Here is a 71,496-nt window from a genome sequence, read left to right on the forward strand (position 1 = left end):
AGTGGCCGGATCTCAGCTCACTGCAAGCTCCGCCTCCTGGATTCACGCCATTCTCCAGCAAAAAAGACAAAAAATAGCTGCATTTTCATGGAGGTGGGAGGAAATGTTTAGCACATTTGAGGTCTATTTGTTCGTGACTTATACCACATCTACTTCCTGCATGTATTTAAGGCAGTTTACAATAGTAATACGTATATAAAGTAACCAGAAAGAGAAAGAAACAAACCAAAGAGGTTTCCCAAGCCATTTAGAGAACTGGGAGAAAGAACTCTTTGGGAGCCTGGAATAAGATCTGATTAACCTCTGAGCTTCCTGGCAGGCAAAGCAAAATGAAGCAAACAAAAGATAAGTAATCCATGGCACGCAGATCCTTTTCAAGGAAAATCTGATCCTGGTCTGGGGGTGAAGCCTTGATGCCTGGGAGACAGGGGTGGCCCACTGTCATTGGGGTGCTCTACTCCTTCACCCAAGTAATGCTAGCACTCCACCGCTGACCGCAAATAAACCCCCAGAAAATACAATGGTGCCTGCTGTATTTCCACACCAGCTTCATAAATAAACATGGACGCCTAGGAGGAATTCCCCAAAGAGAGTTAGGAAATCAGAGTTGTGTTTATATTAAGGAGCAGGGCATGCAAATACAGCAGCTGTTTCCATCCGTAAATAGGAGAGGAGAGGGATTTGGTGGATGTTTGTGATGATCAAGTGTGGTCTAGACCAAAATAGTCAAGTGTATTTGGGTTGGGAATTAGGTAGAGACCAACATGGGGTGACTCGCTTCATGCAATGTCTTTAGCTGAACACATTGTGGACAAACTGGTCCTCCTAAAGGGCATATTATTTTACATGCACTCAGGCAGGCATCAATTAAAAGACTCCATTGGCTAATCTTTGGTCAAGGTTTGAAAACATCTGTTTCCTTGATTCATCTGGTATAGGTGACTTTTCTAATAGATGTTTTGATTGAAGAGGGAATCTAATGGACTCCTTAAGTGGAAATTAATCAGCTTCCTCATGCTGGATGGTAGTAAAATGCCTTTGCACCCTTCCCCTCTTCTGGCCCACATTCTCTCTTGCGTCATCACTTAAACAAATCAACTTTTAGTTTATGTCAACTGCATCAGGAAAGGGACACAGTGTGATCTGGATGCTTGTGATTATTCTAAAGGTGAAGGCGCAACTGCCAGCTGTGTGTGTAGCCCCCACAGAGACAATGCGGTCTCAGAGTTCCTGCAAAAGCTCAACCCCCAGGGTATCTGGTGAGGCTTCAACACACGGGTGGATAAGACAAGAAACCTGCTGTCAGCTGAAGAGGTCAGATTAGAGAACAGTAACTTCCAGAACAGTTTACAGAAGCCTGAGCTGAGCACACAATGACTTTCATTAGATCCCTGAGGATGTCTGCAACCTCCTCTGCGTCCACCCCCACAGCCTCGAAGGAATGTCTCACTCATACTGGACAAACCTTGTGATTCCCCAAAAGTGTCAAATCGTCTCCTGTGTCTTATGGGATTTCCCCCATCTGGAATGCCCCTCCTTAATTTATCTAGGGGTTCTCAATGACAGGTGATTATGTTCTTCAAGGGACATTTGGTAATGTCTGGAGATGTTTATGGTTGTCACGACTGGTGGGGGGCGGAAGGATGGTGGTGCTGCTGGCGTCCAGAGGGCAGAGGCCAGAGATGCTGCTAAACATAATACAATGTGCAGGGCAGCCCTCACAGCAAAGGATTATTCAGCCCCAAATGTCTCTAGTGCCCAGGATGAAAATCTCCGGCTAACATGCTACTTGTCCTCCAAGACTCAGCAAGAAGCAGCACTTGCTCAAGAAAGCCTTTCTGCATTCCCCCTGGGCTCCCTGGCCTAGTAGGGAGTTGGGCCCCAGGGTAAATGTTTGAGAATGGCCATAGGAATGAACATAGACTTCCATGAGGTCTTGACTTTCTTTCCTGGACTTCCTTTCACCTGCCCAAGTCAGTCTCCGGCTAGTCCGTTCCCGGGCATGTAGAGCTCTTTGCAAAGAAGCCTCTGGCCAGTGCCTTCCAGCCTCAGTTTCCCCTCCTGTAAAAAAGGAGCACAGACCCTTACAGGGCTGACCTGATTCTGCCCCATGCTCCCTCCCCTCCAAGGTGACAGCTGCTCACTTCATAATCGCCTCAGCATCAACAGCTGAAGTGCAGAGAGAAACCGAGATTAATTCCACTCCAGCAAAACCGTGGGAGACGGAGAACCGTGTTAGAGAGATGACATGAAACCTCTGTTTAATTAATCCCCAGAGCAGAGCCTTCTCTGGGCTGCTGATTTGTACCCTCCAGCTGCCTCTTATTTCTGGTCACCTCACATCCTCCTGTACCCCGCAACTGGCCTAATTGACCCAGACAGCTCCACTTCAGGAAGCAGGAGCCAGGGAGGGGTTGACTCGGGCACCAGGCTGCCATGTGACCTTGGACAAGTCTCTTTACCTTCATGGGCCTCAGTTTATCTATCTGTCCAATGGGGATAATAATGCTCAGGCTGAGTGTTATCATCTATCATGAGAAAGAGGATGCAGCTAATATTTCTGGGAGCCTATTAAATGTCAGTCCTTTTATCTACATTCTCACATTATTCCTCATGCTGATTCTCCATCTTACAGAGGAGGAGACTGGGCCTTGGAGGTGTTGATGAATGCATGTGTTCCCATGGTGGTGGAACTGGGATGTGAGCAGTTTGCCCAACTCCAAGGACCATGCTCTCTCACATGACGCTGGCCTTGTGATCTATACTGTCTGTGGAAGACCTCTGGGAACTGGAGCTGCTATCCACACACAAGCCTTTCTCAGAATCATCATCACACTGCACACTGTCATCCTTCATTAATGGCTAAAGCAGATGGGGGTGATGATATCTTGGAGGAGAGGAAGGTGAAAGAGCTGTGAGCTGGAGGTGTGATTTGAGCTGGGCCTTGGAGGGTGGGCCAGAGAGGAGCAAGGAGAGCGTTCCGGGTTGGGGGAAGGACAAGCCCAAAGGCACAGCAGCTGGAGTGGGTGTGGAGGATGCAGGTGCTCGTGAGATGGGCACTCCAACCAAGGTAGGGACCAAATGGGAAATGATGGCCAAGGGGCTGCACAAATGGGCTTGTTGGGGGAATAGGCTGTTCTCTCCATCCTCTGTCCATGAAATGCAGCTCTCAGATCCCTCATTCACACTCTGGGTCAATGATAAACTAGCAAAAAAAGAAAAAAAAAATTAAAAAGTAGAACCCTTGGAGATAATTAGCATTTTAATTGGGATCAGTGCTTCAGGCTAAAGGGAAGATGCTTTAATGGTAGAATTTCAGGCAGCAGCTGACAGGTCCGGTAGGATCTGGGACGCTATTACACCATGCAGGGATCCACCAGCCCACCCTTTTCCTTTTCCCCCACCTTTCCATTCAATTAACCTCACTGGGTACCTTCTCTACACCAGGCCTTGTGGTAGGGGTTTTACCTATAGGATCTCATTTAATTCTCAGAACTAACTCCAAGTGTTTTCCATCCCCTTCTCCTCTCAGGCTGGCCAGGGTTTGTTGAAGTAACTTGCCCCGTGTCCCACAGCTCTTACTGACAGGGCTGACATTAGTCTTCAGATCCACTCAATCTCCTGTCTGGTGCTCTTCCAATGACAACTCTTGACCTGATGGAAAGAACAAAGGGAGACTCTATCCCCACTCTCCTGGCCCCAGTTGTGTGTCTCTGTTGGTAAGAGTAGATGTGAGGCCGGGTGTGGTGGCTCAAGCCTGTAATCCCAGCATTTTGGGAGGCAGAGGTGGGCAGATCACTTAAGGTCAGGAGTTTAAGACCAGCCTGGCCAACATGGTGAAACCCCATCTTTACTAAAAATACAAAAATTAGCCCAGCGTGGTCGCGCTTGCCTATAATCCCAGCTACTTAGGAAGCTGAGGCAGCAGAATCACTTGAACCTGAGCGGTACAGGTTGCAGTGAGCCCAGATCATGCCACTGTACTCCAGCCTGGGCAAGAAGAGTGAAAATCCATCTAAAAAAAAAAAAAAAAGTGAATGCCTGCTGGCCTGGAGATCCAAGAGGGACTCCAAAAAGTTTATTTCCAGCAAATTTAAGGTTCTCAATTTAAGAACTATATATTATTAAAAGTATTAACCATTTCATATGAAAATCATTCTAAAACGTTGCGCTTTCCTGTTCTAACAAGCAACAATTAGGGAGTCCTGGGTGCCATTTATTTTTTCTTTAAAATATTTTGTCTTAAAAACAGAAATGAGGTCTCACTCTGTCACCCAGGCTTGAGTGCAGTGGCGCAATCACGGCTCACTGCAGCCTCAAACTCCAGGGCTCAAGCGATCTTCCTCCCTGAGCCTCTGAGAGCTGAGACCACGGGTGTGAGCACCTACACACCAGCTAACTGGGTGCTATTCTACAGTAAGGGAATCCTCTGGGTACCTAGAGTTGAAGACTACTTGGCCTTTATAGTTTTTCTATTTTGGCCTACTTGGGTGCATAAAATCCCATCGCCCACCTGCCTGATTTGTTCCACTTTTCCAGGGGAAAGAGAAGGTGAAAAAGACTTGGAGAGGGGTAAAGTAGTGAAAAACTGGGTGTGTGGGGTTACATGGAAGCAGGCTTTCAACCGTCCCCAAAACAACAGTGGGGGAAATCACACATTTGCTCATAAAACCATAAAGGAGGAGGTACTTATGCTTTTTTCCATTTGGAGCCCATCTCAAGACACCAACTGCCCAGCAAGAGGCTAAGCCCTCAGCAAGAGGCCCTGCCTGAGTCCTGCCCATACTGATCTCCTCGCTGCCCAGAGAACGCCTTTCTTGCCCAGTGCCCCCAGGCTCTCCATCTGGTGCAGGCTCAGAGGGGCTCTTGAGAGAGGTGTTGCTTACCCCAGCTAGGGGCAGGCCTAGGCCCCAGGCTGAGCCCAGCTCCCACCCCTCCCAGGGCTTTGCCACTGGAGCCCAGTGAGAAGTAGGAGTGTAGGGGCAGGTCCAAGAACATCCCTCTCCACAGCTCCCCTGGCCTGGAGCTCCAGGACCAGCCTAGCTTGGCTCTCATTCTGTTTCTCAGACTGGTTCCGCAGCCATGGGCCCTCCCAGGAGTTTCCTGCCATCTCTCCAGCAAGGACCCTGCCTCATCCAGTCCCAAGCTGTTCTGTGGTGTGGTTTGCAACTCAAGGACTGCTCCTGGGCAGTATGCTGTGTGTCCTTCATTGCTGCTCTGGCTGCCTTCGTTCCCTGACACCTGCATGGTGGCCTTCAGAGACTCTCCTCTCCTCATCTGCACTTCTAATGGACTTGGGGTGGCCAACCCCTTGGGATAAGCCCCTGGGGGGCAGGGGCCTCGTAAGTCTGCCTAAGCATCTCCACAGGCAGCAGAGGCTTCCCTCTGTCAGTATCGACCACCCTGGCTCGGGGAGCTCCTCCCTAAGAGAACTGAGGTTTGAAATAGCAGTCCCAGCGGGGCCCTTTGATCCAGAGCCTAAGTGCAATTTACGGAAATGTTAAATGGCCTTTTATCTTTACAACAGGAAGCTGGGTTGTGGCTGAGGGTCCCACATGTGAGGATGCCAGGCTGGTTTGGAACATAAGCCCTGCCTAGAAGACGAGACACATGGTGGGCCGAGGATCAGCAATGCTGGGAGCCAGCCTCAGCCTCAGCCTCACGTTTGCATTTGTTTATTTCTCTGTTTAGTAGGCATTTTTTTGAACTCCCCTTATGTGCAGGTCAAATGCTAAGCATATTTAGATGTGTCTAGATATAGAGACACATTTAGAATGAACGTATCTTCACAACTGCAGGCTCTGGAAGGTGAGGGCTGGGGTCTCAGCCACGATCTGAGTGAAACTGCAGAGTGGCTGCCCCTGCCTGGTGTGTCACTCGGCTTCCCCCACAAGATGCTCTGAAATTCCGTGGCCCGTTGGCTCTGTTACACTCCCCAACACTGGCCACCCAAGCCACTCCTAAAACGCTCAACTCATAGTTAGGGTGGATGCTAAGCAAAAAAAAAACAAAAAACAAAAAAAAACCAAACAACACGTTTTCTCCTTTGTCCTTAAACCTCCCATCTGCCCCGGTTCCATCCTCAATGCCAGAAATGGGCCTGGTGTATTGTCCCACTCCCTGCATGGCAGAAGAGGGATGGGGAGGACAGCAGGAGAGAGCTGCATTTGAAAAGAGAAATTTTGTAAGGCCAATGCTCAATCCAAAGGGATGACCAGCCAATATGAAGCTGCTGGGCTCCACAGTTCATTTTCAGATTGAATGATGTGGAAGGAATGGTGTCCTTCCCTGCGCTCAAGTCTGCACCACCCTGAGACCTGGGCAACAGGAGCCAGGGCCACCTCTGGCCATACCGCACCTTGGCGGTAAGGAGTCCACAGGATCCACGGGTAAAGGGGGAGCCAGGGGCACCTCTGGCCACTCTGCACCCTGGGGGGAAGGAGTCCACAGGATATACAGATAAAGGGGAAGCCAGGATCATCATTGCACTGCATAGAAGTGCACTGGGGAAGGGGATCACGAATTCATGGGTAAAGGGGCCCTGCTCACTCCGAGCTGATGGCTTTTCCTTCTAGATCACAAGCTGGAGTCTAGGACCCCCAAATCATGCTTCCTGGGCCTGAGTGAGTCTTCTTCTGTATCTCTCTCCCTGAGGTCTGACCACACCACCAATGACTGCAGGCCCTGGGCCCAAGGGGTAACTCGAGGGGTGGTTGTTTGTGGGGGGAGGTGGATTATAGATGGGAATATCCACAGGCATGAAAGTGGGGTGCAGCCAGCATGGGCTGGGATGTCCGTTTACCTTCTTGCTCCTGGCCCTGTAAATGTTAGAGGGCTCCAGTCCTGATGCAAAGTACAGGGGCATAACGAAAAGTGCCATCGTGTCTGTGCTGTCATCAATGCATATTGTGGTTATCAATTCACTGAAACAGACTCTCTCCAGCCTAAAATTAAATGTTTTGAATAAGAGTAGCTTTTTGAGATGGGGGACTTACTCAAATCTGTACTGAGGCTGGTCCTGTGTGGTGCCAGCCTCATGGAGCTTGCTGCTGCTCAGGAAAGATGGGTGTGAGTGAGGAACACCATTTAAAGGGAGGTGCAGGATTCTTATCAGGGGACCTTCACTAGTGTGGGTGATCAGGAAGGCTTTCCTGAGGAGGGGATGTAAGGTTAAAGATGGGGAAACTGAGGCTCAAAGGTGCTAAGTACATTAAGCTGAGTGGCTGTGGTGATTAGATGTCAACCTTACCAACTCTGGGAATGATGCCTTTTCAAGTATGAGCGGGGACACCACACACAGGCTTGTCTGTACGTAACTGTCAACAATGTATACCCATCATTAGATTTTGGCATGTCCTCTGCACATATGCACACACACACACACACACACACACACTTGCTTCCAGTCTGAGTTTGGTGACAAGTCTGAACGGCAAAGAGACACTGGGCCCTGCCCTCAAGCCATTTGGAAGAAAACTGGAACCACCAGCCAGTTACAATGCGTACTCTGCACGGAGCTTTGAAATCTGAGGCTGGTCTCAGCCAGCCTTTTCCTGCCTTCTGGTTTTTCTCCCCTGGGTCTCCCTGGGGAACCAGGCCCTGCTGTGAGGCTGGATTTGATCAAAGTACCCACAAACCTGAGCTGAAGCCACAACTCCCCGCATTATTAAAGTGTTTAATAACTTTCCAGGACTCCTCCCTCCCAAAGACCCTGAAAGGCCTCTTGTTCCTATTCACTCTCTGCCTTTTAATGGGAGGAGAAGAGGGGCGGTGGATGGATTTGATTTCCCTCACCGAGTTCACAATCATAATCGCCATGTTGGTAATTTCCATGTTCTGGAAACCTCCTTACAGTATAACAAATGCCCTCATTACCGTGTTTGCCACCCTTAATGCAGTTTTAAACACGCTGCTCCATTTCAGTCAACCTGCTACGTGGCAAATCAGTTGCTGTTGGAGCTTCCTGTGTGCAAAACAGGTCTCCAGCCTGCTGGGATCCAGAGATTTCAATCTTATCTGGCAAGCAGAGTAATTTGAAATTTAATCATTTTTCCCCAAGTGAGAATGACTTATTATTACTTTTTAGAGAAAAGAAGAGATCTGAAAATCACTCTCCAAAATTTGGGGGTGGAGGTGGAGAGAGACTGTACCTTAGGCTATGGACTCATGGCCACATCATCAGGGATTGCTGAGTCTTCTCATCCAGGCATGGGGCAAGTTCTTGGGAGAATCCCTGTGACCCTTTCGACAGCAGGGCTGGAGCAGGCAGAGCTGCTCAGGGCAGAGTCAGTGGGGATAGGCAGGCCAGGGGGCAAAGCCTGTCCCTCTGCAGACTCTCCCCTCAGCCAGTCTTCGTTGTGCTCAGAATTCCACAGGGAAGAATTTTTTTCTCCCTTGTTGAAGGCAATCATCTTGAAAAGATACTGCAGCATGCCAGGGTTAGTCACCAGGGGCTCGGGGATGTCATCCACTTCCCCGACTCATCAAGGAAGTCTACTTTCGCTGCAGCCTGCAACTGAGTGAGAGAAGCAAGAAGAATGCAGGAAGTTTTCGATAAAACCAAATTTTGTTTGTGGATCAGAAAGATCAGGACGAGTTTTCCTTAGATGGGCTCCCTGCTCATTACATTCAAATCTGGTAGGCGAGAAACAAGGTTTGAATGTAATGAGCAGGAAGCTTGTCTAAGGAAAATTCTTCCTGTCATCAGCTGTGTATACTTCTAAGTGGGGGATCTGGTTCTCATCGCTGTCTGACCAAAACAGAAGTTCTTTCCTATCTGGAATGCACTCCATAATCCTTTGCATACAATTTTGGATGCACTGACAGCTCATATAGGAAGAAAATTTGATAGAGCGTTTCCCAAATTTGGCACCAGTCTTAAAATTTACATTGCCTAAGAGCAATGAGTTATGAAGCTGAAAGAAAAGTTCTCCAAATGATCAATAATGTAAAACAAAATGCCATGGCCAATACCAGAAGGAAGACAGAACTGGCCTTCTGTTCTCTCTTTAAAGAAACACAAAATTATTGACATAAGAAGAATCAAAAACTATGCAGTCAAAAATACAAGAAAAAAGTGTCTTGTAAGCATATCAGTGAACACAATGAAATATTGTGAGGGTTTTTTTTTCCTGGATTTTGTCATGTTTGTGTTTTCACCAGCTTTTTAAAATGTGATTTGTGATGTGTTGTGATTTCTTACTCTACTACTCAGTCTCATATCTAATTTTCTCTTTGGCATTTGACATTCTTTTTCTTAAAGAGCATCCCAACCAAACCTGGACGCAGTCTGGGCAGAGCAGCTGGGACCTGCTGAGAGGCTGGATGTGGGTGGGAGAGAAGGGTCGTCAAGGACAACTCCAAGGTTATGTCTTTCCAATATTCAGATAGTAAAAAAAGAATCCCCTTATTTATAGAACAATGGGAATAATGAGGTTTTGAAAATGAGCTTACTTGGCAAAGGAAATGGTTGGCCCCTTACGCTGGTGTCCCACTATATTGCATTTTGAATGTCACTGATCTGTGAAATCCCAGGTCAGAGCCAGGCAATGCAGTGACTGAGCAGGATTCCTGGGCAATGAGTCCTAGGAAGTGTCATTGGGCGGGAGGGCTGGGGAACAGAGTTAGGCTCTAAGAAGGGACACAGACTTGGCTGAGTCAGCTGAGCCTTGGAGGGGCCCAGGACGCAGAGCTGGGAGAGAGTAAGGACTGTTTCCCAAGGGCTGGCCCTGCCTGCATCTGGTCTCTTTTAGAATCGCCAGACTGGCTTTGTCCTAGCAGCCTGACTCACATATAGACGCTACCTGCTCACACCTTAGTCCCCCTGCCACACCTGCTCCCCTCCAGGCTCCAAACTGGTTGTGGTTCACTCGAAGGGTTTTAACTCTCAGATTGTGTCTCCATTTTGCCTGAATGCCACCTCTCTGGACTTCTCGGCATCTTTGCACACAGGCAGGGTGGTCCCTCGCTCGCCTCCAGTGCTCTTCATCATCCTAAGTCTCACCCTGGCTGGTGCTGATTCAGGTCACCACCTGGCTCAGGTCACTTGCCCCCTCTGAGCTCTAACAGATGACAGCATATGGGAAAGGCATATGAAACCCTCTGCTCCCTCCCCGTAGCCTACGTGAGGTCAAGCCACGACCACCTCGGAGGACAAATTCATCCTGTTTTCAGAGGAAAAATTCATCCTATTTAAAATCATCCCCGGTTCCACTGAATTCTTTCTGCTCCCCAGGTAGGTGGACAGCTGCCCAAAGATGCTTATTGACCTTCCACCAGTGCCATGCAGTAGATTAATCTGGAACAGTGGCATTGCCAATGTGGTGGTGGGGACACCACAGGTCCCTCAGCACATACCCTTGTTCAACCTCAGCAAAACAAGCCCTCCAGTCCTTGGACTCTTCCTGTACAAGGAGGAAGTAAGCTGAAATTAAACAATTAGAGATTGATAGCAAATACTTCCACGGTGCTATTTATGTACCAGGCTGTTCCAAGCACTGAAAATAAATAAACAGCTTCCTTACCCCTCATATCAACCCTGTGATATCCCATTCTGCAGAGGAACCCCAAGAATTACTCTCATATACTGAAAATTTACTTCGTTCTGGGCTTGCTAATAAATACTTTCCACCCGGGCTAACAGGAATCTGAGTCCCTAAATGCCGACGTATAAGAAACACACTTCTTTATTTGCATCATCTTAAATCTGAGTCTGTGGTTCATCATTCCAGTGTGGTGAGGAATTTTATCAGTTATTCTTGCTATCCCATCCCTTATCCCCACCCAACTGGGGAACTTTAGGTTCCTGCAGCTCATGTGTGTCCAGAACTGAAGGAGGGGCCTTCGAGGCCAGGCCATCAGGGACTGTTCTGGGTGAACTCCTAAGATCCCCAGGCTCCCAGCCATTCCCCACCTCTAGGCTGCATGAAGGGTATAGGGTCTTTGCTAGGCAGGCAGCTGCCAAGCAAGCGCCAGCCTCCTCGAGTCTTCCCAGGGCTACACCTTCTGGAGTCATGCCATGGTGGGGCTGGGTGAGAACAGTCACTACCTGGGGACCCACCCACTGAAATCCCATCCCTGCACAGGCCAACTCCACTCTTTTTCCTCTTAAGGATCTCAAAAGCATGCCATTCTCATTGTTCCTCACAGGGCACCTAGAGCACCTACTGTAAGGTTGGAAACACAAGTCAAAAGAAACCAGAATTAACACGTGATGATAATGTTGCACAGAGGCTTTCTCATTCTAACCCTCGCAGCAGCCCTGCAAGGTGGACACGCTTCTTATCCCCACTTCACAGATGAGAAAACCGAGGCTTAGTGCTGCTAAATCACAGACCCCAAAGTCTTACAACTCATTACGTGTACAGCAGGAAGTGAATCCAGGTCCGTCTTAATCACACCTCAATGACTCTTCCAGTTTCTATCTTTTGAAAACTACTGAGTCTAACACTGAAAAAAACCCCAGGAGCAGGCGTCCCCTCCCTTGCTCTGACTGGGTCATCCAACAGTGCTCCCCTCTGGGGTCTGCACTAGGCCTGCTTGGGCCATTTTCTGTCCCATTCAGCATCACAGCTTCCCCTCCCTTCCTCCTCCCAGAAAGAATTGCATCAAAGACTCAAATCCTCCGATTCCATCCAAGAAGAGGATTAGCTGGGCCCTGTCCCAAAACTCTTACGAGAAGACCCCCTCCCACGTGGGGGATGACCACTCCACTAGGGAACCAAGACGTGGGGTGGGACCATGCGGGTGCTCAGGGGAAGGCAACCAGTGAGTGAGGATGGGGGTCCTTGAACAGGGAGCTAAGCCAGGGAGGTGGCAGGCAGCCCCCAGGAGCTCCCAGGCTGTGAGTGGCCCTCCCTTTTAATATTCCTTTTGCGATTGCAAAGCAGAGTTTCCATGAGTCTGGCAGCTGGAGGGGCTGGGTTTGGCAACGGAGATCCCACCACCTAATTAAATGGAAGGTGCAGGGAACAGGATAAAGAGATGGGTCCCCCCGCCATGGAGGTGGCTGCCTCCCTTCCCGTGTTACAGCTGGACTCTGCCAGGATGTTTTCAGGAGCTCAGACACCTGTTTTAATTCAGGGGCAAGCCAAGGGGATGCAGCGATGGTGAAGGAGGCTGGCCAAGATGAGGGGCTGCTCTGAGCTCAGGTTAGCAATGAGGACTTTTTCGGGGCTGGAATTGTAGGCTGAAATTTTACATTATCTGGATAAAAATGTATTTTACCAGAAGAAAAACGGAGAAACAAGCCTGCAGAAGGGAAGTGTCTCTCCCAGGTTACAGGGCACTTTCATGGCAGAGTTGGGACCCCAAGATCAGGGTCCTGCCTGTATCCCGACAGTCCTCAGTCAGTGGGGGGCAGTGGAGAGGGGATAAACTGAACGAATGTGGGAGCTGCTGGAGAAACCGAGGGGTGAGGAGAGGATGGGAGAAGGGGCTTTGAATTCAAGAGGACAAAGGGATGGCAGAGAGGCCAGGAAACCAAAGACAGGGTCGTTCCCACCACAGAGGCCTGTCATGCTTGACTTTGTGCCCTGAGGAGGGAGGTTTGAGGCAGGAGAAACCCTGCGGAGACTGTGAGGAGGCCAGTGGCTTAAAGGGACGGTCCTCAATGAGTCAGGCCGAATGCTGGTGGGCTCTGAGAACTAAGAAGCCCAGGCCCATCCCTCCCTTTCACAGGTGAGGAGATTGGGGCCCAAGGAAAGCAACCTGCCTGGGAGCCTCCATAGGGAAGGTAGGAGGTGCAGGACAGTCCCTATAGCTCCATATGGCCTGCAAGGGGCGGGGAGCGGGGGCAGGGGGCTCCCTGCTGGCTTTTTTCTGTGGAAAGGCCAGAGCTTCCTTTTCCCATCTGAACCCCTGCTTTTATTTCCTCCTCTTTGCCCCTGGTGGGGAGGGGTACTGGTTAGACAAGGTAAAGTCAGGACAGTCTCTGCATCAGCTTAATACAGCAGCAAAGTGATGATATACAAAAAGCTTTGCATAACCAAGTTCTTCCCTGAAGCGTCTGAGACCTAGAAAGCTGAGACCCTCTCAGGGCAGACCATGAGGACTCCCGACCAGAGGCAGGAAGGCTGTCGCCATCCCCGGCGAGGAGACAGGAACAAAGAGAAGTGTCCCCGGAATGGACAAAGGGACAGGGAGGCAGCCCGGAGTCACATCTATCCATGCAGAGCGCCTGGCAGGTGGCTGAGACAAACTTCCCCATCAGCAGGAAAGGACCAACCAGTAACGAAGGGCGCACCATGACTGAGTGTCCTCGTGGAAACGGGACGGTTCTGCTCTGAGCTCTTATTACACACACAGGTAAATTCCGGCTGGATTACAGAAAATATAGGAGCATAGCTAGGTGATGCAAAGTTACAAATCACAAAGGAAAAAGTTAGCAAGTTTAGTTAGCTACAAATAAAGTACTTCAGCATGCTCCCCCCAAAATTATTTTTTTAAAAATGAAACATTAAAACAAAGCTAAAAGACAAGCCATGGACTTAGAAAAGACAACTTCCCAACATTTTATATGGAAAATTTCAAAAACCTCGAAGAACTGAAAGAAATACCCACATCTCCACCAGTCGGATCATGGACAGGCAAACTGTGGTTCGTCAGCCAAATCCCGCCCACCACCTACTTTTGTATGGTCTGCAAGCCAAGAATGATTCTTAAATGGTTTTTAAGTGGTTGAAGAAAAGAAATCTATAGAAGAATGATATTTTGTGGCATGTGAATATTACATGAAATTCAAATAGAAGTGTCCATAAATAGAATCTCATTGGAAACAGCCAGGCCCATTTGTTTATGAATTGTCTATGGCTGCTTTCATCATGCAACTGCAGAGTTGTGTGGTTGCAACAGAGACCATACAGCCTGCAAAATGTGGGAGCTATTTACTATCTGGCCTTTTAAGACATGGTTTGCCTACCCTTAACTCTGATTCTACCATTAAGATTTTACTACAATCACTTTATTACGTGCTTATGCAGCTATGAAAAGAGATATTTGCAAATGAGCTACTAGCAAAAGACTACCACTCAAAAGGAAAGTCTGAACTGAGAAGAAAAAGTCTGAACTGAGATGGAAAGTCTGAACTTCCTTGGAGGCAGCCTCGAAGGCACATGAAAAGGGCTAATGGGAGGAGTCATGGCCAATTGGCCCCTTATCTGGATTCTGTGTGCATTTGCAATTGTCTGACAGTGAGACTCTTCATTATCTCTCCTATTGTTGTTTTTCTTGGTAATGGACTGGGCCAGTTGAATGCTGCAAACATACGGATTTCCCACAGTGTGTAGTTGTATATTTGGAAGGTTGTTCGACTAGTATGGACTTTATGCTCCAGGGAGGCAGGGTCCATGCAGCACTGTTGTGTGCCTGGTGCCTAGCACAGTGTTGGGCACATTTTTTACCTCCACTGATATTTGCTAAGTGAATGAATACATCAGCCTCTGAAATGAGAGATGAGTCACCGTCCCTGTTTCACTAAGCTATTGCTTTTGCTTCCATGTGATGGGACTCTCTAGCACATCCTGTTGCCTGGAGCAACCAGGGGCCGCTTGACCCCTGGAGAGATAGGAGGGGAGGTGCCAACTTAATTAGTCATTTATCCTGGTAGGAGCAGTAGGGATAATCTGGAATGTTCCTTGCACCTGAGGCGCTGTCAGACAAGTAAGGACAGTGCACCATTCTCACAAGTCACCATAATGCAAAGAAGAAAGGGAAGCGCACCCTTTAAGATTAAGTGTGGGAAAGGTTTTGTGCAGGTGTTAGCTATACCATCTTGGCTTTCTAGGTAGCGCCTGTAAACAAGCTTCAAAATAGTTCCATAAAAGGAAATGTGATTGCAAACAGGTGTCTCAAAATGCATAATATGGTCTACTGTTTCTGAGTAACATTTTTTAAAAAGAATAGAAGAGCAGTGGGTTTAGGGTAGTGAAAAAGATCAGAAAAGCAGTGTAATTGGCTAATTCATGAGAGGCTGGCAAGACATCCAGGCTCCAGATGCGGATTCCTCTGCCATCTCCGAAACAGTGTGTGCTGTTCTTTCATGGCAAAGATGCCTTCTCCAAGCACTGAAAATTAACTGAGGATAGGCTTGGAGGGGCTGTTTTGGTTACATTTTATTTTTTCATTTTGGCAGGCTGGAGTGTGCTCTGCCTGCTCATCTAACATGCATTAATATGTGAGAGATGCATACGTTAGGTATCTATTATTTGCTTCACCCTGTGCTGACAATCTCATTATTCATTTTTATAGGAATACAGTAGTTTTGGGCTTCAAGGGCTGCTGGGCAGAAAGGATTTTTGACTGGCCAATCATAATAATCCCACACTCCTTGCCAGTGACTGGTTTAAGAACGATCATGTGACTCAATTTGGGTTGATGAGACTTAAGAGCACATCTTCTGAGCTTCTGGGAAAGGTTTCTTAGGAATTTCCTTTTAGGGTGATACAAATGTTTTGGACCTTGATACAAGTGGTGGTTGCATAATATTGTGAGTGTACCAAATGTCTCCAAATTGTACACTTTAAAATGATTCCTTTTATGTCGTGTGAATTTCACTTTAAGGCAAATGAAAAATGGACATCAAGAAAGGTCCTTTGCATGGCTGGTTTTTTACCCTTGCCATGTGAGGATGCCAACCTGGAGCTTCAGCAGCCATCTTGTGATCATGAGGACACCGGGCTGGAGACAAACATAGGTAAGCTGAGGACAGCAGAGCAGAAAGATGAAAAGATTTAGCCTTCATAGCATAGAGGAACTGGTGAACTCCCCAACCCCGGGCTAGTCTTACCTTTGAATATATTATATGAGATGTTAAATACCTGGATTATCGAAGCTGTTTGGAGTCAAGTTTTGTGTTACTGGCAGCAGAAAGCACTTCAATTATATATGGTCTGATATGTTTCCTCCACTTCAAGGGGACAGGGTCCCCATCTCTGTTCAGCACCCAATTCCTACTGCCTATTGTCATTTCTAGCACAAAATAGGTGCTCAGTAAATATTTGTTGAATAAATGGGCAGGTATTTTATCTAAATTATTTCAATGAAATTGTATAATAACTCTGTGACATAGATGGTACCACTTGACTTTAAAGAAGAGGAAGCTGAATCTTAAAGAGATACAGTAACTTGCTCAAAGTCACAGAGAAAGAAATCCAAGTCTACCTGAATACAGCATTTCTCTTTGTTTTGGTCTGCCATGTGCCCTACAAGTGTAAGATCACGGAGGAAGACAGCAGCAGCTTGTGTCTGTGAAACTTATTATGGGGTTAGATAAAATACTTAGCTTTGTAAAAGTGCAGGCTCGAATGGCAGCTCCAAATGCTCACATAACTTCCATTTGTATGATGCTATAGACCTGATCATGTAATTAACATTGACCTTGTCGTGGCATTCTTGTTGCAACCCGGTAGGGAGGGTGGGAGGTGGAACTGTTCACATTTTAGAGATGAGGATGATATAGCAAGAGCAGGAGAGAAAAAAAAAAAAAAAAAAAACTCTCTTCCTCCATAATTATGAGAATCCAAAGGGTTAATGGAGTGAAAGTCATCTGTGAGTTGTAAGACACCGTACCTGGTGTGTAATTACTGCTGGAGTGTTGGAGAGGAGATTTTGAGAATAAAATGCTCACAATTACAGTAATAGCCAGCAATTATTAGGTCCCTACTATATGCCAGGCTCTGCATTCAGCACTTTACGAACTAAGTGTCTTATTTAATTTCTGCAGCATTATTAAGTTGATATTGTTATTCTAGATTACACATGAGCCAACTGAAGCCCAGACTTCTACCAAAGTCAAACAGCTACATGTGGAGGAACCAAGACCTGAGTCCAGGAAGCCTGACTCCAGCCTGAATTAGTCGCTATGCTAAACTGCTCACCTGGTCCTGAGCCTTTGGCATGTACCTGTGGTCGCTGATGTAACCCACCAAGTAGGAAATTATGACCTTTCCTATCACCTCCAAGGATGACCAAAAAATGGCCCCAAAATGAGATGTGCCTCTATGGAGTGATCTGGGTCCTTGTCTTTCAGCCTGTCATTCCCCCATTATAGCTTTGCTTTTTTAGTGTTAAACAGGATTCATCATAAGAATTTTCCCATTCAAAAAGGCACATGGCCACCTGTGGCGGGGGCGGTCCCTCTTCTATTAACCAGGTACAGATGCTCCTTGACTTATGATGGGGTTATGAGGTTATGTTCCAATAAGCCCACTGCAAGCTGAAAATATTATAACTCTAAAATGTATTTAATACACCCAACCTACTGAACATCATGGCTTAGCATAGCCTACCTTAAACTTGCTCAGAACGCTTATGTTAGCCCACCATTGGACAAAGCCATCTAACACAAAGCCTATTTTATAATAAAGTGCTGAATATCTCATGTCACTTATTGAATTGAATACTGTACACTACATGAAAATTGCAACTGTTTCACACTATCATAAAGTCAAAATGTCATGCCGTTGCACCAGCAGAAGTTGGGGACCATCTGTATAAGTTATCACCTTAGTTCATAGATAACGAAGGTGTACCATGAAAGAGTTAAACCTCCCTCCCCATACATACGCAGGGCACAGAGCTGCTGCGCCGGGGGGAGGGTGCACTTAAGCAACCTAGAAAGCGGCTTAGTATAAATTTGGGTACCATGTGTGTAGAAGAAGTAGATTTCCTCCTCCTGTAAATAGCTGGGAAGGTCCACATACACCTCCGACTACCAAAATGCAAAAAAAAAAAAAAAGAGAGAGAGAGAGAGAGAAAGAGAGAGAGAGAGATGGTCATTTTGTACCAGGGGCCTGCAGAAGACACAATTGCTAAACTGGAGGACAGCTTTTGCAGCAGGTCTGAATAGTAGCAAATAGGAACAAAAGTAAACAAAGCTTCAGAAATGCAGCTGATGAAGGCCCTGCCCCTGAAGGGTGGATTTTGCACAACTTTAGAGTAAGAACTCTTATGCCATTATCAGGCCTTTCCCAGTACAGGTGAGGGAGCATCTGCTACAGTGTGGATCAGTCAGAATGCAGGCCAAGGTGAGCATGGAGAAGCAGCAGGTGATTCCCCGACAGATGACAGAAGGGGGTTCCAGGGCAGTTGGTAGCGACTCGCCTTACCAGGCTAAGTAAGGAATTTCTTCCTCACTCACGCATCCTAGGAGATGAGAGTGCTGTTGACACAAGATCCCCACAGGCGCTATAGCTGTATATAGTTTGTTATTTTAGATCTATACGTATGTTTAAATGGTTGGTTAGAAACTCTATGCAGTTGATTCTATGGTCTACATTCAGTCCTTAACTAATTCCCTTGCTCTTTATTAAACCCCGAGCTTCAAGAATCATTGTTGTCATTATGAAGAGAGGTAATCCAGCCAGGCAGATCCTATGGCAATTACAGTTAAGGATCTGGTATCTACCCATGGAAAATATTGGTGGACACATGAGTTGCTACAAACTAGTTGGATGGCAATTAAATTTAATGGATCAAACTCTTTTATACTTCCCAACTTGGTCATTCCTATTCTGAAAATATGTACTGATAGCCCAATATATGGTGATGTTCCATGCACATCATTGAAAATAGCAACAATCTGGAAATAAGCTAAATGTCCAACAATAGCGGAGTGCTCAGGTAAGGGGGTACATCCTCTTACTGAACTATCAAGGAGCTGCTAAGAATTCTGCTTATGAAGACTGTAATAATATGAACATGCTTACAATGTAAAGAAAAGCACTCAACATGGAATACACATTGATTATAATTCAAACAAAATTAAAATACCCTCTATACTAGAGTGAAGTCAGCATCTGAGCTGTGTTCATATAAGGGTCTAGGTATTTTTAAGCCTGCTTGGTTATCTTGTGAGATGGGGTCATGATTTCCATGTGCTGGTTTCTATGAAGGTTTGGGGGAGAAGCCCCCTGAGTGTGTGCACCCCAGAGGGGTGGGGTACTGGGGAGCCTACATCACCTGCCTCCAACATTTGGATCTCCAGTCCAAATTCACAGACTAAGCCTGAAGGAGAGAGAGCTGCAGGTGGACACTGGGCACTGTTTTCAAGCGGTGGTCAGCCAGTTGTTCTGGTGTCCGGGTTACCAACTGTCATGTAGAATGGAGAACAGGCGTGTTCTCAGCCTTCTTGGCAGAACTCCACATGGCAGCTTCGTGGCTGGCTGGCTGCACATCCCTTTGGCACCTGGAGGTGTTGCTGCTCTCAGCGGAGGTGACGGTGAGGCATTTTCACCCCGCCTCGATATCTGAGGTCTCAGACATGGACATCACCAGAGGCAACACTAAAACATGACAGATGCTACACAGTGTCAAACTGCCTGGCTTGTGAGCACGCACCAGACATACCCACAGAACTCCAGAAAGCATGTGTGGAGATTTGACAGGCAGGGCAGAGCCAGAGAAACAAAGTGACTGCTTGGGCTAGGGTGGCCTGCAGAAATCTGAGTGACCTGCACCCAAAAAGCCTAGAGGAAAACCTGTCGAAACACGGACAGTGGAAGAGGGAGGAACAAAGGGATTCTGGGCTCCAGAGGAGACAGATGACCTTAGTAGCACCCCTTAGAGATGGTAAATGGGGCGGGGGGAGGGGGCTGTGCTGTGATGTGCGGCAAGCGTCCCTGAGTAGACTGCCATCCCCCTGCAAAGAATGACTAGTGACAAACTCATGCCTTCCTCAGTTCCCGCTGAGTTCTCAGCATGAACCAGTTACTGCCCTAGAAACAAGAAGACGTGACCCCCGGGAGCTCCCAGCCCAACACCACCGCCATCCTCTCACTCTGTGCTGCAGTCACTCGGCTTTCTTCCAGCTCCCAACCACGTCAGGGACTTCGCACGTGTGGTCCCTTCTGCCAAGAACACCCTTCCTTCCCTTTCTTTTGATTCACCTGACCCACAGTTCAGGTCTCAGCCCACACCATGTCCCCTCCTCCACATGGAGCTCATCTCAACCACCAACCCCATCAGTCCCGTGGTTTTCTGTGCTCAGCACTCCCTGATTTTTCCCTTCATTGCATGTCTCAGTTTATAATTTTAGATGCAAGTCATCGGATGGGCTGATGTCTAGCTCCCCTGCTAGACTGTGAGCTTCATGGTGGGAGGGGCTGGGCTTGGTCTCAGCACTATGGCACCAGGGTCCAGCATGGGTGCCCAAGGCAGGCACTAGGTAAATATTTGCTGGATGGATTGCTGGATGGATGACTGGTTGGATGGATGAGTGGATGGATGGATGGATGAGTGGGTGGGTGGATGGATAGGTGGGTAGGTGGGTGGATAAATGGATAGGTGAGCGGATAGGTAAATGAAGTATAAAATAACATGTTATGATGGGAAACAGTGAAAAGTTTAGTTGTCAGGAAGGAAGAGTGTCCGAAATGATCCTGGAGAGGAAGGAAGAGGCAGACAGAGCAGCTGCTGGCAAGTCACGTCAAAAGCAATGATGAGTCTCTGATGAGTGCCAAGTAAAAGATGAAGGGGGTTAGTTCAGCACTGGAGGCAGAGGAGAGGTGACATCCAGGGGACAGCAAGAAGGAGACATGGACTACAAGTCTCTGGTGTCTATCCATCTTCTAGACCTTCAAGCCAGCCCACCCACCTCATACCAGGCCACCTGTGACTCATGCCTGGCACTGCAGACCCCTAAGCTGCCGTGCCCTTCCCAACCCCACCTTGCACCTGTGCTGATGCCAGCTCTTGACTCTGTGTTGGGCCCCGGTGCTCCCTGCGAAGCTGGCACAGGGCTCCCGGCTCTGCCGATGGGGTCTGGGCCTGGACTCCCTGTCAAAGTCTCTGGTGAATGCCCTGTCTAGGTCCCTGCCTACAGAAGCCATGGAGGCCAGGACCTAGTGGAGACTGAAGAAGAAAAACCTCTCTGCCCCTCATACTTGTGTCAGATAAGGCCCTGCCTCCTAAACACGCCCTGGGCCAGGAGCCTGGAGACCTGGCTTTCCCCCAACCTGGGCCCTCGGAGCGCCTGAAAGCACACTTGTGGGAGAACCAGAGCGAGAAGGAAGCTGTCTGAGTCTTCAGGGGTCACTGTGACAACATTTTACAGATCGGGTGGCCTAAACAGAAGAAATGAATTTTGCCACAGTGCTGGAAGCTGAAAGCCCAAGATCAAAGTGTCAGCAGGGTTGGTTTCCTCTGAGACCCCAGTCCTTGGCTTATTGATGGCCATCTTCTCACTGTGTCTGAGACCCCGTTACTCGGCTTGTCATTGGCCATCTTCTCACTGTGTCTTCGCTTGGTCTTTCTTCTGTGCATGTCTGTCTTCCAATTTCCTCTTCTTCTAAGGACACCAGGTTTACTGGATAAGGACCCACCCCAGTGACCTCATTTTAATTTAATGACCCCTTTAAAGACTCTATCTCCAAATACAGTTTCTGAGGAACTGGGGATTAGGGCTTCAACATATGAATGTGGAGTGTGGTGAGGGACATAATTCAACCCCTAACAGGAGCCCAGAGCTCAACTAGCAAAGGTCTTCCTACTCTCCACGATACAGGCTGGACCCCAACTCTGACACCGAAGGTAAAGAAGGCAACGGCATTCTGGACAGGCTTTCCCTGGAAGCACAACAGAGGGCCTCCCCAGCCTGTCAGCCCTCCTCACTGCAACCCCTGGGGACCCTGTTCCTCCCAGTCTCCCGCTCTCAGATACCTCTGGAGGCTAATTGCTTGGCAGGAAAGTCGCAGAGGGCAAGAAAAGGCCTTGAGCAGGTTTGGAACTCCTCTGAGATAGGGCGTCTCCAGCCCAGAGCTTATCAGCACACTGCTGGGTCAGGATCCAATAATGAGAATGACATTCCCAGAGTAATTTGGTCAGAGCGTTTGCCCTTCCATTCATGCCAGCCAGACGGGACCTCTGGTTTGCTGTTTCTGAAAAACAAGAAATTCCAGTAAGGGATTAATAACTTAATTATAAATGCGGCTTGGAAACTAAAGGTTATTAAGAAGGGGAAAAGATACATGCTAATAAGAGACACGCTATTAACAACAGAATAAAGATTCATTGTTGGTGCCGCTGTAAAGTTTTCCAAGTTCGGTAATAAAAACCACCTGGCCTGCGCGAGCGCTGGCTGCCGTGGTGACAGAGCCCGCGGCGCTGGAGCTATCTAATGAGGCTTGTCTCCCCACCTCTGATTATGCTCCCTTTGCGTCTTGGGCTTCCTGGCAAAACTGGCCAACAGGCCTCAAATCACCTCTGGAAGTGCTGGGCCTGTGTCCATTTGCTGGAAGAGCACAGTGAGGCTTTGGGAAGCCACCAGACATTGCCAGACCCATAGGAGGACTCGGACTTTTGGAGCACCTAAAGGCAAAGGCCCATCAGTGGGAGAACCGGCACATGGAACATGTTAGAGCTGGAAGGAAGCTGGGGATTCCAGGAAGGACCTTTAGCCGTGGCAGGTCAAAGTCAGTGTCCTCCCACCCACAGGGATGAAGACATAACCCTGAGCTCAGAACGCCACAACTGTGCCTGTGAACTTTGAGTACTGGGATGGAGTTGTTCTACTTACCAGCGATTATACTCGGTACTCTGTTCACATTGTTATTCAATCTGTGCAACCAGCTTATGAGGCATTATCATTTCTGCATTTCACTGATGAAGAAACAGAGGTTCAGAGAGATTAAGGCATGCACCCAAGGTCACAGAACTAACAAATGGCAGAGCTGGGATTCAAACTCAAGGCCAGGGCTCTTTTCACAGGAGGGTTGAGGAAGTCAAAGGAAATAAGCTTGTTTTTCCACTTAGACTAGAAGTTCCCTGAGGGCAAGGGCTGAGGTCTTCGGCCCCACCATCCTCAGACACAAAGCCCCAACCCAAGATGCTTTGCAATGACCTGGACCACAGAATTGACAAGTCAAGCTCCTCTATTAATGAACCAGCTGTGCCCACGTTTTCCCCCCAGCCCCACCTGGCAACCTGCTGTCTCACTAGATGTGCCCAGGGAACAGTCTGCCAGAGCTTCCTTGATGGCAAATTGTTCTGCTCCATCATTTGTGGGTTGATGGGGTGTAGGAGGAGTAGAGAGGGAAGGAGCAGCTCATCTCACTCACGTCGTCTCTTCTTTTTTAGGTTTTTTTTTTTTTTTTTTATTATACTTTAAGTTCTAGGGTACATGTGCATGACGTTTATATCATGTATAACTCCCCAATGCAATCCTCCCTCCTCCCCCCTCCCCATGATAGGCCCCAGTGGTGATGTTCCCCTTCCCGAGTCCAAGTGATCTCATTGTTCAGTTCCCACCTATGAGTGAGAACATGCGGTGTTTGGTTTTCTCTTCTTGTGATAGTTTGCTAAGAATGATGGATTCCAGCTGCATCCATGTCCCTACAAAGGACGCAAACTCATCCTTTTTTATGGCTGCATAGTATTCCATGGTGTATATGTGCCACATTTTCTTAATCCAGTCTGTCACAGATGGACATTTGGGTTGATTCCAAGTCTTTGCTATTGTGAATAGTGCCGCAATAAACATACGTGTACACCAGTTAGAATGGCAATCATTAAGAAGTCAGGAAACAACAGGTGTTGGAGAGGATGTGGAGAAATAGGAACACTTTTACACTGTTGGTGGGATTGTAAACTAGTTCAACCATTATGGAAAACAGTATGGCGATTCCTCAAGGATCTAGAACTAGATGTACCATATGACCCAGCCATCCCACTACTGGGTATACACGCCGTCTCTTCTGCCGTAAGTTCAACCATTCTTGTGTGTGTGTGTAAATGTATGGGCTACATGAGAAAGTTTTTACATGTATACAATGTGTAGCGATCAAGTCAGGGTGTACAGAGTGCCTATCGCCCAGGTACATACATTCAGCAGAGTCATCCAACTCTGCTATCAATTGTATTTATTCCTTCTATCTTAATGTATGTTTGTACCCTTTAGCTCACTTCTCTTCATCCTCCTCACCCCTGGCCCTCCCCAAGTTCAATGGTTCTTGAATCATTGAATTGAGGTGGAGTTGGCAGGTCCTGGCAGGCAGTAACAGCAGTCCTGGGTCTCAAGAGACTGGACAGAAGGTCCTGAGGGATGGATGTGGGGCAACTGGGCGATGGACACCCCTGAGAGGGTTGAAAGGCCCAGCCATGGGGGCAGGAAGCTGAAGCCAAGTCCTGCCACTGAGCTGGCCAGCTCCACATGGAGTGAGCACTCCTGCCCTGCTTACCACGCACCCATTTCCTGTCACACTGTAAATACTGGTGGAGTGGGCCAGGTATGGTGGCTCATACCTGTAATCCCAGCACTTTGGGAGACTGAGGTGGGCAGATCACGAGGTCAGGAGTTCGAGACCAGCCTGGCCAACATGGTGAAACCCCATCTCTATTAAAAATACAAAAAATAAAAATAAAAAATAGCCGCACTTGGTGGCTTGCACCTGTAATCCCAGCTACTCAGGAGGCTGAGGCAGGAGAATTGCTTGAACCCAGGAGGCAGAGGTTGCAGTGAGCTGAGATCGTGCCACTGCACTCCAGCCTGGGTGACAGAGCAAGATTCCGTCTCAGAAAGAAAAAGAAAAAAGAAGAAAACTGTGGAGATGACAACACTTTGCAGTAATGAGTGGACATGTGTGCACGTGAAGTATCTTGCACAGTTCCCTGGCATGGGATAGACACAAAAGATGATGGGTTCCATCTCGCCTCCTCCAAGTAATCCAATACTGGCCTGCTCTTTCCAAACCAAGCACCCGTACCCCTACTTTTGCTTGACCTCAGGTGTCATAATGTGTCTAATGCCTCCTCCTCCACCCTCACCCCTCTCATGCCAGAGCACATTCCTGAGGCCCTTAAAGGAACCCGTCCTGAGGCTCTGATGAACTTCAACTTGGGACCTTGCTAGACTGCCCTGGCCTTGCCCAGCCACACCCAGGGTGCAGCACCTCCTGCTTTCTGGAGCACTGGCTAGGAGAAAGGAAGAGACGGGAAAAGGAGGAAGGAGGGTAGGGGCTTCTGGACACCACAAAGGAGCCCCTGAGAGGAAGAAACCAGTATATGGGAGCTGAAATGGGCTAGATCTGTGTCTACTCTCTACTCCTTGCCAACCTCCTTTAAACCTCAGTTTTCTCATTTGCAAAATGGTGATAACTTCATTCGAAGGGTTGCTATGGAGATAAGAAAACACTTGCAAGTTCTGACACATAGTAGGTACACAACAAATGTTCCCTAACCCTACTTTTGTTATTAAGTGTGCATTTTGCTTTCAATGGCATCTGATTGAGAGGACTTGGAAATTTTGTTTTGCTTTGCTTTGTTTGTCAATGGGGATTTTTAATGAAGACACTTTTAGCAACCTGTACACTCCCATTCTAAACAGACTTCAGGTGTGACCTTGATCCCAGGAGGCTCTCAGTCCTACAAGGTGGGCCAGCACCTGTCCCCCAGGGCAGTGTCCTCTTGTCATCTGGTCAGCTTCAGACCAAAGCAGGTCAGCCCTTCCATCAGCTGCCTCCTAGGGAAGAGGGGTGCGGGCAGTGGGAGGGTTTGGGGAGGCGGGCAGCAGGATTGCAAGGGGAGAAGGCCTCCAGGGTTAGGGGTGGGAGCTGGGAGGTGAAAGTGCAGGGAAGGGAACTGGGGGAGGGAGTGGGTGCATCCAAAATGGGGAAACTAATGAAGAAATCTCCATCTAATTAGACAGGCTGCAGTTTTAATCAGACAGAGTTTCCTTGGCAAAACCTGTTTGCATGTTTTCTGTCATTCAGCCAACATGTTCATTAGGCAAATAATATTAATAATGATATTCACTTTGGGAAAGTTAGGAGAAGAGGGAAAGGTGGCAGTGACAGTTTGGGGTCTGGCAGGCAGGAGCAGGGAGGGTGTTGTAATTCCCTGGCAGCCTGAGAGAGTGACAGGAAGGGGACTGAGAGAGACGAAAGCCCTGGGCAGGGCCCCAGCCCTGTCCTACTGTCTGGGCATCTGCTCTTCTCCGAGCCTCAGTTTCCTCAACCACACAAGGCAGGAAGGATGACACAGAACCCTTCCTCCTAAGTGGTGGGAGAATGCCCTGAGATGATGCAGGAGCCAGGAAGGCTGACTGTAGCCCTGGCCCAGAGCTGACAGGAGGGGCTCTGCACTTCCTGCACGCATCACCCACCCCCACCTGACCTGTACCTTGTCAGGGTCTGGGGTCCTCCCACACCAGCAGGGAGCAGAGCAGGTGTGAGGGGGGAAAGTGAGGGGCGCCTGGGCCTCAGCTTCCCCAAAAGCCCTGCAGAAATCCCAGCCATCCACTGCTCCCCAATCTCAGACTGGACTCTGCGTCCTTCCTGTCTGCTGAGCTCCAGGGACTGGGGGACAAAGAGGCTCCCCCAGGTCCCTTTTGCCTCTGCTTCACAGCCCAGCCTGTCAAGAGCCAGCTTGCTCCCTGATCCCTCCAGCATCCCAGGTCAGAGGGGTCTCTCAGACATTTGGAGCCAGTCCCCCCTGTACAGCTCCAGACTGGGTTCCTCCTCCCTCTCCACTCACCCCACATCCCACAAAGCCAGAGGTTAAAGTCCCCTCCTCAGCTCTTCAGTCCTCTCCAGTCCCCACCCCACAGCCACCTGGAGGACACAGGCTCCAGGGCCAAGACTAGGGGAAAGGAAATGAACGATTTCACTGGGTATCGGGGCAATTCTCGGGAAAACCAAAAACTCACCAATTACGATGAATAATATCTCCAAGCAATATTTTAAAAGGTCAAATTTAATGCAAAATGTCTATTGCGTTACTTTCAATTTTTACATATATTGCATTGAAATAATACTTATCTTGATTGCCAAGTTTTGGGGCACTCCCTTAAATATTGTGCCCTGGGCCAGGTGCTTCATTGATCTCACCTGAACTAGCTCTTTTCCTCAACATTGGCCCTCAAGACCCTGGCTGAGGGCAATCATGTGGCCTTTCTGAGCCTTAGTCGCCATCTCTCTGTCGGATGAGGCTGACAGGCCGCCCTGCAGGGCTGTGTGAGTTGGAGGGGATGGTGCACCATATCTAGCACAGCCCCCTGATGTGACCGAGTGTCCTGTGGCAGCAGAGTGGGGTGCCTGAAAGCCATGGGCTCCCCTGGGCTTGCTGCCTCCAGTTTGGGTGCTGCTGAGTTCTGGGCCTGAGTGAGGAGAGGGAACAGGACAAGACTAGGGACCCCAACACCCAAGTTCCTGCCTTTACTGTGAGGAGAACCCTTCACTGAGGGAACTAAGGCTTTCCCAAGAACCCTGCCTTATAGGAGCTTAGCCGTTCCTGAGTCCCTGACACTGGGGGCCACTGTGGGCATGGGGAGCATGCCCAGAGGTCCTGCCTTTAGAAAGCAAGAGATGAGGAAAGCGGACCTCCCTCAACCCCACTCAGACACACGGCCCATGAAGGGTGGGGGATGACAGCACGTCTGAGTGGCACTAGAGTGGGGACCACACTGGAATGCTTTGGAATACGTCATGATACAGTGGAAACAGAAACAGAAAGGGTGTCAGTGTCCAGAAACATGGGCTTAAGTACTGATTCTTTGTCTAGCAGCAGGACAAGTAGCTGGAGAGATGGTCACAGTCTATGCATGGAGGGCCCCCTTTGCCAAGTGCAGGGGTCTGGATTGCCCACTGCCTGTGGGCAGAGAGAGAAGAGACATGTTCTAGAGAGTGTTGGATGGATGCCACTGGCCACGGGCAGTGAGACAGGTGCATGGAAGGGGATGGGGACAGCAGCAGAGAGCAAGGGCTGCCACATGGCTACTGAGAGTGATAAGAAATCAAGACAGTGTCACCACTGCTGACCTCAGGATCATATATCACAGAAGGAACCTTAGTAACCAGCCCAGGAACCTCCTTCCTCTCCATTACTTGGAGCCCCTCCATGACCTCCCGACCAATCTAAGCTTGGACACATCCTGTGATAGAGCACCCACCCTACTCACGCTGCCTGACCGTCAGTCAGCTGGGGCTCCTCTTTACTTTGGATTGAAATACTTCTAGTTGCAACACTTATCAATGCTCCTCGGTCTGTCATTCTGAAATGCACAGACATGCAGCCTCTGGCCCTCAGGGCTCTTTAGCCACCTGAAGCCAGCTGTCTTGAGTCCTTAGGTCTTCCCTCTCCAGGATCTGTGCCCCCCTCCCTCAGGCAGGCCCTCACAGACCCGATACTGCATCTGTGCATGCTCTCTCTGAGCACCTACTGTGTGCCAGGCACCAAGGCGGGGCACCTTCTACCAGGGTGACTATCTAATCCTCCCAGCAAGCTTGAGAGATCGGGCTCATTACCCCCATTTTACAGGTGAGAAAACGAAAGCTCACAGTCATGAAAGGCACCCAAGTTTTCTCAGGAGGTTGGTCATCAAAAACTTGAGTTGGTCATTCAAGTGCTGACATTGTGCCCTACGATCTATTCAGAAGCCATCCCAGCTTTCTGCTTGGGGAGTTAGCTCTGTCTTGAGCCGTAATATACAGCAACTCAATCCTCACACAGGCCCTGTGAGGGGAGCTCTGTCATCCCGCCCATTCTGTGAAGTCATGCAAATGAGAAAATGTACAGCTCTCCAGGGTCTGCACTTCTGCATCTGGGCAAGAAGAACCAGGCTATTCTGGCCCTTGCCGGACACCATCCACCATTCCAGAGACACAAATAACGCTGGCTTTAATGCATTTACAGTGGGGCTAGCACCCCAATAGTTAATACTTCCCACTCCCCTTGAAAGTCCCCAGCCCATCTTTGCACTTCACCTTCAGGGAGAGGCCGGTGAGCCCTTTTAACTGCAGCCAGAAAGACTTGGCTGGTGTTCCTCGTGCCCACGGTCAGACATGCACACAGCACACCTCCCAGCCAGCCATGAATGAGGTGATTATGAGCTAATAACCTTTGATTCCAGAACCCCAAGTGAGCACTGACCGAGGTAACCCAAAGGCAGCTCTTGAGGAAGGCATAGAAACAGTGCCTTACCTTCCCTTTGCAGCCACAAAGGAGGCGTTCTTTCGAATGGCCCCGCACCCCAGCTTTTCCCCTTGCCTGCTGCCTTCAACCAGGCAGCTGGAATGCAGTCCTAGATGGCAGAGGGTGCAGAGGGTCGGGCTGGAGTCTTGCGTGTTGCAGAAAAGGAGAGAAGCCAAGAAATGGGATGGAATGTGCCTAAGGTCTCTTGAAAGTTTGGGGCAAGAAGGCCCATGTCAAAAACCCAGTCTCAGCCTCTCAGCCTCCCCTTGTCATTTCTCAGAGTCTGCAGAAGGGTTTTGTTTAGGGGTCCAGACCCCTGGACAGGCCACCAGCCAGCCCATTACAGGCTCTCCTAGGCACTGGAATTCTGTTCCCTAAATAATGCTATCATCTAGACGGCAGCTCCAATAGCAGAGGAGTGCAAAGCTACTGCACTTCCTCCTTGGCCATCCAAGGCAGGTGAGGAAAGCACAACGTGGGCAAATAGGGAGGTGGAGGACAGACCCACAAAGGAGACCCACAGGTGGGCGGCAGCATTAACTTGTTATGTAAATACCGTATTCAATTATTCCTGCTCCTCCAACAGGAGTCAGCTAATCACTCATGCCTGGCTGGTTCATGAATATTAAACCCAGCTGTCTTGCCAGTGCGTTTCAGTGGTCTCGAGGGGACAGAAAGGAAAAGTGAGGCCCCGAAGCCCTGCTTTAGTGGGCTCTGGAACCTCAAGGGGAAGCCTTGGGCGCCTCATGTTCACATGCGCAGCGTAGGGATTGAACAGTCAGTCCACAGAGCCACTGAGCCACCCTACCACTGCGGAGACACTGAGCTAGACTCAGGCTGACTGGGTGACCTGAGGAAAATGACTCAACTTCTCTGGGCCCCAGTTTCCTCTTCTATAAATGGGATAGCGATAGTTATCTGATGGGTGGTTGTGATTTGTGAACCATTATACATATAAAACGCACCTATACCATGCATACAGTTAGGAACTCCTGTTCGAATCCTCTCTGCATGGTGCAGAACCCACACCTGCTCCCAGGGAACTCAGTGCTTGGTTTCTAGGGTCATCTATAAAGGGGGAAAGAGCCCAAGGCCCAGAGGGAGGGCAGGGCAGGTGAGGGGTGGAGGCTGAGCTGAGAGAGGGCCCATGGCCTGGGGTAGGTGTAGAGGACATCCAGGGAGAGGTGGGCTTGGCATGCACCATAAAGATTACATTTTTCATTCATTCACTCAGTCAATACATGTTTATTGGGCACCTACTCTGTGCCAGGTGCTTGGAAACTAGCAGTGCACAAAACACACCAAAGACCATGCCCTGGCCACAAATCCTTTGACACTCCTCCCATTGAGAGGTGGGGTCTGCTCTGTTCCCCTTGAATCCGGGCTGGTCTTCGTGACTTGTGTGGCCAATAGAATAAGGAAGAAGTGATGTTCCGAAGCTACGTCCCTTGTAGCTTCTGCCTGTGCCTCTGAAAACACTGGCTCTAGGAGCCCTGGGCCTCCATGGATAAAGCCTGACTCCAGGTGTGCTGGAGAGGCCATGTGTAGGTGCTGTAGTCCAGCTGAGCCCCGGCCTTCCTGCTGTCCTCATCAAAGCAGCAGACAGGCCGGTGAGGCCATCCTGAACGTCCCAGCCTGGCCACTGGCCGAGCGCCACAGAGCAACCTCCACTAACAGCATGTGGAACAGAAAAGCCACTAGCTGGGATGTACCTGGATTCCTCACTCACAGCATTGTGAGAAACAATGAAATGCTGGCTGTTTTAAGCTGCTCAATTTCTAGGAAGTATGTTACCTTGCAAGAGATAAGGAGAATATTGTCATAGAGGGAGACAGACTGACAGACCACAAACTATCAAACAAGTAATTAGTATATCCGGAGGTGATCAATGCTACACAGGAAAACAAAGTAGGGGGGGAATAAGGAGTGTGTGTGTGTAGGGGGGAGGGTGTGCGCATGCACACATGTGCACACAGTATACTAAATGGTGTGCTCAGGGAAGCACTTGTTGAGGAGAAAACATCCAAGCAAAGACACGAGGAGGTGAAAAAATGCACCTATTTGGAAGACAAGATTTCCAGGCAGAGGAAACAGCCAGTGCAAAGGCTCTGAGCTGGGACATGCATGGCTCATACCAGAAACCACACAGGGCCAGCAGGGCTGGGGTGGAGGAAGCAGCAGCCCAGTCACCCACAGCAGCCTCTCCTCCTCAGCAGCAATGCTGCATGTGGTCCCATCACCTCTGGTTTTGGTCTCCTAATGCTGCTATGAGCAGTCATTATTGCCTTACTTCAGGATTTCCATGCTACAGATTGAGAAACTGAGGTCCAGAAAATGATGAGCTTAAAGGGCCACATCCTTGGTGGGAGAAGCTGGTGAGAAGCCATTCTGTGACTCTGTGGTCAGGATTTCCCAAACCCCTTTCCCTTCCCCTTCCCCTTCCCCTTCCCTTTCCCCTTTCCTCCCCTTCCTCTCCTCTCCCCTCCCTTCCCCTCCCCTCCTCTCCCTTCCCCTCCCCTCCCTTCCCTCCTCTCCCTTCCCCTCCCCTCCCCCTTCCTTCCTTACCTTCTCTTCCTTCCTTTTCCATCCCTTCCCCCTTCCTCTTCCCTTTTTCCCCCCTTCCCCTTTCCTGTTCCTTCCCCTTTCCCTTCTCCCTTCCCTCCCACTCCCTTCCCCTTGCCTCTTCCCTCCCCTCCTATTCCCCTTCCCCCAACCTTTCTCCCGAAATAGCTCATCCCTCACCCTACTCTCTAGTGCCACCGTTCTCCAATAAGGACCTGCCCTGCCTCTGGCTTCTCAGCCTCCCCCACAACACTGACTGCAAAAGTGCTGCCCCAGATGGATCCTCCAGGGAGGTTCCTGAGGGTCCAGCATGAGCACTCTACCCCCATCCTCCCCTCCTCTGCTCCCTCCCTGAACCACAGGGTAGACTATGACCTGTACAGGCATCTGATCCGCTCAAGAAGTTGAGGATGTGGGGGATAAGAAGTCAGATGCTGTGGTCTGAATGTTTGTGTCCCCCCAATATACATATGTTGAAACCTAATTCCCAATGCGGTAGATGAAGAGGTGGGAACTTTGGGCCTGATTAGGTCGTGAGGGCAGAGTTCTCATGAATGGGATTAGTGCCCTTACAAAAGAGATCCCAGACCAGGAAGCAGGCCCTCACCAGACACCAGGTAGGCTGGGACCATGACCTTGGACTTCTAGGCCTACAGAACCATGTGCAATGAATTTCTATTGTTTATAAGCCACCCTGTTGGTGGTATTTTTGTTACAGCAGCCCAGATGGACTAAGACATCAGAGAAAGGAACTCGCAGAGGCTGAGCATCTACCAGAGAGGGTAGGGAACACCCCGAGGGAGGCAGCACTCCTCATTGCTGGCACTTAACGGGCACTCACTGTGGGCCAGGCCATGCTGGCCGCTCTCTTTCATTTCCATCCCTCTGAGGAAAGCCCTGTTATGTTCCCATTTCACAGAGGAGGAAACTGAGGCACAGAGAGGTTCAATACCCTGCCCCAGTCTTCCAGGGAGAAGGCAGAGGGCAGGCACCATGGGACATATTTCACAGCTGAGCATCCTGAAGCAGTTTCCTAATATTAAATATGCATTTCAACTCCAACCTGAGGCCTTCCAGAAATGCTGGGATTTCTGTCACCACTGCAGATGGCAGAAGAAGAGGCAACAGAAAATTGTATCAGAACTCTTCACATTATGCCATGAAAGGGACCTCCTCCTCATTCACAGGGAGCCCAGTGTCAGGAGCAAACACAAGTGAGCAGGATATACGCTTGCAGGACTGTGTGGTTAATGACATAAGAGATGAATGGGATGGTATGGGTCCTCTGGGAGCCCTCTCACAACAAGCTCACAATGGGAGAGGAAGAAAGCATCTGGCCATTGTGGTTAAGATCAGCATTGTTAATAATTTATCATTATTAAGGATGATAATAACATAGCTGACATTTATTGAACCCTTCTCTTGCTCCAGACTTTCAACACATAGCCCGTTAACTCCTCATGTAAACCAAGAAGTGGTTATGTCCACTTTATGAAGGAGAGTATTGTATCTCAGAGCGGTTAAGTAACCTGCCCAGAGTCACAGAGCGAGTAAGTAGACTCGAACACAGCTCTCTGCAATTCCAAGGCCCATGCTCTTAACCACTGACTGTGTTATATATGGAACAGTTAACAAAGTGTGGCGTGGCCACTTGCAGAAGGGAGTCTGCATTTAGCTGTACACAAGCCATTAGGGATATGATCTAATGTTGGAATTTCTGGCATCAACACTTAGAAGTCACAACTTACAGTTATAGAAGGCTCCAGTTTTATTTGTACACAGTCTCATTGGAGTCTCACAAGAGGCCCTTGAAATTGATATCACTGTTTTCATTTTTACAAGTAGGAAAGTCAAGGGCCATGGCTACTTAAACAAGCATCTCAAAGAGAATCAGCTGTGACGTTGGAACCTGACCCCCAGCCACCTACCTACAGCCCAGGGTTCTGCCTGTGGGCCCAGCTCTCTGGCCAGGTCTGCTTCTGTGCCCCACTCGCAGCCCCTGCTGCAGGGCCTCATCCTCCTTTAACAAAGTTCTTTCTGGATGCAGCCACAGCCTGGGAGCAGCATACCCCCAGGGAGGGCAGCCCCTGCTTAAACATAGCCTGTGGTCCTGCTTTCTACATGGTGGAAAACTCGGCCCTCGTGAAGAGTTCTGCTCTGGGAATGCAAGTGCTCTTTAAAGCCAGGGGCTCAATGCAGGTGTGTTCTAACCTGAGAGCTGGACAGCTTGGCAGTCTGGGGATGGAGGACTCACGTTTGTCTTATACTCTTGCATTGCTGCACTTGGAAACTGTGGAAATGCCTGACAACATGATTTGTTCATCTTCTTAAGAGAAAAAGAATGAACAAAGGTTATGATGTGATACTTCAAAGAATAGCCCCTGATAAACTGATAAACCTCATCAATCATGAAGGAAAATAAAAAGGAAATAATAAAAAAATACTTTTGGCCGGGCGCAGTGGCTCACGCCTGTAATCCCAGCACTTTGGGAGGCCCAGGAGGGCAGATCACGAGGTCAGGAGATCAAGACCATCCTAGCTAACATGGTGAAACCCCGTCTCTATTAAAAATACAAAAAATGAGCCGGGCATGGTGGCGGACTCCTGTGGTCCCAGCTGCTAAGAAGGCTGAGGAAGGAGAATGGCGTGAGCCCGGGAGGCGGAGCTTGCAGTGAGCAGAGATGGCGCCACTGCACTCCAGCCTGGGCAACAGAGCAAGACTCTGTCTGAAAAAGAAAAAAGAAAAAAAAAAAAGCCAATATGTTTGGCAAAGAGTTAAAAGAGAGATAATACCCAAGGTTGGCAGAGGTTACGTATGTAAAAACAGCTACTCACAAAATATGGGTGGGAGAATAAGTTGGAAATATCAATTTTGAAGGCCAAATTGGCAATGCCATACAGGCTAAATGTAAAATACGCCTTTTCATCCACCATTCTACTTTTAGGAATGTACCCCACACCTATGCAAGTGCATTGAGACATCTGTGCAAAGATGTTTGTTGCAGTGGCGTTTTGTGGCTGTGAAAAATGAGACAATGCCTAAATGCTGGCCTATGGGAATTAATTCAATGGAGTATTATACAGTTGTGAAAAAGAACATGGTCATCACCAAGTAGGGGCCTGAAATGAGGATAAGATATACTGTTCACTGGGGAGAAAATATTACAAAATAGTATGTATGGTATAACTATACTTTTATTTTAAACATTTATTCTTAGTTATTTGTATGCCGATTTCAAACTAGAGCTTGAGCACAACAGGTTGTTAACTACTGTGACTTGGGGGGAGGGTTACAGGCATGAAGAGCTTTCTACTTTCTATGCTGCTGTGCTTGAAAATGTTTACTATGCCTCCTTTTGTATTTGTAAGCAGGAGAAAACTGTATGATACATAAGTCATGAGAAGAAAAAGAAGGAGGAGGAGAGGAAGGAGGCGGAAAGTGGGGAGGAGAAGGAAGTTTTGTGAAGCCAGAGCAGTGGAAAGGCATTCTTCAGGGGAAGAAGAGTGGTTCTCCAAGTCATCCCACGCCCTCATATACAAATCTCTGAGGATTGCTGGGTCAGGAAACCTGCGTTGTAACCCAATCTCCTGTCATTGTCAGGCACTCTGAAGTTGGAAAACCACTGCCTCTGAGATTATCAAGCCTACACCCTTTGTTTTAAAATGGGGAAACTAAGGCACAGAGCGGCTGAGCTACTTGCCCACAGTCACATAGCCAGTTTGAAGCAGAGCTAAGTGACAGGCCAGTTCTTTGTCCCCTGGAGTATCCAGGGCTCTTTATCTTTCCATCTTTCCACCCTAAAAGAAGGCCTGGTCAGGCTAGGGGGCCTTGGGGACACTCAAGACTCCCCAAGCAACAAGGCCAGTCATCTGCAGTCCCCCTGCTTGCCATCACTGCAGCTTACTGCCCTTCAAGCAAACACTGAGGATGGAGCTTTTAGGCCACAGACTCAAGTGCTTATCTCTCTCTCTGGCTTCTCTTAAATCAATTACCTTAAATCAATTTAGAATCTACTTTGGCAGAAATATTAGGTGGTTAATTCTTATCATCTCCATCAATGTAGTGTTTCCTCAGTCAGGTCAGGGTTCTCCTGGCCCCTTCCTCCCAGGGGCTGAGCTAACACTGATGAAAGTGATGGCTGTGGGGTTTACCACCCACACATAGCTAAAGGCCAGCCACCCTCTGCTGTGCCCCCTCCACACCACAGGGCCTCTGCCAGGCTGCCAGCCTGAGTCTTGAAGCCACAGGTAATGTCTGCTCTGCTGGGACCCTCGGGGGCTGGGGGATGCCACAGAATCCCTGGTCTTGTCTGTTTACACACAACATCCAACCACCTCTCCTGCCCTGCTCCTATAGCTCAGTGTTGCTATGAATACGGCTGTGGCCAGGAGAAGGATGCATCTCTCAAGCCTATCTGTGGGGTCAGGTCTATCATTTCTAGCTTCCTTTGGTGCACAGCGGGTTAGAGGGGTGGGGTGAGGCTCTGCCTTGCTCTGAGAACCAATACCTGCAGCTCCCTCAATTGCTTCTCAGCATCTCTCTCTCTCTCTCTCTCTCTCTCATTGTTTTCTACTCTGCATCCAAGACTCCTCCCCTCCCTGCCCTACATCTAGAGAGTCCCCATTGCCTCTCAGGTGGAGATCAAAGGGAACTAGCAGGCGTCTCCTCCAAATGTACCAAATGTACTGTTTATGCCCTTTGAAGCTCAAAAGGCCAAGAGCTGTCCCTGTTACTCACTGGGTCTGCAGGCACGTGCCTCACAGCTGACCACAGCAAGATGAGGTACACGGACAAAAGGAGAAGTTGGGAACACAAATGGACCAAGGCTTTGCAGAGGCACCTTCCTCCTGCCTCCAAGATGCTCCTGACCCACACTGGCCTCCTGCAGGAGTTCCCCCTCCCCTCTGCCTGTCAGACCAAGGGCCATCTCCTCTAGGAGCTCCTGGATGGCTCTGAGGATCCCCTCTTCAGAGTGCCTGGAGTTCTGGCATTCTCAACAGATGCAAGTCTGCAATACGTTCACCTTCTTAAGTTCTGCCAGGGTGTCTGATGTACGTGAGCACGTGCGCATGCACGCATGTGTGTGTGCATCTTTGCACACCAACACACACGCCTACTTGCACTCACATGCTTGTGTTTCATCTGCTCCACTGGACTGCAGACTCAAAACTTCCTTATTGGGCTAGGCATGGTGGCTCACGTCTATAATCGCAGCACTTTGGGAGGCCAAGGAGGGCAGATCACCTGAGATCAGGAGTTTGAGATCAGCCTGGCCAACATGGTGAAACCCTATCTCTACTAAAAATACAAAAATTAGCTGGGCGTGGTGGTCCATGCCTGTAGTCCCAGCTAGTTGGGAGGCTGAGGCTTGAACCTAAGAGGCGGAGGTTGCAGTGAGCCGAGATAACGCCATTGCCCTCCAGCTTGGGTGGCAGAGCGAGACTCTGTCTCAAAAACAAAAACAAAACTTCCTTATTGCTCCAGACCCTAGCATACTGCTGTTATTGTTGGTTGGGATATAATGGAAACGCCCAGCTGGGACCTGAGGCCAGAGTTGGGCCACCAACCCTGAGTCACTGCACTATTCTGAGGGAGTTAGTCTCCTTTCTGGCCTCAGTTTCCTTCTCTGCAAAATTAGGAAGGTAGACCCTGTGTTCTGCAAGATCCCTCCAGGGGACATAATTCATCTAAACATAGCACCAGAACTGTGACTCATCCTGAATCCCCATTTTCCCCAGTCCCTGACTCTGGGCTGGGCAATTGGGAATTCAATAAATATTTAGCTGATTGATGTAAGCAAAGCACACAAGTCACTGAAAGGGACGTTAAACTTCTAAGAAACACTGAAACCGTCCACGGTATCTCTCTCCTGTGAATTCTCTCAGAGGGCAGAAAGCATAAGAAAAGTAGGCAGCCGATTTTTTTTTCCCTTTAAAGTCAAAGACCCATAAATCATGCATGTGCAAATTCATTTCATAATTAACATCACTGGGTATATGTCTGTGAAAGTCGTGCTTCAGCTGGGTGAGATGTTCTGCTAATTAAAGGCTTATTTTGTGATGGGAATCATTTTGTGGAAGCTACTTCACTCGCACTAGTTTAGATTTTTTTTTTAATGACCCATAGGCTCTGCAAAGTGAGTCAACTGATAGTGCTGTACAGCTCACGGCTTATTAGATAGTAACGCCGCGTGCACCACAGAGCCTCCATTTTCAGACGCAGCCAGGGGCAAGTGTGTTCTTGGAGTCACAAAGAACACATGCAGAGAGAGCCTCCGAGCTGGCAAGGGAACCAGCAGGTGGTTTGAGATAACTGAGGCCTGGAGAGGGAAAGGGATTGCCCAGGGCCTCCCAGCAGACTGGCAGAACCCCGTTCGAGGATCCGATTTCTCGGCAATCCCTAGACCTTTGTCCACTCTCCCTGGTCCCCACATTGCACATGCTTGTGCACATGCCAAGTGGCCCTGGTGGTCTCAGGAGCTCTGGCTTCGATCACTGTGCTAGCCTGGCGATGCAGAAGTGCTCAGTAGGTAAGCCTGCTCACCGCTTTGCTGAGCACCCCCTGGAAGCAAGAAAATTGGAAAGAGACAGCTGGGATGGAGTCTTAACTATTTTAATAATGTTCCGTACCATGGCTGTTGCCGGGAGATTAGCAGGGAAATGTAACGGTGTGTAATTTTTCCTAAGAATTCCATTAACAAAATCAAATGGGCAGACGGAGGCGGGAGTGGTGGGGCAGGGGGATGAAAAGCTTTCTGGAGGCTTCCTTGGGAGGGAGTTTCTAGGCTCAGAATTGTAGCAGAAGCTCTTTGGTGTGAATTTCAGACTCCTTCCGGCCTTCTCTCATCTTTCCTAATCTTGCCATCTATATGGGGCAGGCAAGGCAGGGTGAAGAGAACAGGGAGACCTGAGTTCAAATTCCATTCTATCTCTTCCTCACTGTGTGCCCCTGGGCAAGTGGCTTAACCTCAGTGAGCATCAGCTTCCTCACTGCATCTAAGAAGAGCCACGCAGGGCTATTCTGAGGATCAGAGATGATGCATTATAAAGTATGAACAGAGAACCTGATGCAAAGTGGCCCTGGGTAAATTGCCTATCATTGGTTAACTCTTTAATTGTCCCCTCTCTGGCTTATCCAGACCTGTACGATTCACTTCTCATGCCGCTGTTTCTATATCTGGAGCATTCTCTCTGTATGCTGGGCCAGGGCCATATGCCAAGAACAAAGCAGGAGAAGGAAAAACATGATCTCCACCCTCCAGGTGCTTACTGGGAGTTGGGGACGTCAGACACTGCCATCCACTCCTTTCCAGTCAGGCAGCAGACTCAAAAGAGTGTGCCCCCAGCCAGTATTATGCCAATCAATCTCAAAAGCACAGGGAGAAAGAAACTCTGGCACCCATTTTACAGATGAGGAAACTAAGGCTCTGACAGGTTATCATTTACGTTAGGTCACACAGCTAGTCAGTAGCAAAGTTTAAAATTGAGTCCGAGTGTCCAGATTTGAAAGTCCCAATTATTTCTCCAATATCTGTGTATTACCTGTGTCTGTCCCCTCCAGGTTCACAATACAATATCTGTGTATTTCACAATACAATATCTGTGTATTACCTATGTCTGTCTTCTCCTAATTATTTTCTAATTTTCTACTTGGTTAGGTCTTGCACTATCAATTAGACCATAAGTTCCTTGAAGGCAGTAGTTTTTTGCACTTTCTATCTTCCACGAAGCTAGTACACACACAGTAGGAGCTCAAGTAAGGCTTATAGAATCAAATAGACAAAAACCCTTCCAGACACAGTTTCCTTAATAAATCCAGACTTTCTTGGAATTGTCCCTTTCCCTCATCCTGCAGTCTTTACACACACACACACACACAACCGTGCACACACACCACACACACACACACAGAGCTTGCAAAATCGAATAACAACCAGTTTAAAAACATACTAAAAACAGAAAATTTATGTAGCATGACCCAAATTGAATTATACATTACAGCACTATAATTGATTTTTTAGAAGAGAGATTAAATTTATTTTATGCCTCACTAACTAACAGCCAGATTTACCTAATTGCTTGGAGTGCAGAGTTAGTATGATTCATTAAACTCCATACATGCTTGGGTACACTGCGCACTGAGTAAAGCTTCCCTGCTCGCAGCAATTAACGAGGAGAAACCCGAGGCCGCACCAGTAATTGACGAGAACAATGCAGCCTGAAGTTTGCTGTGGGTGTTTTATTAAGTTCTTTGAGCAAAATGCAGATACTGTGCATTCTGGTAAAGCACCTCCAACAGATCAGAGACAACTAATTCTCATTCTCTCTCTCTCTCTCTGTCTCTCTCTCTCTCTCTCTCTCTCTCTCTCTCTCTCTCTCTCTCTCTCTTTCTCCCTCTCCCTCAACTCTGCTGTGATGCGGAGGGGAAGAAGAAAAGGGGAGAAAAAGCAAAATGTACGTCTTATCTTGGTTTAATTACATCAATCATAACAGTTATTTAAAAAACCTCACCAGCATCCGACAGCATGCAGGCAAAGTCAGTCAGCCGAACAAAGAGTGAGTTTGGGTGGAATCAGTAATTATATACACATTATCAAAAAGGTAGCAATTTAGGAAAACTGAAAAAAATATGCTAATTTCTGATAGCAAGAGAAAATTAGAACTCTCTGAACCATTTATTTATTAATTATTATTAATAATGAAGAACATTTCCAAGTGGCATACATTCAAATAATAAGTGTGATTTCCTTTATCGGTGCCCATGCCTGTCTGGATGTGTGTATGGGTTTTGAAGACATCACACACACAAACAGCACTTCCCCCTCATACAAAGCCACACAAGGATTTTTTTTTACACTGGCTCCCAGGACCAGTAAGATGTATGTTTTGACTGGTCTGTCTATAAAATAGATTACATTGTTCTGCCCGTATAATACCTTAAGTTGTAGGTTTTTGCAGTTATGGAAACAGAGAAAGAAAAGCTCTCACATCCCCTTACCAAATCTCTAGGCTCCTGTGCCTATATTTTGGGGTGAAGCAATTTGCTTTGCTCTGGGAGAGGGATTTAAGATATAAAAACGTCAGTTACAGCTTGCATTTTCCAGGAATGGACAATATAACTGGGGAGGTAAGACGTATTAGCTGCCATGAAACAGGCCTTCCCTTTCTCTGGACTCCTCCCCAAGATATGCAAGTGGCATCCTGCAGCCCTGCTAAAGCTGGTTGGGCCAGGAGTGGACACGTGACCTAAGCTGGACCAATCACAGTCTCTCTTGTGCAGATTTGAAACTGAAATGAGAGCTACAGAGATTGGTGGCTATTTCGAGTCCGGGTATACCAGGACTGGACACTCCAGAGAGATGTCCCATCAACTCCATCTTCTGAGGTCTCCAAAGCTACGTAGATCCAGAGGTTCTGCTCTGCTTCTATTCTGTAGATGCCCAGGATTCCTTCTCTGAGTCCTCCCTCTGCCTTAGGTCACCCTGAGTCCATTTCCATTATTTGCACCCAAAGAGCACTACTTGACACCCAGTGCTAAGGAAAGAACACAAGGCACTGTGAAGGCTGGTGCTTCAGGCACTACTGCTTGTACCATCCCTGGTGGAAGATTCAGGAATTCTGGGATGTTTGGAGCTGACTAGGACCTTACAGGGCCTGTACTCCAGAGGTCTGCAAACTGAGTTCCCAGGGGCAGCCCTTGTGAGAGTCCAGGGGAATGCCACACTGAGGTCCTGTGCCCTCCTAGCATTTGGCGGTATATAGTTTCTGCTCCTGGTGAGTTTCAAAGCATTCTGCCGCTGCACACACCCCACCTTTGAAAACCAGTGCTCTCGCCCAACCTGTCATTTTACAGACTAACCGAGTATAGAGGGGTTTTAAGTTACTTGTTCAAGGCCACAGAGCTGAATCGATGCAGAAATGACCTGAACCCAAGTTTCTGGATATTGCAGTGTTTCCACTGCATCATGACATATTCCAAAGCATCCCAATGTGGTCCCCACTCTAGGGCCACTCACATGTGCTCTCATCCTTCACCCTTCATGGGACATGTGTCTGATTGGGGTGGGAGGAGGTTCACTTTCCTCATCTCTTGCTTTCCAAGGGCAGGACCTTGGGGGATGCCCCCCATGCCCAGAGTGCAGCCCAGTGTCAAGGGCTCCGGAATGGCTAAGTTCCTACAAGGCAGGGTTCTTGGGAAAGCCTTAGTTCCTTCAGTGAAGGGTTCTCCTCACAGTAAAGGCAGGAGTTTGGGGTGCTGGGGTCCCTAGCCTTGCCTCATCTCCTTGCCTCACTCAGACCCAGACCCCAGCAGCACCCAGACTGGAGGCAGCAAGCCCAGGGAGGCCATGGCCTGTAGGCACCCTGCTCTGCTGCCACAGGACACTTGGTCACAACAGGGGCTGTTCTAGACATGGTGCATCATCCCCTCCAACCCATACAGCCCTGTGGGGCAGCCTGTCAGCCTCATCTGACAGACAGAGAGATGGAGACTGAGGCTCAGAAAGGCCACATGATTGTCCCGAGTCAGAGACCTACAAAGCAGCAGAAGCCAGGTTTGAGTCCATGTCCATCAGATGGAGCTCGAAGGCTGTCACCTACGACAACCCATGGACTCAGGCCAGAGGCTCCTGGAAGTTGGTGTTCTGGAGGCCTGGACTTGGTCCACGTCCAAACCCAGATGTCTGTGAAGCATCTTAGGTCAGAGGCCTGTGTCTGAGGACCATGGCGGGAGAAGACCTGGCCCCTGTCTTCAATGAGCCTCTAGTCTAAGTGGGAAAACAAGCTTGATGCCCTGGGGGTTTTTCTGCCCCTGCTTCCTCCCTGCTAACCACCCTTCCCCACCAGTCCTAGGTGACCACAAGCCCTCCTAGCCCGCAAGCTGGTTCCTGGACATGGTCCCAGAGAAGAAGCCTTGTCCATGGACATGTGTGTGAAGGAAGCTTCTGAGGGAAGAGATGCTTTCCCAAGTCAGATCCACCCATCCATTCAGTAAGCATATATGGAGCCCAGGGTGTCAACCCTGCGCCGGGCAGCCATCAGGGATGCAGAGACACACACAGCCCTGTGCCTGAGGAAGTGCCCAGTGCAGGGGCCATGACTGGTCAGTGAGGGTCTTGTAGGCCAGGACCAAGGTCTGAATAGAGCAGCATCTGAATAGCCCTGAGTTTGGGACCAGAGACCTAGTCTGGTGCCTTCTTTTCTATTATCTTTGGACACATCTCTTTCTGGACCTCATTTTGCACATCTGCAAACAGAAAGGTAGCATGAGGTAAGAATCAGGTCTAGCTCAAAAACAGCTAAGATGTGCAGACTTCCTACTATAGGCAACTGCAAGCCATTAACAGCTTTTGAGAGGAGAGATTCCCTCACTTTCCCACTATCAGTGGGAGGGTCAGCCTAGGGCCCCCCCATTTGGTCACGTGGTTACTAAACCAACCCCATTTCCTCCTTTGTGCCTCCCTCCCAGGTGGCCCATGTCTAGGGCTGAGACTGGATTGTTGGTCCACCTCGGGCATCAGGAAAGCTGACCAGCACATTCCTAAACCACTACAGCCTCAGGTTCACACCAACAGAGCTAACAGTGGCTTGGCCTCCCTGCCTGACCCTCTACCTCCGCTCTCGCTCTCAGATGAAGGCATGTGTGCTTGTATTTCCCAAGGCTCAGCCCTGCACAGCGGGGAGCCCAGCTGGATCCTTGATGCCACAGAGACGACCAATTGGATCACACAGCCGGCGTGGAATGCTCTCAGCTGCCATTTCCTCCTCTCAGCTTGGGCACAACGAGGATAAAAATGACTATTTCACAGGGCTTTTGTGAAGATTAAATAACATATATCTCATAACGTGTAAATTATTAGCTATTTTTAACATTAGTAGTGGGTTTTTTTTTTTTTCCCCACAACTGTTACTTTCAACCCAGAAAGGTTCTAGAAAGGTTGTCAAGCATACCCACTATGCAGCAGTGGGATCGGAGGGTCAGGGTTTTCTCCACATTCTAGTCATTTCTCCAGAAGGACATGAGGCTCATCTTCTGCCGTTATTACCCAAATTTTTGTTTTTGTTTTTTGTTTGTTTGTTCGTTTTTGAGACAGAGTCTCATTCTATTGCCCAGACTGGAATGCAGTGGTGTGATCTAGGCTCACTGCATCCCAGGTTCTCTGCCTCCCAGGTTCAAGCGATTCTCCTGCCTCAGCCTCTTGGGTAGCTGGGATTATAGGCTCCCACAAGCACGCCTGGCTAACTTTTGTATTTTTAGTAGAGATGGGGTTTCTTCATGTTGGCCAGACTGGTCTCGAACTCCTAACCTCAGGCGATCCATCTGCGTCAGCCTCCCAGAGTGCTGGGATTATAGGTATGAGCCACCACACCTGGCCTGTTACCCAAGTTTTATCAGGGAAACATAAAGGTCTTCTTAGCCAAGGGCTCAGCATATATAATCATTGCTTCTAGAACAGAAATCAGATTAAGACCGCTGAATTCTGTATTTTAATATAATTGACCCAATTCTTAGTTACAGTGATACTATTTAAGCCAAACTGGGGATCTCTCAACCTTCTTTAGAGGATGGAGGGGCTTCCTTCTTCATGCCCTGGTTCTCCAGGGGCTCCCACCCTTGCCAGAAGCTTTTTTAGTTCATTCCCATAGAATCTTGAGGCTTACTATGCAGATAAGCACAAGCAAATCCTCCTGGAAAAACTGTCGGTAACAGAAATTAATATTTAGTCCTTTGGGCAGAAAGAACATTCTAGAAGTTTCTAGTATGAACATCAGCTGTGATCCAGACTAAAACATCAAAGAAGCAAGCAGACAGAACCAGACAAAAAGCACAGATAAGACAGTGACAACTTTCATCTGTGTAGAGCCACATAGCTCCTAGGAAATTCACTTTCTATTTCATCCCCAGAGCAACCCTGTGAAGCAGGTGAGGGCCCATCCAAGGCCACCCCAGCTAGCCAGTGGCCCAGCGGTTCTGATGTTGACCTCCACAGGCTTCCCCTGCAGTGACATTGCATTCAGGCAGAGTAGGGCAGAATATGGCAGGCAGAAGGGACCTCAAAAGCTATATGATTGACTCTGGGCTTCAATGAGAAATCATCCAACTATCAAAGCCTTTGTGCTAGAGCACACCTGGAAAGCTGCCCTGAATCAGGAGCTTTTCTATGAGAAATCAAACCATGGCTCCCTGCACCTTAACATCACCAGCACAAAGATTTGTTGGCGGCATAAACAAACCTGAATCACTGGTGAGTGGGGAAAATTTAAGGCATAAATTCCATGCTTCCTGCTCACAGGCTTGACATAATTGAAATCCATTAGCTGTCAAAGAGGAGCTAGCTAAGAGTTGAAGTAACATTTAAAGAAAGTCTCAGGAATCTCTTCATTTTGTCCTTCAGTCCTCGGTGGAGCCATGGCAAGAAAGATGTCTAAATTGGCCCTATTTATATCTTCCTAAAGGCAGTTTCTCCATTCTGTAGGAGCTCCAGCCTCGGAAGTAATGGTTTGGGGAGAAACTGGTGGAGGGGTTTGATGATTGCACGGAAACTTAGGAAGGTCTTTTGATAGGGAAAGCAGAGAGGGGGCAGAAGTGAGTAGCTATCAAAAGGGGCTTTACTGAACTTTTACTAGCTAATGAATGCATTTAATGGGAACAGAGTTGGGTGTCAATGCAACATAATGACAATTTCATATAGTTGGCTAGATTTTTGTGGCTTTCGAGGAGGAAAGAAAGAAGGACCTGCGTGAGCAGTTAATCACTCCATCTTTAGCCAAACTTCATTTAAAATTTCACCGTGTTCTCTAAACTGTGCCAAGGGATGGTGTCATGCGCTTCATTGAATCACTTGCAGCCAAATCTAAAACAAGCAGGAGACTCAGTCTTTCTTCCTTTTGTTTTGACTCTGAATTTCTGGTTACATGTGATTTGGAGCAGTGGTTGGGCAGCAGCTAGTCAGCCGTTGGGTGCTTATTACATGCCTGGCCTCATTCTAAGTGTGCCTACGACAGAGAGATGCTTCATGGATGGGGAAATTAAGGCTCAGAGGGATTAGGAGACTTGCCCAAAGTGGTCATTAGAGCAAAGCAGGGCTCTAAACTCTCTCCAGTTTGACTCCACTATCCATTCTCTTCACTAACGAGCCCAGATAGCAGATCCCAGAGAACACACAGTAGGCCACTTATCAGCTTTCTTAGTATGTGCTCTGCTCCCTTCCCTTGTTAGCTGTGGTCTGGGCATGCCTGGGAGGCTGCTGAAGAGATGCCATTACCCTGCCCACTTTCACTTACATTGCCATATAGAATCCCCTCAACCTCAGTGTAGGACCTTGGTGAAAACCCACTCTACAGGTGAGAAAACTGAGATCCAGAGGGCTCAAGGAATACCTAGCCATCCAATGGAACGACTGAATGAGGAAACCAGTTCCCAGTTCATACAGTTGGCTGGCATTCGCTCTAGATTTGATTTGGCTATAGAATCCAACACACCTGCCTTTTTTTTTTTTTTTTTTTTTTTTTGAGATGGAGTCTTGCTCTGTCACCAGGCTGGAGTTCAGTGGCACAATCTTGGCTCACTGCAACCTCTGCCTCCCAGGTTCAAGCTATTCCCCTGCCTCAGCCTCCTGAATAGCTGGGACTACAGGCACACGCCACCACACTCGGCTAATTTTTTGTATTTTAGTGGAGATGGGGTTTCACCATGTTTGCCAGGATGGTTTCGATCTCCTGACCTTGTGACCTGCCTGCCTTGGCCTCACAAAGTGCTGGGATTAGAGGTGTGAGCCACCGCTCCTGGCCCACACGTGCTCTTTCTTTTCTGCCCTGTGGACTCTTGAGAAAAAGCAACTCTGTTTATTATTTACTTTTGTTAGATAGTGAAATGGAGGTCCAGCAGATAAAGAGTCCTGTTCTAGGGTTCTAAGATAATGGGTATTTAACTAATGTGAAGCTTTCTAAGTAGATGCAATACAAATTAATAATGATTGACCACAGGTGTAATCACTTCCTCTCTCTCACCCTGCCAGGAATTAATGATACAAGTTTAAATAAAACATGTAGTGTTGGAGAAGCGTGCATGTTTTCCCTCCCTTCCTCCCTCCCTCCCTCCCTCTCTTCCTTCCTTCCCTCCTTCCTTCCTTCCTTCCTTCCTTCCTTCCTTCCTTCCTTCCTTCCTTCTTTCTTGCCTTCCTCCCTTCTTGCCTTCCTTCCTTCCTTCTTCCATGGTCTGAATGTTTTTGTCTCCCTAAAATTCATGTGTTGAAATCCTAACCCCCAAGTTGATGGTATTAGGAGGTGGTATTTAAAAGGTGATTAGGTTATGAAGGTGGAGCGCTAGTGAATGGGATTAGTGCCCTGATAAAAGGGACAGCAGAGATACCCTCATCCATTCCATCATGTGAGGATATAGCAAAGAGGCACTATCTGTGAGCCAGAAGCAGGTCCTTACCAAACACCAATCCACCTGGAACTTGGAATTTTCAGCCTCTAGACTGTGAGAAATAAATTTCTGTTGTTGATAAGCTATCCTGTTTATTTTGTTATAGCAGCCTAAAAGGGCTAACAATCAACCTTTCTTCCCTCCCTCCTTCCCTCCCTCACTCCTCTCTCCTTCCTTCTTTTACTTCTTTTCTTTTCTTTTCCTTTCTTTGCAGAAGCCACAAAAGAGATTATTTATTGTCCCAAAGCTCAGATACAGTAAATAGTTTGCTTTTCAGGGTTTGTGCTGGGATTTGAACCCAGGTTGGCTTGACCCTGTCCCATAATGTGATTTTCCAAACTGCATTTCTCTATCCATTTCCCTGTTTGCTGTGTGCCTCTGCTGGCTTTTCCATCCCTATGGCAGCTCCCCATCTCTATCATAACTGGAATTCCCAGCCCTCACTGGCCAACCCACCCATGCTCTCTGTCACAAAGGTGGAGCCCAACTTTCCACCCAAATGGAATTCCAAATTGATTTAAAAACCAGATTCCCCACGTGGAACCAATAGTGTTACATGCTGTCTGGTTTCACTCATGAGCTAAGTGTTACTTAAGAGTTGTGCTCCAATCCTAGTCTGGTTTTATTGAGGACATTCTCAAGCTAAAGAATTTCAAAAGGAAACCAGCTATGCAGCCAGGGACCCCTTGAACCTGTTGCTTGGCGTCTTTCCTCAAGCCAAGCCGATACTCGGAGCAGAGCTTCCTCCTGCAGTGAACACCTCCCCGTGGGATGGGGGATGTAAGGAAGGGAACAGCAAGATGGAAACTGAGGAAGAGGGAGAAAGACCTGCCCTTGGTTGAAGATGAGACACATGAAATCCTAGTGGCCTCATGAGGTGTCAACTCTCTCAGGCCTACAGGGGCACAACATCAGGGTTTGTGGCCCACATGCCCACTGCATCAGCCACATCCGCTGCTCTGCCCTGGACCCAGCAGGTCAGTTCCTACCATGGCCCCGCTGCACTACCTTTTGCAAAGGTTTAGAGTGAGGAGAAGGGAGACCAACCCCATTTTTTTCTGAATGGAAGCATCAACTCCAAAAGTGAAAGAGCCAACAGGCTCTCTCATGAGTACATTAAAAATATACACATCAGGAAATTAAATCAAGCCAGACGATGAGAAAGTCTTGGAGAGGAAGGGTGTTCTCTGTCCTTCAGAACATTTGCTTGTTCTAGTGGAGGGAAAATCAGTGAGTGTTGACAGAGACACCCTAGACAGCATTGTATAGGCCACACTGCCACCACAAGAAAGCAGGGGCTTTTCTGGGCAAGGCGGCAGGGGTTGACAGACATGGGGACCTGGCTTCAAAGCTGCCTGAATGTATTTCCTTCTGGCCTGCAGGCTGGAAGGTACACAGGTGCAGGCTCACTTCCTGCGGCCTGTGTAGAATTGAGGGGCCTTAGCTTTGCTTCCGAACTCCCCATCCTCCATTCCCTACAAAATTTCTAGAAACAGAAAATAGTTGCCTACTGACAGCTAAGAGCCTCTCTGCTATCCAGGTCCCTCTCCGAGCAAGTCTGGTCCCACCTCCCAGAATTGGTCCTCAAGCTGCTGCCTGAGAGAGCTCTGCTACCTCCAGTCCTGTCTCTCCTTCAAGAATTAGCCAGGCCCCTTCTGCCTCCATCAGGCACCCACTGACTGTTTCTGACACCTGGCCTTGCCCGCTCTGCACTTTCTCAGCTCAGCACATCACGCTGGAAATGTTCCTGAGACTGTGGATCTATGTGAGTTGTGACTCCCTTGCAAGACCGTAGACCTTTGAAAGCAGGGATCAAGTCCACATTTGTGTATATTCTTGATGCCAAGGTCAGGGCCCCCTCAGTTGAGAGAGTCTACATTTATTTAAACTCCCTAATATAGTCAGAGTAACTTTCTTGGCAGTCTGGTTGAATTACCCAAACACTTTCTAAATTCCACTCTTCCATAACCTTCTTTATGGTATTATGTTTCCCATTTTATAGGTGAGCAAACTAAGACTTGGAGAGTCAAGAGTTGCTCACCAATGCCTGACAAGGAAGAGGCAGCTCTCAGCCTTGAACCTCGTCCTGTCATGCACATCCAGTGCTTTCTCCGTCAGCAGCCTCCAGACCCCACGTGCACACACACCCGGCTGGGTTTAGATGGAGTTCAAATATTCACCACGCCCTCCACGGCCCACTTTGGAGGAACCAGGGCTCTGTCCAAGGAGCAAAGCTGGGGAGGGTTGTGAGCAGGTCTTCAGGATGGGAAGTCAGAGCCCCAGTCAGCCTCCTCCTGGCTCAACATTGGGTCAAACAGCTAGTCACGGAGCCACCCCTGCATCCCTTTTGGTCCCTTGCCGAGCTCTGGACACACCTGGGGTCTTGCTGTGGTCTGCCATTTCTAGAGGGAATTGTCCAGAAACTCACAAGAGAGCAATAAAACCCTCTAACTTCTACATTTCCACATGTCCAGATGGGCTATCATGGGGTTCCCAGCATCCCAGTCTCAGTCAAGTAACAGAAAACCAAGAGATTCTCACTCTGCAAGGCCTGGATTTTTCATAGAGATGACCCAGACTCTGTCCAGAGGCTCTTCCTCACTGTCTACCAGGCTGCTGTGAGCCTCAATGTACAGAGGAGGAACATGGGCTTTGGAGACACTCACTGGACAAACACAGATAGAGCACCTACTGTGTGCTGGGAAGGTGTTAGGTCTGGGGATATGGGAAAGGGAAAGACATTGAGATGCAGTGGGGCAGGCGAAGTCACCAGGCAATTATAATCAAATGAGGATGCCTGGCAATGCAAGAGTGTAGAGGAGGGGGAGCTGTCAGCCTGGGGATCCTGGAAGGCTCCTTGCAGGAAGCAAGGCCTGAGTGGAAAAGGCCGGAGAGCTGAATCTGCAAATGCCTGAGGGCCAGACAGAGCTGATTTAGAGGGGCCTGAAAACAATTCCACTTGATGGAGCAGAGGATACTGGGTATACATGTGGGGAGGGAGGGGTAAACTAAGAGCTGAAGCCACAATCAGGCAAAGCCAGGTGCCAGTCATTACTTGCCCTGTGACCTGAGCAAGCTCCTTTATCTCTTTGAGGGTCGGGTAGCTCAGTTCTACAATAAAGACAATAATTCCTACCTTCCAGGCTTAGTGTGACCATGCAACATGACCACCACCTAAGTGCCCATCTGGTGCTGGGCTGGGCCTTCCCCACACCTGCCCAAGGGCAGGCATGGCGCCCCACCCTGCAGGCCAGTCTGGTCTAAGCACAACCCCAAATCATGTGGTAGAGGAGGGCAGGAGGGCCGGAATTCATTCCACCGCTCAGAGTCTGGGATGAATACTAGAGCCCTGAGCGTCCCCAGCCATCCTCCTTGCATGCTGCCCATCTCCAGGAGGACACGATTTGTGGGGGAGGGGTGTCCTTGAGGCTCCCCATATTTTGCAGATAACAGAGGACTCCCAGGCATGGCCCCTGGGCTGTGACCAAAGTGGTCTGCCAGAGGAAAGTGTTGAAATCAAATTCTTACTCTCAAAGTTACCCAGAAGCGGGTAAACATTTTGTGGACAGGACACCGACTACTCCCCTTCTCAAGGTTGTTGAGAATGGTGGTTGTTTTTTTTCATAGCTCAGTTTCTAGCACTGCCCACCCCTGCCTGTACCCCGTCTTGGGACTTCATTGTGCCTCATATCTAGCATGTCAGTTTTATCTGCCTCTGATGTTGTCCCTCCCTGACACCCCAAAGTCACTGCTCTCGTCCTTGGCTTCCACTGTCCTCCCTGGACTCTTGCCTCCCAGCCGACCTCTTGAGCACTGTCTCCAACCTTAGCAGCGTCCTCTGCAGGGTGCCAGGTGATACCACCAGCCTAAGTGGGGAGCTGGGCTTTTGAGAAATACAAACCCAGGCCCCACTGATGGAAACTCTTAAGCTAACACAGGGGCATGAAGTAATTTGGGGCTGGAGTGTGGGACTTTGCAGAGTAAACTGAGGGATCCTGCAGTTTAGAACCAAACCACAAATAGTATTGAGGCCAGGCTATGGAGTACAGTCCTGACTGCCCAGGCCATTGGTTGTGACCCTGCTTCCTAGAGCCCTGGGTTTCCATACAATAACCAGGGAACCTGCAGGGAAAGAGGCAGGAAGCCAGGACGAGGGGCGGGGCTGCAGGGAAAGAGGCGGGGATATACGGTGAGGGGCAGGGCTGCAGGGTGGGGACAGGGCTATGGGGAAAGAGGCGGGGCTGCAGGGCGAGGGGAGGGGCCATAGGATGAGGAGCAGGGCCACAGCATTCAGGACACCCCCTCCTTTGCAACTTGCATAGCTCCACTCATGTCTGTTTTCCATGCTGTGGGCATGAGGAGGCAGGGCACATGGAGATGACATACTAGTAAAAGGAGCGTTTGAAAGTTGTCAAAATGCATTAGGGCAGTGTTGAAGGATTCTGAGCAGGGGAGGAGGTTACTTTGACCTGATTTGGGGAATAAGAGGTGGAAGATGGATTGGAGAGACCAGGACACTGTTAGGAGCCTACCTGTTCCTAACCAGGCTGGGGCCGGGAGCGTAGAGGAGCGAAGAGGTGGAGATGACACCTTCTGGAGACAAAATAAGAAGTTGGCACTTGAGAATGCATGGGGTGCAGATCTTCCCTCCTCTGCTAAGTGACTTGAAGGTAGGAACTGGGATCCTTCCACCTTTCTGACCCTCATGGTATCTGTCACAGTCAGAGCCTTATAAGGCCCAGGTGCTTTCTAGGTACCGGCTGGGTGAATGAACAAGGGGCCAGGTCCTGCAATCCCACAATATAAGCTCTGTGGAACTTGGAATGAGGGTCCTGACCTCATTCAGAGGCTGCATGCCAGTGAGGGTTAGGGCACAAACTCTGCAGCCAGGGGTTCAATCCTGACCCCTCTCCCTGCCAGCTGCATGACCCTGGGCAAGTAACTAAGCCTCAGGTTGGCTCAATTTCTTCACTGGTAAAGTGGGAATAATAAGAGGATGTATTTCATAGAATTGTTGTGAGGACTGCATGCATATAAAGAAAGTGCTTAGGACAGTGCCTGGCAGCACAGGTATGTTAAGTACTTAATAAAGGTAGTGATCATTGGGAGAGCAAATATGGCCTGGATTCTCGAGCCAGCCTGCCTGGAATCAAACCTGGCACTGCTGTTTGGTAGCTGGGTGTCCAGAGGCAAACTTCTTAACCTCTCTGGGTCTCAGTTTGCTTTCTTGTCAGAGAGGGTAATAATAATTTTACCTGTTTCCAGAACTGATATTCAGTTGCTGTGTGCAACAATGCAGCCATACTTGCAGCTACAATATTCAAATATGTTCATACCAGCTGTTACCAGCCAGCTCATCTCCAGAGGGCCACCCATTCCCCTCTCAGGCCTTTCCTGAAAGCTAGCAACGGCAACATTTACAACTAGGATGAAAGGGCTGTTCTTCTAAGGGGGTTTATCACTGGATTAAAAAGAATTCCAAAAACACTTTTTTTTTTTTTTTGAGACGGAGTCTTGCTCTGTCGCCGGGGCTGGAGTGCAGTGGCCGGATCTCAGCTCACTGCAAGCTCCGCCTCCCGGGTTCACGCCATTCTCCTGCCTCAGCCTCCCGAGTAGCTGGGACTACAGACACCCGCCACCTCACCCGGCTAGTTTTTTTTGTATTTTTTAGTAGAGACGGGGTTTCACAGTGTTCACCAGGATGGTCTCGATCTCCTGACCTCGTGATCCGCCCGTCTCGGCCTCCCAAAGTGCTGGGATTACAGGCTTGAGTCACCGCGCCCGGCCCCAAAAACACTTTAAGAAATGACAGAATCCAATTTTGGAGTAAACCATTCTTTTATTCATTCATTCATTCAATAAATATTTATTCTCTGACCCCAGATGTCAGAGCTAAAGAGAAATAAGCTTTGGTCCTTGCCCTCAGAAGACTCACAATATAGTGGGGAAAAAATAATAGAAAGTAAGGGGCTGAGTAACAGAATAAACAGGGCCTGGGGACTCTCTCAAGGTGACAATGACAGAGGACAAATTTAACTGGCAGACCAAGATGGGACACTTTTTTTGTCCAGCAGTGGCCTCTCTACTTTATACTCACTCTTCGTATGTAGGGTTGCCAGATTTAGCAAATAAAAATAGAAGATGCTCAATTAAATGTGAATTTCAGATAAACAACAAAGGAACTTTTTAGTGTCTAAGTATGTCCCCACATAAATGCATGGAACGTACACTAAAAAAAAATTTTTCCTTGTTTATCTGAAATTCACATTTAAGCTGGCATCCTGTATTTTATCTGGCAACCCTATACACGAGTTTGTTTCCTGGAGAGAACAAGAAGAAAAAGCTAGAACAGGGAGGGAGAAGAGACTGAAGGGGCCTGGAGGGAAGTGGGGAGGAAAGGCAGAGGAGGCAGGGGAGGGAAGGGAGAGATGGGAGGCAGGGCTGAAGGGAGACAGATGCACCCTCCTTGCAGCTGCTTCTCCCTCCCTCAATTGCCTCCCCAGTGATGTGCCAGGGAGGCGTGCGGGCACGGCTTGGGAACCTGAGTGTGCTCTCTGAAATGTCAGCAGAAATAAACCTGGCTAATCCTCTGCGATGGCCCGTCACATTAATATCCCTGAAATTCCAAGCGGATTAAAATAACCATGAGCATGACACCATTTGGAAGGCTGGGGATTTACTTGGAAGCGGTGGCCCATTGGCGAGCATTCCTCTAATTGCTGCTTCGTATAAATAGAGTGTTCTTTAATATCGCCACCAGTCCTGGCTGACAGATTTAGATCGGAGCTGTCTAAGTCATTAGTGCCCAGGCTGTGGTAAACCAAGGCTCCGTTAGGGCTGTAAATGGGATTCTCACGGGCCGATCAATCTTACCAAAGCCGCCAGTGTTGCCTGTTGATCTGCAAGGTCCTGAGTGGCTACAGCTTCCCAGAAATGTGCTTGCATCTGTCAGAATTATAAGTGGCTGGCAGCTGACACAAAGGTCATATTTGCTGTTAGTGTGGAAATAGAATCTCCCCAGTACAAGAAATGCTACTTAGCAGTATATCAATTGCAGGCGGGTCATTAAAAGAGGTGTGTGTGTGTGTGTGTGTGTGTATGTTACAACCTGCGTTGCCTAGAACCTGTATCCTTTGTAGGTCTACCGCTGGGCTCAAAAGCAGGTGCTCTGTTGAATAAAATTAAAGAATAACTAGTTCATGATGAACTTCTCAGCATTATCATCATAAGGCAGTTTTTCCTTCTGTCATCTAATAAGTATTTATTGTGTTCATGCTGTTCCAGCCACTGTTCTAAGCACTCTATAACGACTTAGTGAAGGCTCTCTCACTTGCTGGCTGTGTCGTTTGAACGTGAGATCGGCCTCTCTGAGCCTCAGGTTTTCCATCTTTAAAATGAGGATAGTAATACCTGCTTCGGCTGGGCGCGGTGGCTCACCCTTCAGCTGGCCTGTAATCCCAGCACTTTCGGAGGCCAAGACGGGTGGATCATGAGGTCAGGCATTCAATACCAGCCTGGTCAACATAGTGAAACGCTGACTCTATAAAAATACAACAAATTAGCTGGGTGTAGTAGTGGGCCCCTGTAATCCCATCTACTCAGGAGGCTAAGACTAGAGAAGTGCTTGAATCTGGGAGGCAGAGATTGCGGTGAGCCGAGATCGTGCCACTGCACTCCAGCCTGGGCAACAGTGTGAGACTCCATCTCAAAAAAATAAATAAATAAAAAGTAACACCTGCTTCAGAGAGTGTTGGGAAGCTCTGATGAAATAAAGTTCCTAAGATGCTAGAGCTGGTGATACTCAGTGTGCCCCAGCCAGCAATGGTAATGAAAACTTACATCAGATGGTAGCATCTGAGAGGTTGGTAGAGGAGATGAGGGAGCCAGGAAAGGATTGGCCAGACTCAGAGGTAGTAAACAAGTTGTGGGCACCCTGTGAGGAGTAGCTAAAGGTCTAGATGACTGTCTACTCAGGCTCCATCTGAGGGCAGATCTGATTTGGGGAGGGGATCTCACAGTAATGGCAGGTTCCAGGACAGGGTCTGTGCATGCTTGATGCTATGTTATGCTCTATTCAAGTAGCCCCAGGGAAGCCAGGTCCTGCTCCACCCAAAGAGAGGGGACAGATAAGGGACAGGCACAGGAGCTTCTAGCAGCATCAGACTTGGGCAAGGCAAAACCACTGGGAAACCCAGGTTGTCTCTTGGATTTTTTCCTGGCCCATCTCACCAACTGGAAGGCTCATCAGCTCTGCAGCAAACCTGGGATGCTTGTTTTGGAGTTGATTCTCTGTAGGTGAATTGGATGTGGGTTAAGCCAAGCGATTCTTGGACAAGTTGGCTTATAAGATGGGATTGCATGAAGCACCATGGCGAGGAGTCCGTTTTCTGTGTTGTGACAGAATTCCACCCAGAATCCACTGAAAGGTCATCTAGGGAGGTTGCTTTTGCAAGACTCAGCAAGGGGGTTGCTCCATCCCAGCCATTGGCACATTCCTCATGACTGCTTGGTTCCTTGTGTCAACACAACACGTTACATGTTTATAAGTCTGTTTCGTCTCGTGGCTTGTAGGAGTCTCACATCAGCATGCATCAGCTCTCTGGGTGGCCGCTTGACCCAACACAAAGAACTCAAACTTTGGAATCCCTCAGCCCTGGAATCACACCCGCCTTCACCATCTGTTTCACTCAGTAGTCCAAAAATTCTAAATCCCACCTTTTTATGCATTTTAACGGCTCTGAAATCAGAATGTGTCTTGCAGTCAGTGACATCTTGCTGTTATAATTGGCAGTTCTACTATATATATATATACACACACACACACACGTATATATATATATTTTGAGACAGAGTCACTCTCTGTTGCCCAGGTTGGAGTGCAGTGGCAGGATCTCGGCTCACTGCAAGCTCCACCTCCCGGGTTCATGCCATTCTCCTGCCTTAGCCTCCCAAGTAGCTGGGACTACAGGTGCCCACCACCACGCCGGGCTAATTTTTTGCATTTTTAGTAGAGATGCGGTTTCACCATGTTAGCCAGAATGGTCTCGACCTCCTGACCTTGTGATCTGCCCGCCTTGGCCTTCCAAAGTGCTGAGATTACAGGCGTGAGCCACCGCACCCGGCCCCTTTTTTCTTTTCTTTTTTTTTTTTTGAGACAGAGTTTCGCTCTGTCGCCCAGGCTGGAGTGCAGTGGCGTGATCTCAGCTCACTGCAAGCTCTGCCTCCTGGGTTTACGCCATTCTCCTGCCTCAGCCTCCCGAGTAGCTGGGACTACAGGCGCCGGCCACCTCGCCCGGCTAGTTTTTTGTATTTTTTAGTAGAGATGGGGTTTCACTGTGTTAGCCAGGATGGTCTCAATCTCCTGACCTCCTGATCCGCCTGCCTCGGCCTCCCAAAGTGCTGGGATTACAGGCTTGAGCCACTGCACGCGGCCGCGGCCCCTTTTTTCTATTTTTGTTGTTTGTAAAATAATTGTGTGTCTTACAATCTACTGAGTCTTAGGGTTGATGAAATAATTATGTGTCTGAGCTTTGGCAGGTTTCTTCTGCTGAAGCTGTTTCCACATCTGTAAACCGAGGCTCACTGCACCTCCGCACCAGGGCTGTCATGGAGACGAAATAAGATCTAATTGGAAGTGGAAAGTACTCGAATGTGGCAGACACTGGATGCATGAAAGCTGCCACCACTGTCAGTAGGGCAGCAAAGGTGACCTCATTTTACAGATGAGGAAACTAAGCCCCAAGGGGAGGCTTGACCGAAGTCCCACAGACATAGGCAGAGATTTAAGATTTTCAAAAGACTCTCATCTGCGTCGTCTCCTCCAGTGTTTACGATCACCAAGCCAGGAACAGGCGTGACTCCCCGAGGGTGCAACCCAGGAGGCCCAGCCTCAGGAAGGACAGGGGCTGCTTCTGGGCACTCAGTGGCTGGTGGGCTTGGGCCCAGAGGCAACCAGCAGTGCCAGCCCTATTTTACAGGAAAGCACTGCCAACATGCTGCCAATCATTTTAACTTTGACGTAGGATGTAGGTAAGGAAAATCAGGTGCTTACAACCTTTCTAAAGAAAATATTGTGGACTAGTTTTAACTCTATGTATAAACTACAGTTTATATTATATCAGAATGAATGTCACAGGCTACATTCAGATTTTTTTTTAAAGAAAAATCTAATTTCTCCCTTGATCCCCTACTCCACTTTTAGCAGGACTGCCATTCAAGTTGATTCAAGGCTTTCCCTTCTCACAATTTTCCCCTTAAATATGTGAATTACACATATTTAATGTGTAATTCACATTAAAATACGTGAATGTACCTTCTCCCAGAGGGTACATTCAGTTGAGGTGGAGAAAACATCACATCAAGGCATCCGGGGGCGCATACCTGGCTCTCTGCCGTCACCTGTCCACCCCGGCCGCCACTGGACTGGCCATTGCCCAGCTAGTCCTTGGCGGTGGCCCCTTGTGGACTGGTGGGGAGTCCACACCTGGCTCTCTGCCGTCACCTGTCCACCCCGGCTGCCACTGGACTGGCCATTGCCCAGCTAGTCCTTGGCGGTGGCCCCTTGTGGACTGGTGGGGAGTCCACACCTGGCTCTCTGCCGTCACCTGCCCACCCCAGGCGCCACTGGACTGGCCATTGCCCAGCTAGTCCTTGGCGGTGGCCCCTTGTGGACTGGTGGGGAGTCCACACCTGGCTCTCTGCCGTCACCTGCCCACCCCGGGCGCCACTGGACTGGCCATTGCCCAGCTAGTCCTTGGCGGTGGCCCCTTGTGGACTGGTGGGGAGTCCACACCTGGCTCTCTGCCGTCACCTGCCCATCACGGCCGCCACTGGACTGGCCATTGCCCAGCTAGTCCTTGGCGGCAGCCGCCCCTTGTGTACTGGTGGGGAGTTCTCATTCCTGCCCTTGGTCCACACTTGCATCTGCTCTCACATCCCACCACCCCAGGCTCAAGGCCCTCCAGGTTTTCTGGCTGTCAGGACCATCAGATACACTCGGAAACATTCTGTTGTTTGCTACACAATACTAGGGGGATGAGGGCTTGTGATGCAGCCTGGACCCCCAGGAGGTTACTTCCTGCCTGTCTATTGGTCCCTCACGATGCTGAATGCTGGGACTTTTCTATGGAGCTTCCAGCCTCCCCACAGAGTAGGGACACCATCTCTCTTCTCTCTGATCCCCTAAACTATTGGAGATTCTATCATGCCCTCAACTTCAGAGCTTCAGGGCATGGAATGTGTAGGCAGGACCATTCCCAGGGATTCATGCCAGCCTTTAACTCTCTTTCCTTCTAAGAATTTTTTTTTTTCTTTGCTCAGGGAGTCATTAATGTAGACTTGGTAGGTGGGGAAAAGTAACTTAACAAACCATACACTAGTCCTCCTGAGTTCTGTGTGTCAGGATTTGGATTCTCAAAAGGCAAGATTTTGAGACTCTCAAGCTATTGTCTCTGCCATGGGTTTCAAAAGCTGCATATTTGTTTCTCTCGCACTCTGCATTTCTGCTGTAGTTACTCTACCATGAGGCTAGTGAGTAAAGAATGAAAGGAGGGTAGGAATCCCCAAGGAGAGCAGTAGATGTGAATGTTTCAAATAGTTCATATCCTTCTATCATGGAGCAGGAACTCTGCAAGGTCCATGTTGCTGATTAAATAAAGATTTTAAACACTTTTGTAAAAGAGTACCCTTGGCTGCATGATCTGAACTGCAAGACAGGAGATGGGCTTTGTAACCTCACTCTGCCCCCAACCAAATGGGGGCTTTCTTCCTGTGCGAGTCATTGGGAGAGATGGGCTCCAGGCTTCAGCTGCAGAAGCCATAAAAGCCTTCCACCTGTTCTCCCAGACCCTAACAGCCAGGGCGGGGAATGCAGTCTGTGCTCAGCCAATCACCTATCCCCACTGGGAAGAACACAGAGAGTCATGGGTCCATTTCTGATGCATCATGGGCCCTAGCTGAAGTGGGCTAATCAGATTTCGTGGCATGATCTGGCTATGCTCTCAGCAGCCCACTTTCCCTTGGCTTCTGTTTGTTTTCTGGACCTGGTTCTCCAGCCTTCTAGTGGGTTCAGTGGCTTTCCCCATATCCTTCCATCAAATCTCATTCTCCCTAGGTATCCAGCATTGGCATCTATGTCGTGCAGCCAAGAGCTCTGACTGGTGATCATGAGTAACTCAGTTCTCTACGGACCTTGATGTCCCTCTCAAGGAGGTATTTAAGCCAGATGAACTCCAGGATCTTACAATCAACCTTATGCTTTAAGTGCTCTGGGGCTGAAATACATAGCCCAGTTGTCCAGTTCACCCATCCACGCCCGATGCTCCACCATTCTCTAGATGGCCCCTATCTACATTTCAGGGACTAGTCACCCTCTGCACAGTCAGCCTCACACCCCATTCCATCCAGTGTGCGAATGATCTACCCACAATGAGTTCCATGATCATTCAATCAACCAGGCTCCTTTATTACAGGACTTCTCAGATCCTTTAATATGCTAATGTACTTTGTGATCCTCTAAGAGAGGACTATAATACAAATAAATCATTTCCCAAATACATTTCATTGTATAGGTGTTGCCTCGCTGCCTTTTTCAAGAACTAGAACATAATGGAACACTGCTGTAGAAAAAAGATACCAAATGTCACATGAGGAAAGACAACATCTGGCATGACTTCCAAAACATACACACACACGAACTTGCACATGCAGGAATTCTCTGGTTCAGCCTGACTGCATTATAACTTTTTTTTTTTTTTTTTTTTTTTTGGCCACCATTTAGCTTCCTGGATGCACAGGGATAACCAGTGTTAAGTGCCTTTGCCTGGGGTTCTATGTCCAGGGCAACAGTCAGTGGTGACTCAGGGTTTGGTATTTCCACACTCCACGGCGGCTGCTCTGTGCTCCGTGTCACTCAAGATGAAGCAAGTGCCACAAGAGCCCTGGATGAGCAGCTGTGATGTGTGCAGTGTGCAATCCCCTGCCCCACAGAATTCCTGGTGGAGGAGAACAAACAAGCCAAGTGTGACAACAAGCAGGACACACTGGTGTCCCTGCCCAGTGGGAACTGAGTGCCCACTGTCCAGCCTCTCAGGCAGCCATGGTTTGGCCTCTAGGGAGAGTTTGGAAGCTTTCCTGACACCTGCCCCCAGGTCACAGAAAGCCTCGAACATACCACAGTCCCTTTTCTGTTCTCCCATAGACATGCCATTCAGGAACATGTCAAAACATTTTGAAACAATTTCTGCCCTCAAGTTGTACACCCTGTCCAGAGAGAACAGCTTCCCCAAGTGTGCATCTTATTGCATCAAGAGGGATTTCCTTGAGAAGCTCTAAGGAGAACTCCTCAGATCTCTGTCACAGGGCTGGCTGGAGATGCCGGCACCCAGATCCCTCCAGGAGTGCTTGGTTGTGACTCCATGGACTCCATGGGGACATGAGCATGGTCCCCTTTAACCGCTTTGCCTTCTAAACTATAAATATTAAGGAATATATCTTCCTTATTATATTTGGTCTCTTTTTTTCACTGATCATACTTGTATCAGTGAGGACTCATTCTACTTCAGTTAACTTATAATCTGACCCAAATGTGTTTAAACATAAAAGAAAATTTATTAGTTCCTATTACTAAAAGATCAAAGGGTAGGGCCAGCTTCAGGCAAGGCTGGATCAGGGGTTCTGTGCTGTCTCCAGTATATGACCTCTCTCCAGTCCTCAGCTTTATTCTCAAGCTCAAGGTACCATCCAAGGCTCATTTCATAAACCTGAAGGTTCAAGTCTAGCAGGGAGACTTGAGCCTGCTTTCCACAAAAGTCCTGACCTTCATTCTGATTGTACCAGCCTCTGGTAACATGCCCACCCCTGAACTAATTGCTGTGGCCTTGGAAATGAGAAGTGATGATTGGCTTAGGTCAGGGTCATGTGCTCTACCTCCAGAACCCCCACCCAAGCCACCTGGGCTAAGAGAGGGCTTGACCCCAAGTCTAATTAGGAGCTGTTGTTAGACGATGAAGAAATGAATGTGAGGGAGGGGTAAGCAATAACTGTGCTAACTACTGATTCACAAGACATCTAGCTCAAAACAGTGAGTGACCAGGAAATCTTTAAAACTTCTCACTAAGGAAGGAAAACTAGGCCCTTGCTCGGTCACCACGCAGGATCTGCAAGCTGCGAACCCACGAGTTTTGGCACCCACTTGGACTTTCACAATCAGAGATGGCAGCGGTGAAGGCATCAACACTGAAAGCTGCCGGGCCTTGGTATTCTCATCTGGTATATGCAAGATGCTGGCAACATTATCATCAAGCAATGGCTTGGATGCAAAGCCACCACAAAGGCCTACAGGAAGGCCGTGGAATCCTGTTTCAGTCTTCCATGGTACTTCCCTCCTGCACTTCTTCCCCAAAGCTGTTAATGCTAACTAGGTTGAGTATCCTTTGTCCTTCTATGGCCATCATGTGGCCTAGCAGGACTCCCCCTGCAGTTCTTTACATTTCAGAGGGTCTGGGCAGCATCCACATGACTGCAGTAGAGTCCAGGCATCCACAGGAGAAGACCAAGCTTTGTCCAAAGAGGAAGAGATGGAGATTGAGTTAGATGCAGAGGTAGAATGTGACCTGAGCAATATGGAAATCACCAAAGAGCTCTGCCAGTACTCTGCAGAGACCGAGAGGTACAGAGAAGAACGACGGCAGTGATGGCAGCTGGATGCAGAGTGCCTGGACAGCTACGTGAATGCTGACCATGACCTGTACTGCAACTCCTGCCGGTCGGTAGAGGTTCCAACTGAGAGGCCTAGTGAGCAGCGTCCCAGGCCAAGATGAAACGTCTGTATGGAGACAGCGCCACCAAGATCCAGGCCATGGAGGCTGCAGACCAGTTGAGCTTTGACAAGCACTGTGACCAAAAGCAGCCCAAGTACTGGCCGGTCATCCCCCTGAAGTTCTGAGCTCAGGATACAGGGCCCCCAGCCTCTCCCTCTTCCTTTTGGGTACATGTTCTTCCTCTCTCCTTCTATACATTTCTCAGGGAAAGGGGACTTTGTACTGAGGTACAGGCATGTTCACCACAGTCCCAGTGGGCCTGTCACGGGGTGGATGTACTATGCCAGCCACTTGAAGGCCGGCAGACATGTTCTGTTGCCGACATGATAAATTTTCTCCTGACATAAAATGATAATTTTGTATATATTATACAGTTTTTTTTTATGTTGTCGGTAACAGTTCATTAAAGTTCTTGCCTAGAAAAACAAAACAAAACAAAACAAAACTTCTCACAAGAATGTCAGGAATGTAGACAAAGGGGCAAATACCCAGCAATCTCATCTGCCTACCCCAAAAACCCTCCGTTAGAGGCCTACTTGGAAAAGAAGAAGGGGCTTCACATCTATGCTCCCATCTGGACTGTCCGTGTGTCTGATCCACCAGAAACAAGCCCAGCTACTCCTCTCTGCCTCTTAAGAGTTGTCCTTTGAAGCAGAAATCTTATTACCTCTCTCCATCACAGCGCTCCTCGTCCTTTGCACCATCTGTCTATAACCAAGTCAGAAACTACAGATTACAGAAGATGGAAAGGCAGGGGCAGGTGGGCAATGCATTGTGGGAAGTATCCTTCTCACCAGCCGGCTGGAGCTGGAGCAAAGGGAGAAGCCATGACAACCAGAGTATGCTGGGAAGACACCCTTGCCCCACAGCAGCTTAGTGTCCGAGGCTCAGGTGGTGGTTAAGGCCCCCAAGTCAGCACAGCCCAGACAAGCCAGGAGCCAGAGGCTGATTGGGAGCCCTCACACCTGCCCTAAGCTGCAGACCTGAGAAGAGCATGTGCCCATCTTTCCAGGGAGCTCAATAAAAGAGGATACACCATTCACTTGAAAAAGGAGCAGAAAGTCTTAGGGAGATAATATATATTTCATTTTAAAATGAAGCAACAAGGTAATATAAAAAGGGAGATAGGTGAGAAATGGGAGAATTACAAAGTAACTAAAATCTTAATATTTAAATTAAAAACCACTTTGGAAGTAAGTCATAAAAAATAGACTTGATGACCCAGAAAAACAAATTAGCAAGGTAGAGAAAAAATTGGCCACCTCTCTTGGGATACAAAGGGAAAGGAGAAAGAAGTGATAATTATGAGAAAAAAAGATGAGAGACAGGAAAAAGAGTTGAGATAAAAATGCTGGAACTTATTTCTTGAGCAGACTGGTGAAATAGACAAATCTCTGGCAAGGCTAATCAAAAAGAAAGAGAGTGGCATGATGGTGAAAAGGACATGGGGGATGTATCTGGAGACACAGCGGTCCTCGGTGTGTGAAGAGAGTCAGGGAACTCCGTGAGCTGAATTGTGACTACGTTTTTCTCAGTCCAGCTTCACCTGCTTTGGGGTTGCTATCTGTTCCAAGACATCAATCTGAATCTGGCACTTGGTACCTGCAAGGCTCAGTTTTTGGTTTTGTTGTGAATTTTATCTTTATTTGCAACTTTGTGGAGATATAGTGAGATGTTGAGAGTGGCTGCGTTGGCTGGGGTGGGGGTTCTAAAGCCTGATACAAGGTACCAGGAGTTGGGGAATTGGGGCACTGCGAGGACACTGGGTGGGCTTATTGGGCCAAAGGGAGTGAGCAGGCTGCAAAGACAACTGTTCTGATTTTGCCAAGGGCAGGCAGCACCACCAGCCAATTAAGAGAAACAGCCCATGAAGAAATGGTTTTGCTCAGCGGAGTAGCACATTCAGGACAACCCTGGAAAATAAAGATTTATCACCCCAGAAACCCCCACAGTTCTGATAGGGTTGGGTTCAGCCAGCAGATGCGTCCACCCAGTTGGGAGGGGTGGAGGATGGCCACTACTGGAGGGGCCGCCCAGCTGGTCTGCAGTGGCTTGGGAGCTTGGGCTTCTGCACATTCCCCATCCCTCCCTCGCCTGGGCGTCACCCAGAGCTCAGCCTTGCATGGTCCTTCCAAGGAAGCTTGCTGAGTGCTGGAGTTCAGCACCACTTCCCCAGCCGCCTCCCACACTCACCCACACATCTGCGGGAGAGGGGCAGAGAGCACTGATTTTGGAGTCAGAGGTCTGAAAGTTCTGACCTTGACGTGCTAGGTGACTGTCAGCGTTCCTGACATCTCAGGGTATCAGCCCCTGTGGAAGTGGCATCCCTGGGCCTGGCTCCAGCCCCCAGGAGCACTGTGACATCTGAATGAGACATCCAGTGGAAAAGCACTCTTGAAAGGATAAAGCTGTGTCCAGTAATCAAGATTGGGAAGATTCTAAGCATATTGAGAGTGAAAAGAGAGAACCTGAGGAAGAATATGCTGGAATGGGAGGGTAGTCTTGTCAGAAAGCTAGCATTCTGTTTCTAAGAAAAAAAAAAAAAGGTCTTTTGAGGCATCTCAGTGAGAAGGGAAGATTGCAGACCTGTACTCAAGTCTTCACTCTGACACCAGCTCTGGGACCACCCTCAAGCCCCTCTCTCTCTGCCTGACTCTACTCCTTGTGATGTGTGTCAGCTTTGAAGTGATTGCACACAAGACTTGAAAAGAAATTCCCAAAGTTTCATCTGTGTGTGTGTGTATATATACAATTTCATGTATATACTTTATAATTATATACAAACATATACAATTTCATATTTATACCATATACAAAATGTGCATGTGCGTGCACACGCACATACGTGTGTGTGCATATATATACACATACATGTAAATACATATAGTAAAGGAAAAAGGGACAATTTTCCAGCAGGCTGAAAATGGTGACCTATTAAAGGAGGTCAGAGTGAAATGGAAATACTCCTTTGGCTGTGCATTTTCTAACACAGTCTGTTTTCTGATTTATTTTATCAATCCTGAAGAATATTTCCTATAGGCAAGAAGCAGCTCCGGGCTGTACACTTGCTGGAGCCAGATGTCATAGAAAGGAACCTGAATCCAAAGGCAGAAAATTCAGGATCAAATGCCACTTGCTGTATGTAGCAATTGTGTACCTGCTCGGGACCTCGGTTTCCCCTTCTGCAAAATAGGGATGGATGAAAAGATTCCCATCGCCTATGTCTTAGTCTGGGCTGCTGTAACAAAGTGCCATAGAGTAGGTGGCTTATAAAATCAGCATTTATTTCTGACAGTGCTGGAGGCCAGATGTCCGAAATCGGGATGCTGGCATAGCAAGGTTCTGGCATGGCAGCTCTCTTCCGGGTTGCAGACTGCTGTGGTCACATGGCAGAAAGAGAACTAGAGAGCCCTCTGTGGTCCCCTTTACAAAGGCACGAATCCCATTCTTGAAGGTCCCGCCCTCATGACCTAATTATCTCCCGATGGCCCTGCCTCCCAGTACCATCACAGTGAGATAAGGATTTCAGCATATGAATTTCAGGGGGATGCACACATGGAGTCCCCAACACCTCATCACCATTCTTTAACAAACAGGTCTAATGGGACAATTTGGAGGAAGAAAATCTTTTGTAAGAAAATAATAATCACTTTGTTTGTAGGTATAACTGCATGCATATATTTAACTTTTCACAAGTCTATTAATGTGCTCATACGGATGTGAACTCATCTTAGTTCTCACTTTTTCTCTTTTTGCTCGGCTCCTGCCCTATGGGAGATCTTTAAGGACCTCTTTAGCTCTGGTGGTCCATGTTTCTGAAGCAGGAAAACTTCAAGGGAAAGGTAAAAGGACAACAAATGTGCAGGGGGCCACAGGGGTGCCTGGAGCTGGGATGGGGGCGTGCCAGGCTCCACGTGGAGGGATCCTCACACTTGCTCCAGGAGCAGAGAGAGTGGGTTTTTCCTCTGCCTCCCTGACTCTGAGAGTCTCGCTATCTAATTCTAGGGCAGGTCCCAGCTCAGCTCTAGAAGCTGAGCCATATCTGAGTTGGGTCTCCAAATTCCCTGTCTTTCATGGAATCTGGGCATCAGAGAAACCACCGGAATCATTTGACTCAGCCAATGATACTTGTCTATATTGGTTGTTCAATCTCCCAATAAAACTCTCAAAGGAAAACTGTCCCTCCCCTCTTCCTGTAGGGAGTGGGGGCTGGTGTACTCCCAGAATTTCAGGCCAACTGGCCCATTTCCTTCCATCTTAGGAACCTCTGGAAGGTAGGATGTTCACATTCTCGCCCAATTTTTAGTCATCATTCAGTCAGGAACTACTTCATCCAGGGAAGAGAAAGCAAAAACAAGCACAGAAAGGTCAGTCTCGATGAGCAAGCAACTCACAGAAGTCACAGGAGTGGCCAAGAAACACGAAAAAAAAAACCTTACAACTATAGTAAAAAGCAAACAAGTGCAAAGTAAAACAACAATGATATGGCCTTGACAAAGATGAAAAGGGAGGAAGAGAAGGAGCATGTCATGTTCTGTGTCAACAAGGCTGTAGCGAAGTGGGCGCTCCCTGGACACCCTGAGGATTTGCTGTGATGAAGCCGTGCACGCCTTTGGGGAAGCTCCATCTCACTGATCTCTCTTTCTCTCTCTGCAGCCCAGACTCAGAGAGTCAGTTTTCACTCACAGCAAGATCCAGCCAGGCCTGGGACCAGAATTTGCCCAATGGGGGCTCACTTTTCCTGGCCAATTCCTACTCACACAGCTCCTTGTAGCCAGTCCAGTCGCCTCATTTGGACTCAGAAGTTTTCTGAGGGCCTTCACTGGAGATGTGGGCCTGAAGCCAGCTGCCATGGCACCAGCCCTGCCCAGGCCTGCCATCCCAGGGTGCTGCTGGCCTGCCGAGCCTGGTCAGCCTCTCCACACTGCTTGTCTGCACGTAGCCTCACAAGAAGGCCACCCCTCCCCTCTACCTTCCCACCAGATAGAAGCAGCCACTGATATAAACTTGAGGACAGAGGTGATGCGTGAACACATATTTCTGAGAAGGAGGCCCGGAAACAGCCTCTTGCTCATACCTGGCTCAGATGTGTGCTTAATTCACCTTTTCTCTCTCTCTTTTCTTGCAGAGAGAAAGAGTGGTGTAGCCAAAGGGAGGGAACCCAGGATCAGGTCTTATTCTACCCAAGCTGTAGTGTCTCTGCTTTCTCGATCCAGGTGAGTGAGTGCAAGTGAGAAGGAGACAAGCTGCCCCAGCCCACTCTCTGGCTTTGTGGATCCCTCCCATTCAATTCTTCAGACCTTTCAGAGCTGACCTGCACCCTTGGTCTCGATGTTATAGGAGTAGCTCATAGGGATTCAAAGTGATCCTGTTGGGGTTGCCTGCAGGAGCAATTTCAGGTGGGAAGAAATCAGCTGTGAGTTCATTGCTGCCTGTAGGGTGGAAGTTAGGGGATATAGGACAGGCACTACCTCAAGGAACCCTAGACTGGTTTTATACAGACCCGTAAGCCTCCACGGATTCCTTCGAGGCTGAGGTATTGAGGGCCTTGGATTCCAAGTTCCTCTCACTCACCACCAAGGCAGGCTGAAAAGCAGATGGTTGAGGCCAGGCCTAGGAGTCAAGAAGGAATAGGTTAGGTCAGGAATGAGGGATGCCAGGGCCGGGGGTCAAGGCAGGACAGACACCCCAACACCAAGGAAGCCATCAGGGCAGCAGTACAGAGCTCCAGCCACGGGCAGAACCTGATGCTGAAGTCATTCCTGCCTCAGCCAGGAAGCATCTCACATCTTCCCTGTCCCCAGGCTGGGGACTGCCTATAACTGCCTGCTTGGAGGAAGTGAGCCACAGCAAAATGTTGTTGAAAATACTAGCAGCTACATGTATGAAGCATCTGCTGTGTGCTGTCTCTGCACTAGACGTTTTATGTATGTTATCCCTTTTCATTTTAATCTTGCAAACTACTCTGTGAGGTCTGAATATTGTCCTCGTTTTACAGAGAGGCAACAAAAGCTGAAAGAGGTACAACAGCTTGCCTGGGGCTGTGTAGTTCTCCGCAGCAGGACCTGGATGTGAACTTAGGCCAGCCTGGTTCCAGAGCCCAGAGCCCCGGCTCTTACTTCCCCTACTGACAGCCTCCTTGGGATAGAGATGGGACAGGGTCTCCATCCGGCCAATTCTCTTTCCCTCCCCTATTCTCAGCCCCTTTCTACCCAGGCATTTCCATCATACCATTGCTCCCATTGAAAGTTCACCTGCTGCTGGGTACAGTGGCTCACACCTGTAATCCCAGCACTTTGGGAGGTGGGCTGATCACCTGAGATTGGGAGTTCAAGACCAGCCTGACCAACATGGAGAAACCTCATCTCTACTAAAAATACAAAAAAAAAAAAAACCCAAAAAACAAAAAAACTGGGAGTGGTGGTGCATGCCTATAATCCTAACTACTCGGGAGGCTGAGGCAGGAGAATCGCTTGAACCCGGGAGGTGGAGGGCGCGGTGAGTCGATATTGTGCCATTGCATTCCAGCCTGGACAACAAGAGTGAGACTGTAAGACTCTGTCTCAAAAAAAAAAAAAAAAAAGAAAGTTCACCTGCTCAACTCCATGCTCCCATTGGCAGCAGTTATCCAACTAGACTGAAAACTACCTTCTTCCACCTCTTCTCACAACAGTGCTGTGTGGGAGCCAGTAGGCGTGTTTCCCCATTACACAGGTGCAGAAACTGGGGGTTCAGGGAAATGAAACAACTGGCCACCAGTACCCTGTCATCAGGACAGGACTTCAAAGCCAGGCCCCTAAATCCAGCATCCCTCTAGGCCTCTTTGCAGTACTGCCTGTGAATTTAGACGCATCTGTGCCTCTAACAGATCTTTAAACTTCTTCTGTAGCTCACCGTGTCCAGCTTGCCAAGGACTGCCTGCAGAAGAGGGCTGTATTGCCAAGGCCTGTCAAGATTCTGGGGCCCCACTGGGGGTCCTCCTCAGCAACTAGGGGACATCTTGCCCACCTTCTTCAGTACCCGAGGCAGTGAGGATGCTGTACAGGTTCAGGAGACCACAGAGCTAGCAGGGTGTGGGTTGTGTTGCATCCCTGAGTGGTGTGTATTTCTTTAGGTCTCCGCTTGGGAGGGTTCCTCTGATTGGAAGGCTCAGTGAGGAGCCCTCTGTCTGCTGCGGCTGAACCAGGCAGGCCCCCAATGGTACTGAGCAAGGGAGACTGTCCCAGAGAAAATGCGATACAGAAACCACACAGAGGACTCTCCTAAGAAATGCCACAAGCCACCTGGTGGGACATTCATTCCTTTCCAAGAATTTCGCTTCTGTTCTCTAATGTTTTTCGTCTTAGGAGTCAGGTAGAACTTGATTACTTGTTTGCTTCAAGCAGCTTTGACAAATGAGAAATAAATAAGGTCCAAATAAATAAAATAATATTTATTTTATAATATTGAGGTGTCAATAATATTGAAGTTCAAATAAATAAAATAATATTCATTAGGAAAGAGCTGGAGTGACCGTAGAGTCTCCTGACACCCAGGACGGGCCCCTCCTGCTCACATGGTGACCCACCACTCTCCCTCAGTCTGGTTACTTATTAGGAAGTCTCCATTGGCACGGAGTAGACCAAAAAATTGGCTGTGCCTCCACTCCTGTGAATGTTTGATTTGCACACCCTCAGCTTTAACCCAGAGCCCTGGGCTTCTGGAAAGGGTGGGGTTGGAGGCATTCCAAGACCTTGACCTGGAAGGAATTCCAGGAGACTAGGTTGCTTCTTTCAACCCCACCAGCACCCTGAGCAGGTCTGCCTGAGCCACATACTTGCTCAGACCTCACTACTAGCTAGGGTCCCCTTTCCTTCTTTTCCTTCCTCTCCCTCTCACTCTCCGTCATGAAGTTTTCAAGGGCTGGGGCGGCCGCATTCCACAGCATTGAAATCACAGCTCCATTTCATTCAGGCAGATGGCATTTTTGCCTGAATCAAAAGTGAGAGCTTGAAAGGATCTTATTGATGGTTTCAACCACCTCCCTCTTTTAATAGATGAAAAAAATGAAGGCACGAGGGAGGCGGCTCTCCAGGGTCACTCAGTGGGTCAGTGAAGGCGCCGTGCTAAGCACCCAGGGCCCGGACCCTTAGGCACTGCTTGTCCCAATGAGCTCCCGTCCCACTGTGCACTCCTAACCACAGACGCCCATGCTGGAAGGAACCCCAGGAAGTGTGTGGCCACAGCAAGGGTTGGGGACAAGCCTGAATGCCCACTGGGGACACAAGGTCACACCAAAGAAAAGGACAGCCAGGACTTGGGGGATGACTGCCACACAGATTATTGCTGAGCACGCACAGGATTTCTGGACATTCTTTTTTTTTTTTCTTTTTTAAGAACAGCCAGAAAATACATTGATAATGTAAAATATTCCCATTTTAAACATAGAAAGAATTCAAATTTAAAAAGAAAACACCTGAGACCAATGTGTGGCCTCTGATGAAGTCCAATCATCCCTTTTTACAGACAAGAAAACTGAGGCACGGGGTAGTGGTCTGTAACAGGCCACAAAGAGGCAAAACCCAGGGCAGTGCAGTCATTTCTGGAGAATGCCACTTCGGGGCCAGCTGTCCTGTCGGCACTCATTATGAGATGGCATCCCATGAGAACGTGTCCTCGCGCAGCCGGCCCCAGCCCCTCCTCAGGTCTTGTGTGACTCTCCTCGGGGGACCTTAGCCTTGGCCTTCTATTACGTTCTCTCTGTGGCCCACATTCCAAAAATCTCTGTAAGTGTTTTTTTTATCCCAACATGTCCTTTTAAGACTCCAAAGTGGGCCAGAACATTCCGAGACCCTGCTGGAGGCTGGGAAAGGCGGCAGACACCCCTGCCCTCTGCCAAGCCCTTCCCACATGCCATTCCCCTTGCCACTGGACATTCTGCCCTTTGCAGCCCAGCTCCAAACAGCACAGCTGACACCCCAGGAAAATCTCATAAAGCCAAATTAGGAACATGTCAGCAAAAGGGGAAAATGAGATCCTCGTCAGCCTGCCACCTTCCCTGGCTGGCTAAATCCATCAGCAGACCATCAGCCAACAGCCCTCCCTGAACCCTCCTGCACCTGAGATGGGGCGGAGGGCAGTAAGTGAGGAGACGACACATAGCCTTGTAAAACCATTGGAGAAAATCAAGTGCTAAGATGAGCACAGCAGATAGTAAGGGCTCCAGTGAGTTCCAAGCAAAGGGGGACCAAAATATATAATGGCTCATTAGGGAAATGGGCCTGGAGCTAGTCTCTAAGAATAGGCAGAATTTGGGTGGAGGGAGAGATGTGGAGAGGGCCTTTAAGGTGTCAGGCAGAGTAAGCAAAGGCACAGAGGTGGGACGGAGCATGACATAGCTGGGGGTGAGTGGTGGCTCTGTCACACCAGCCAACCCAACTCCCGGGGGAGGCCCTGATTATTCTGAACTTTGCTTCCTCATCTGCAGACAGGGGCTTGGGCTACAGGAGTTCAACATTTTCTTTCCTCTTGAGCAGAAGTGCTGTGCTTTGTCTGCCAGCACCCAGGCTATGCTTCAAAAATGAACTCTTTGTGAATGAATGAATGAATTAATTAATTAATGATTTAACATAGCTATCAGCCTTATAAGAAGAGCATGAGAACTGATACCTGAATAAAGTAATTTAACAATTTATATGTTTCAGTGTATTTCCCCATTGCCGTTTGTGGCACACCCATAACAACCTTGGTAGACAGAAACCATGGGTTTCATTAATTCCATGTGCCAAGTAAGGAAACCAGGGGTGG

At 48.6% G+C, this 71,496-nt stretch overlaps 1 long non-coding RNA gene and 1 pseudogene across 3 annotated transcripts; one reads left to right on the forward strand and one right to left on the reverse strand.

Annotated features, from left to right (window-relative positions):
• Window positions 1-3,360: 3,360 nt before the first annotated feature.
• On the reverse strand, window positions 3,361-28,785 carry LOC117071602. 3 transcript variants are annotated; one of them, XR_004432376.1, is made up of 6 exons: window positions 28,692-28,785; window positions 22,511-22,593; window positions 21,655-21,872; window positions 8,151-8,509; window positions 6,803-6,944; window positions 3,361-3,654 (listed from the first exon to the last, which is right to left on the reverse strand). It is a non-coding gene; the product is annotated as an uncharacterized LOC117071602 (long non-coding RNA). The 3 variants fall into 3 exon arrangements; XR_004432378.1 differs by lacking the exon at window positions 6,803-6,944 and having other exon boundaries at window positions 3,365-3,654; XR_004432377.1 differs by lacking the exons at window positions 3,361-3,654; window positions 6,803-6,944 and adding an exon at window positions 7,729-8,016.
• A 32,287-nt stretch (window positions 28,786-61,072) lies between these two features.
• LOC117071603 lies at window positions 61,073-61,835 on the forward strand (annotated as a pseudogene).
• Window positions 61,836-71,496: the final 9,661 nt, after the last annotated feature.

Source organism: Trachypithecus francoisi, unplaced genomic scaffold (genome assembly GCF_009764315.1).
Source record: "Trachypithecus francoisi isolate TF-2019V2 unplaced genomic scaffold, Tfra_2.0 Lachesis_group3, whole genome shotgun sequence".
NCBI classification, from domain to species: Eukaryota; Metazoa; Chordata; class Mammalia; order Primates; family Cercopithecidae; genus Trachypithecus; species Trachypithecus francoisi.